The sequence below is a fragment of the Puntigrus tetrazona genome, unplaced genomic scaffold (assembly GCF_018831695.1).
Source record: "Puntigrus tetrazona isolate hp1 unplaced genomic scaffold, ASM1883169v1 S000000143, whole genome shotgun sequence".
In the NCBI taxonomy this organism is placed as follows: Eukaryota; Metazoa; Chordata; class Actinopteri; order Cypriniformes; family Cyprinidae; genus Puntigrus; species Puntigrus tetrazona.
Window position 1 is genome coordinate 6877 of NW_025047820.1, and position 72089 is coordinate 78965.

A 72089-nucleotide genomic window follows, 5' to 3' on the forward strand; every position below is an offset into this window, starting at 1 on the left:
TAAACCGTCCGTTCTGCGTCACTGCCATCTGCCGGACTGGAGGAAAGCAGCTAACCGGTATTTTTTTTTTAGCTCGAGCAGCGTAATTTGAGTCAAACATTAAAATATACAACATTTTTAGGTAGTCTCTTGGTCTGATTTCGCATGTAGATATATTTGTTATTGATTATTGGCATCTATAAATGTAGGCTGTGTATTTTTACCTTTATTTATTATATACTCGAGTAATCAAAGTTAGCCCACGGAAAAACTAACCAAGACGATAACGGCCGAAGAAAACATGCTCTTTCAATTATAATCACACGTTAACAAGCTAAAATGTACTTGCCATTTTGAAGGAAAGTCTGTGTTTTCGTTGCTATGGTGCTTCTTCTTCTTCTTTTGGATCTTCTTTGGTGCGTCTCTGCCATCTACTGAGGTGGAGTGTGAAGAGCTGGGGAGAGGAAAAATAAACTAGTTCAATAAAACTAGTTCTCTTCAGATTGCTCTAAAAAGATTTGGTCACTGTTGACTCACTCTCCAGCAAGCTCTTTAGTGTTAACATTTTTGTCCTTAACTCTTACACATTTAAGAAAAACACCTTTGACTGTTTCTGAAAATCCACATACTGAAAGCGTCTGCCCTTTCCTTCCTGTGTCTACAACTCTTGCCATATTTTCTTAATTTTGCTATGACTGTGCAAGCTACCGAACTAGAAGTGCGTGGTATATGGTTATGCGTTACTACTGCTGTTCAGTTTTTGGAGAACAAAAAAGTTTAAGTATTAGGTGTATTTTCATGAATGGAATGAAGTTAATATACTACTTACTATTTAATGTTTAATACTTAAATACTAAATGTATAAAAGGTTAGTCTAAAAAGTTGCAAAACAAACTTTTTCAAACCTGAACAAAAAAAAACAATCATAAAAACTTCATATGACATTAATGCATAAACTGCTATACCTCAGTGTTTAATTTTTTTAATTTGACTGATTTGATGAAAATAACTAATGAAAATGAAGCTGCTTATACGCTGGCCTCAGTACAGATGGTGCAGGTACAGTCTGATGAGTATGGGAGACATGAGCAGACATACTGCGGATTTATGAGCTCATTTACTTCCTTTCCAAACTTCGCCTCAGGTTTTCCACTTAATGACTGCTGCTCGGTCAGCTCTACTCTTAGTCTACACATGGAAACTTTGACTTGTTCCATATGTGCAGCTACATGCATGACGGAGGGGTCCATGGTGCCTCTCATTTTGTAGGAATTTAAAACAAATATGACACAAAAGCCATGTGATGGAGTACCAACAGCACAAGTCACAAAGCATTTTTTCTGATGTTTTGCATTTTATTTGCATTCTCCATTTACACTACATCACTAGGCCCCATCATACAGGCTCACGGCTTCTCCTACCACTGCTACGCCGATGACACACAGCTCTACCTCTCTTTTCATCCAGACGATCCAACGGTAGCTACTCGGATCTCGGGTTGCCTGGCGGACATCTCGACATGGATGCAAGAGTACCATCTACAGCTCAACCTGACAAAGACTGAGCTGCTTGTATTCCCTGCCACTCCAACTACACAGCATGACTTCACCATCCAGCTAGGTTCTTCGTCAATTACCCCATCATCCTCAGTCAGAAATCTTGGTGTAATCCTCGATGACCAACTTACCTTCAAAGATCACATTGCAAAGACTGCTCGATCCTGCAGGTTTGCACTACACAACATCAGAAAGATCAGGCCCTTTCTAACAGAGAAAGCTGCACAGCTACTTGTCCAGGCCCTTGTCATTTCTAGACTGGACTACTGCAATGCTCTTCTGGCTGGACTTCCATCGAACACAATAAAACCTCTACAAATGATTCAGAATGCAGCGGCACGGCTGGTATTCAATGAGCCCAAGAGAACCCATGTTACACCTCTCTTTATCTCCTTACATTGGCTACCGATTGCAGCTCGCATCAAGTTCAAGGCACTGATGCTTGCATATAGAACAACCACAGACTCGGCACCGGTCTACTTCCACTCACTATTACAAATCTACACACCCTCTAGAAGTCTGAGATCTGCTAGCGAGCGACGCCTCATGGTACCATCTCAAAGAGGCTCAAATCACTCTCCAGAACTTTCTCGTTCTCTGTTCCTGGCTGGTGGAACGATCTTCCCGTACATATCCGGAATGCTGGATCTCTGTCAATCTTTAAGAAACTGCTGAAAACTCACATCTTTCAGCAATACCTGACCTCACATCATAAAAAAAAAAAAAAAAAAAAAAAAAAAAAAAAAAAAAAAAAATACTCTCACTCTCACGGTCTCTGTCTCTCTTCTTATCCCCCTTGTTTATTCCTTCCCTTCTGGCATGTACTAATTTGAACACTCCCTGTGACTGGGTGTTATAAGCACTTACACTGTCTGTTTGTCTCTCTAAAAAAATGAATCGCTGTTGTACTCTCAATTGTAAGTCGCTTTGGATAAAAGCGTCTGCAAAATGACTAAATGTAAATGTAAATGTAAATATTTGTATTATACATATGTATGCCTCTTATTTTTTTCTTTTTGCTCAGCGGTTGACAAAACCTCAGTATGCAGGCCATGTCCCTCTGTGACACTAATACAAACATGAAATGAGAAAGTTTAACCATGCTTATTTAAACTAACTGTACGATACAAGCATGTTAGTTCCTTATTGACTCACGTGAACATGCCACTGTAAGTCAGAGCTATAAGCATGCCGATGCCCTGAGATACACACAGAAGCAGTCCGCATCGCATCCACATCCAGTATCAGATGTAAACCTAAATGAAACATGAAAAAGCCGAAATATATGTAAATATTGTGCCCTCTGTTAGCGCAGCTAGTTCAAGTGAAGTTTTGAATGTTGTTTCAGTGCCCAGAGTTAAGGCATTCACTCTTTTAGAAGTTTACATGAAACAGAGACTCATTAGTGAGCTTTCATGCTGTAAAATCTAGATAACCGTGAGCAGAGCCATGGTCTCTCAGGAGAAAAACACGCTTTAAAAGTGGGCTATGTGCATGGTTATACCTACTCCTACACATTCAGTGTCAAGCACCTCCTGGTCCTCTTCACCGTCTCCTTGTCATGTAATAAATACTTTCACTTCACAGCGATAAACACCGAACTCTCAGATTCACTCTGAAGTGAATCTTCTGAAAAATCTTTGTGATGATACAGGTTTTGTTCAGACACACATTTTACCAAACAAAGGCCAAAAGTGCAACTGTTTTAAGTAGGACAAAGCAAAAAGGTGTTCTTATAGTCTGTTACCAGCACCTCGTTTGCTGCTAGCACTGAGACAAGTTCCAATGCCAGCATGCACATTTTCAAATTGTGGTTAAATCCTGTCTCTTAGTCATATGTAACTGGACACCAGCTATTGCCCAATATGGGTTGTCTCATCTTGTCCATGACCGCTGACGGGTGAAGAAATATGAACCAGTGACAATAATACAAGTATAGTTTCGAAACTTTTTAAAACAACAATTTTCCCATTTTTCCTGGCTGATAAAACAACCAATAACTTGATTTATATGTATTTATTACTCAAAAAGTCTCAGATACGTTAAATAGTCATATCCAGCCTTAACTTACCAGGCATGTACAGTTTCTTAAATAAAGCAAGCAAATGCATTTTCATTTGTAAAGTCATTTACTGGAAACTGTGCTATTAAATTTAATAACTGTTAATAATGGTTTGAACAGCTGCTTATTGTCTCACATTTTGCTTTCTCACAGTCCTACGTGGACATCTCATGTTAGTTCAGTCCTCACCTGCTTATCATATTGTCCTTCAATAGCATGTCCTTGGTCAAACAGCTTTTGCCATCCCTGGAAATTATTAACAAAAAACAGCAGCAAACACAGACCCTTCCTCAGCAACTATCTATCTGTTGCTAATTTTTTTCTTATGTTCAACTACACAAACGCGAATTTTGTAAAACTATTGCAATCATTACTCATCTGCTCTATAGTGTTGCACATACCTTGTATATCATCCTGTCATAGCCTTCAGTAACCATATCGCTTATACATGTACTTTATGTTCTTTGTTTGGTCACGTACAGGCAGCACACAATGGCAGTTGTCCTTTTGTTTCTATAATACTTTGCGGACCTTCTTTTCCATGTAAAGCAACATGACATTCATTTGTGTTAAAACTATAGTCGTTTACTTTGTTTGGTAAAAAGAAATTAATTAGAAAGAAATTATATAGTATTGGAAACACATGTAGATGTTCTTCAACATCTGTACAAGCGATATCAGAAGGACAGCTAAAGGTCAGTAACATTGCGAAAGAAGCGTTCAGTTTGTTTTCAGCCTGTGTCTGTGTTTACACTGAGTTTATGCCAAAGGTGGACTAAAGTCTGTTAAACAAATACAAAGTAAAAAAAAGCGCAGTGTCAGTTTAATGCTACAAAAGAGCATATATGGTTCCAATCTATCTAATGTTAAAAGTACAATGTTCGTAGCGTTAAATATCAGTGTTAATGCAGCATCTTACAGTATAGATAAATTACACAAAAGTTTTAATTTAAAATAGTTAATTTAAAATAGTTAAAATAGTTAATTTAAAATAGTTAATACACTATGGGGTATTTAAGTGTCATTAATACATTACATACGTATGCATTAATGCTGCGTTTTTTGAGATATGAAGTATTTTTGTACCTATTTACAACTAAATTCATCAACTACACTATTAGCTCACATGCGAAAATTAATTTTTGCATGCATTAGGTCCCACCCACATCTTTGCTGTGCATCTGTGGCTGATTTTATTTAAAAAAAATGTATCTGTCTATCTGGTTGTGCATTCATAACTGTGTGTGTGTGTTTGTGTGTGAGTGAGCATGTCTTTTCTACATTGCATTTGTGCTCTAGTACCAGGCCTTCTTTTCTGTGTGGACATTTTAATATTTCTTGATTTTTTTATTTTATTTTGCATTTTCCATTCGTTTTCAGTTGGGATCATATTGACTTATGTGTAAAAATATTACATATTTTCAAAACAACAGAGTAAAGCCTAGTTTGTTTTACTATAGATAGATAATGACTTAAAAGTCACAAACTCTTACACCACTGACATGAAAGGGAACATTTTTTTTAATTAAGAAAAAGTTGATTGGGGTCATATTATGTGTTAAACAGAAATAAAACACAAAATCAGCAAATATGACATGAACAAATAGGACAGGTAGATTTAACCAAGACTGCAGCAAGATACTTGTTGCCAGTTGTGTAGCACCCATGAGTGATGTTCCTCGTTGTCCCATCAGTAAGCAGGTACAGCTGTGTGGTCACTGCTATACAAATCCATATGTATCGTGTGGTTTAGTCCAAATGTATGTTCCCTGATCAATGTTTAAACATGGAAGAAAAAAAAATCAATCTGTTCAGTGTGTAAAGCGATCAAGTCTCTTCAGAAAATACAGAATAAATCACTTGATTTATTTGGATGACTTTTATGATCTCTTTATGAAGTATTAAAGTGGGACTTGGGTAGAGTGCCGACAGCAGGGCAGAAATCTCTGAGGTTTCATTTGTGTTTCATTGAGGTTTCAAGTATCTTCATTTGCGTTTTTTGAACATTTCTTTTTGCATTTTGATATCTTAAATTAAGAATTTGTAAATGCCAGGTATAAGCAGATACTGTGTGGCCGTCTAGTTAAATGTTAATTATTGATATTAATTTGTGTGATTTAAGTTTGCACTGTACACAGGATAACATAAATGACACAGATGCACAATTCCACAATTCTGCTTCTTTCTTGAAGGGCTTCATCGCTCATTGTCATCAGACTCCCGGTTTGCAATCTTATGAAAGTAGCTTCCTTCACTTGACACTACAGAAGTCTGGGCCAAATCTATTGAAAGAAGTTATCAAAAAAACTATATAATGTGGATGTCAAATCATAAACTTATTTGTTTACATCCTTCATTATAGGGTCAGTTAAACACCTGTTAAAGTTAATGGACACAAAACCTTGCGCAATATTCACACGGAGGCCTGAAACAATTTAAGTCTTTATTTAATCTGATTATTAAATGCATTTCTATAATTTCAATACAACTAGTAATAAGGCATCTTAAAATGAACGCATTGTACTACATTAGAATAAATTAACACATTTTACTATTAATTTATTTCTTCTAATTTGAAAAGAAAATTTCAAAAACAAAATACAAATGTACCACTTGACAATATTTTAGACATATAACATTACGTTAAGCATCCCTACACCTGACGCTCAACAACAGTACAATGACATTACCTCTCAAAATGTATTTTCCCAATTTGAGCCACGGCTGTTCAGGGAAACATCTGCTTTTACCTTATATTCAGCTTTGAATTACCAGACGTGTGCAGTTTCTGTGGTTTAATCAATGAGTGCTCTCTTGCTCCATCGATTCAGTTTTGTAGTTTGAAGTGCATGCAAATGATCACAAGCATACACACTCTACAGACTTGTTTTACCAACCAATTTGGCACATTTCTTCTGTCCTACAAAAATGGGCATTGCAAGTGACTGCTTTATCTGATGGGCTCAAAAATGGTTGCTTTTACTCTTATCTTGGATCTGTCCTGTAGTGTTCTGCAAAAATGTGTGTACTACTCACTGCTGTCTGTGCTTGAGAAAATGGATCACTTTTATTCTTATTACCATGTTAAAAACCCTTTTATTCGCTCAATAAAGAGCTTCTTTCCATTTGCTCTCATTAGGTAAGACATTTACCTTCCCCTATCTTTTATTTTAAATGTTTGCGATAAAAGCAAAAGCTATTTGTCTACATCAGGGCACTATGTTCAAAATCAAAAAGTACATTATGTCCTCTTGTATAACCTCGGGAGATGGGACTGATATACAAAGGTTTAGTCTTCTGTCCAGTTGTGTGGAAGCTGCACTGCTTTATCACGTCAATTAATGTCAAGCTAATTCATTTTGAGTAAACACTGCACTCCCAACAACCTCAGTGGCCTGTCAGGGAACTGCTGCATTGACTAAGCAATGGACAGCTATCAGAGAACCACACAAACCAGACACAGCATGGATGCCAAATGCGCAGATAAGCACTATTAGGTTTTTATGTTTCTCTCATATTTGATTCACATCTAGACATTTCCCGTAGCTCCCTTTGCACAAGCCCTGCCCACATTACAATGTTCAACAACGCATGCAGGGAAATGTATATTTAAGAATAACAATTCATGTAAGGCCTTACATATTATTTCTACCAGTGGTTTGAAACTCACACTGACACCTATTGGCATGGAGGCATTTCATTATATTTTACTAGAACTGCACAGCAACTTTATTTTTTGGTGTTTTCTCCATCTATAGATATTATTTAGATTCAGTCTCAACATAAGCTCTTGTTAATAACACAACACAGCTCAGACACAAACCTGGCCAAGTAGTTTTTTTCTGAGCATGTGTACAGTTCACTGCACTTTAAAGCAAACCTTCTGACAGTTTTAGGTCTTGTGCATAGAAATTAAAACCTTAATATTAGTAGCAGCCTAAGATAGAAACACAAAAAGTTCGTTGCAGGAAACAGCTGTTCGTGTGATATAAACATGGCGACTCCCAAAGGGCGACCTGCTCCTTCTGTTTGATATGACAAACAGAACACTGATACGACTTGAAACCCTTATATCATACGAATGTATACCATTTTAATATTTTCTAAAAATGCTGTTCGTTTCCTAATGAGCAAAAGCGACGTTTAAAACAAAACGTGCATAGCAACACGCAAGCTGGTGCTGATCAATTAATAGATATTGATATCGTTAACTGTTACGTTGATTTAATATAGTTTTTTTCGGATCGAAAAGTTGCGCGCACACACTCACTCTGCCCCACACACACACACACGCACACACACACACACACACACACACACAGCGAGTAGACGCAGGACGTAAAGCTTGACATCATTTCTCCTCAGTGCAACACGGAGTATTGTCTTAGTCACCCACACTCGAGCTGCGAACAAGGTGGGTAAGTAGTCTAAACTTATCTCGATTTCTAAGCGACTGCATCTGATTTTATACCAAACCCTTTTCAACTTCAATAAACCGAACTGAATACATACGAGAGAATCCGATGAGAGCGAGCGGTCGAGTTAACGGAGTTGAGTTGCCGCCTCAAAGTTATGTTCTTTCTTTCGCTCTACTTCTTTTTTTTAAAAACCCACACTTCTCGCTAATGCGATGCTAACCAGTCCCTTTACTACCAAATGTAGTAGACATGTAACAAAGTTGTAGGTACAGGTTTTATTTCGAGTTGAACGCGATGATCCAACACCTAAAAGATTAAACTTGAGCTGAACTTCTACAGGAAAGGGTCGGTTTGAGTCTTTGATCCGTGTCTTTAAACTTACACAGTTACCTTCGCATTAGAGATCACCGAAAGCGTGTTTTAAGAGTAAAAGCTACATTTAACTACTCGTTTGGGTGGCTGTGTCGACCACTTGAGAGATACCATGGCCAAAAAACGCTGTCTAGGAAGTAGCTGACCAGGTTTAAACGCATCAGTGGTTTACAATAAACGGTCGTTGTCTAGACTAGTTATGATTTAATAACGTGCTTTTAATTCTGGTGTAGAATACCTTTGGGTTTGGTTTCAGTTGAGAGAGTGCAAGTTCTGTGTCTCACAACAAGACGTTTTAAGAAAAGGCTCGCCACGAAGCGTTTCCCCAGTTCTCCCCAAACGCACGCATAGCTGGCTGAAATGAGGATCGTTTAAAACAAATACCTAGTTTGCTGGGAAAGAGATCTGTGTAGGTTTGCGACAGACTTTGGTTTTTTGTTGGTTGCAGCTGTCAAAAATAGTGCCATAGTAACGTCGGCTCCCCCGAACGTGCTTTTTAATGAAAGCTGTAATAACAAACACTGTGTAACTTGGAAAGCTGTGTGTGTGTGTGTGTGTGTGTGTGTGTGTGTGTGTGTGTGTGTGTGTGTGTGTTTTCACAGCTTCATTTTACCAGGTATTTGTCATTTATTTCCGTTATTTGGCGTTTTTCTGTCATATACTATTAGCCTGACAGGGCAGTGTGGTTACACTGTAGAGATATATTTGCTGTACATCTATGGGCGTTTACTGTACAAATACAGCAATCAAGAAAATTGGTGGCTGTATAATTTACAGTTCTTAAATTATATACCATTACCTTATATATTGTGTAAATAGCAAATCATGTAGCAGACTTATTGTGGATTAAAATTAGAACATGTAACTTAGTTTTACAATAAAGTGTATTGCTTAAAGTAATTTATATTTTTATTAAAACGTGTACAGTAAATAATGCATTAAAGTATTAAAAGTATGTTTTGTCAATTGAAAAATAATTTTTGCTGTATACAGCAAGGTAACATACAGTTACCAGGTTTTTTACTGTAGCATTTTTACTATGTTTTAATATTGGTATTGGTATAGTAGTGTGGCTTTTCCAGTTTCTTGATCAGTTTTACGGTTGCCACACGATTTGGCTAATGGTAAGGTAAAAGGAAATTATTATTTGACATTCTGAAAGAAATTCTGGCTATCAGAGTTGATAAGAGTGCCGTGTTTAAAGTTTTGCTGTGGGGGATGGCGGGCTGCTTCTTCTTCTCCTTCTCTTGTTGAGGAAACCACACCATACGCATCTTCACAAGAGCGAGACAGACTTCACAGGAAGTGCGAGTCCCCAAAAGCACCTCTGCCCTTAGCAGTCCACTCCACACCTCACTTGAAAGTCGCACTGTAGTGTTAACATGGCCTAACTCTTTAACATGCCCTGAGCAAAACAAGCCTCTCACGCCTCTGCAAGTTAAAAAGCTTTGGCTGGTATCCAAGGCAAGTCTTTTAGAGCAAGCTTTCTCAGCACCTCAGCAGTTTTGATTGCTGTTTCGTAATTGCAGTTTTTTTTCTGGTGTCCGTTGATGTAGGAAATAAAAATGGAATGGAAAACGTCGGACAGTGTTCGTGTTTGGTATCAGAGGAGAATGTGTATTTCATTTTCATAGGTAAATGAGTGGCTTCCAGCGGATGCCTCAATTGCAACTTTTGCAGACACTTTTTGTAGACAATGATGGTGAAACATTCACCACAATGTTGAGATGAAATATTTTGTCAAACGCAAGATACTTTGACTCACATTTACTGTATAACTAGTTTGCAATCAATGGTTAATTTTAATCACTTAGATTTGAAATGCAAGACATGGTCAGTGTTTCTGTTAAATCATGGCTCCAGTCAAATTTTTTACCTCATTTTTGTTCTTTTAATATTTTCTTTTATGTAATTTAGATATATTTTTATATAAATTACATTATATTGCATATTTCAATTCTTAATATGTTCTCAAAACTATTTCATATGACGCCTTTGGATCGACATAAAACTGTAATATTATCAAAAATATTGAAATCATTGTATTTATATTGTAATGAGTTGTATGATTTCTACTTAACACATTCGTTGTGTAACAGCGATGAGGCTCATGCAGCTTGTCTATGTGAGAGATCTATGTGTGATCTCATGGTTAAATCAAAACAAACTACAACTGCACACAGAAGAAAAATAAAAATATAAGTTTGTTTTTATATTTATAACATACATCCTGGATAAGCAACATGACAAGTGTTCCCTGAACATTACAATTGCAAATTTGACATGATTTACAAGAGTTAAAATTAGTAGTTAATATACATTTTAGGTCAGCATTTTAAATATTATATATTGTTTTTGCTCCATTTATTTAATGAAAATAGTTCCAAACAAAGATCAGAACAGTTGCACATATGCAATTGTTAATGAATGATTCGTGTTTTCGAATTTTGAATCACGAGTGGTCCATTCATAAAGACATGCACTTGCTTCATTCAATGAATCAGCTGACTGAACGAATCGTTTGACGTCTTCAGCGACTTATTAATTGAGAAGTCATTGAAGATGTTGTCGCTTACTGGCGGTTTAATTTCATAGTAGCCTATCTTTTTTTCCAACATTTCATATTTATTATATAAAAAATGTGTTGTGAAAGATTATACAAGCGTTTAATACGCTAAGCTGAAAATTCCCTTTAAAAGGGTCAATTTAGTTTGACCCTTTAACATTTGTGTGCAGTATTATAAATATAAAATTGTGGCTAGTAAATTTGTAAAACCATTAGCCATAGTGGCTTATGAGCAAAATAGTTAATGTCAAGCCCTGGTTACGACTGTATGCATGTTACTCTGATACACTATATCTTGTAGATACACAAATACCGTAGGACAGAAACTTTTTCTTTAAAGTGGCTTTGGCAAAATATATATTATGGATAGCACTATAAAATTAAACTTGTATTGAAAGATTTGTTAATGTAGACTACAATACACTGTATTTATAGAAAGTTACCCGCAACATTCAGTACGCCAGTTAGCGACCTCTATTGTCTTCAGAGAATCTGGCTTCATTTGGTCCTTTCCAAAGAGACTGAGATTGTATTTACAGCCCTGATAGTTCTGAAAGGTTATGTCATTTATCAACTACTGTTTGCTTGAAGTGTGGTTGCCTTCCAAACCCAGTGCGTACCAATTTGGGCAGAGGTCCTGTGAAAAGGGGTCCCTTTTGCTGAGTAAAGGGCACATTTTAATGAGCAATCAAATCCGAATAGTTTGGCACTCATTGAGGATCCTCTAGTCTCAATTGACATTGGTATGCAAATGAATAAATTCAGCTGGAAAACTACGCAACTAAAAAACACATAGCAGGTTTTCATTGTGGTGGTTCTATCTGATCTTTGACCATACAAAGCCAGATCAGGCAGGTTAGGCTGATTCACGTTAAGCGGGGTAGCAAGGACATTGACATTTGCTGTTTTCGGATTGTGAAAATCACTGTTATCTTTAGAAGAACGTCACAATACACAGACCCTCCACATCCCAATGAAAATATTACTTTGGCCCAATATGTTTAGAGTTACTTGTAGGGATACCAATATGTCTTTCTAGTGCACTACAGCTGATATAATTCCTCCTGATTAGTTTACTGAATGGGCTGCTTGTTTTTCAGCTTAAGCGAATGAGAACGTTCTGGATTGGTTATTTTAAGCTCATTTTGAGCATAGTTCACTTTGAGTAATGAACGGTGGGAGAGACTCGTCTGTACCGCCACTTTGCTGACTAGGTGGGTTTGGCACGCTGGCCTGAGATGTAATTCTGTTTGGTCTGTAGTGAGACAGCTGTCTGGCAGAGAGAGACGGTTCTTCCGAATCAGCTGAACGTCAGCTGATCCCACATCCCCCACCCCATTACCAGAGTCTCCCAGCTCCACTGGACACGGCTCCCTAACTGACGAGGAAAGTCTGGGACTTCCTGTTTAGCATATAAGATAAAATTTCAGCCCTGCTGCACAGTTACTTTGGCTGTGGTTTCCGGGGAAGCCTGTTTTTTTTCTCTTTCAAAGTAAAGTGGCTGTTTCGAGGATGCTTGTTAAGGAGGTCAAGCAGGCTATTTGAGTACCATGGATCAAGTACAGAGCTCTAGACTGGGAATTGTGGGAGTAGTTGCGTTTGACAGTCATCAATCTAAAGATGGATTGCTGCATCGGTGCGATTGGTCCAACGCAGTCAGCGGCGCTTTATTTATGTAGTTCTTCCTCGTGGATGTGGTGGGGGGACGAGGGAGGTTTAGCCACATTCTTGCAGTCTCAGCAGGAGGCAACAGTTGTGGCATTTCTGCATCTTGTCTTGTAATAGCAGTATCTTTTTGAAGCACAAGTCGACGGTCGACTTCCTTTTACCACAGTTAATCGCGACAGAAAGTGAAAACAAGATTGTGAAGCTAAACGATTCTTTCATTTAGCACTGCCTCAGAGTGATTTTAATAGGATGATTCACATCAAAGTGGAAACTCTGACATTGTTTGCACAAACTCATATGACTTTTTTCTTCTGTGGAACACAATTAGAAGGAAAAAACTGTGCTCCGTGCAGTTACTAGAAATGTGAACTAGCTTCAAAAAGGACCCAAAAATGGCTTCCTGTGAGGAAGTGACTAAACTTTAAAGTGTTATTCACTTAAATCTAACTAAACTCAAGTAATAAAAAGTGATTTTGTGATGAGGGATGGGTAGTAACTGTTTATAGCATTTGAAACTTTTTTATAGATTACATGATCAAATATTATTTCCACGATGGCAGTGTATATGCTTCTCTATATATTTAGAGTTTATTGATTGTCCCTAATTCTTTTCCTTCTTTTGAACGTTCTCTTCTAAAAATCTCACACCATTCAACTTTGACAAAATTCATAAAGACAAAATATTTCTTTCTTTTTGAGGAATATGTTTTGGATAAGGTACATTTAAAACTATTTAAAAGCAATCTAAAAGGTATTCGGAATACATTGCCCCCAACTAATGACAATTAACAGACTACGATTAACGGACTACAATTTCTATTTTTCAGGAATGAGGAGCTTTGGCAGCAGCGGGTGCTGTTTCGGGATAAATGCACAGACTCTTACAGGTCTACAGACAGGAAGGGAAGCTGCTTTACCTCCGACTCATTTCCTTCACTGAACTAAACACCGAGAAACAGAATGCCTTTTTCTTTTTAGCATATTCCACTGTGAGGCCTCGTGCTTTGGCTTTGCCAATCAGGACAGGATGGACAGATAGAACAAGGCCATAATGGACAAACCTGGATTGAAAATCCTGTCATTTTCCACCTCAGAGGCCATTTTGTTTTGTAAAGCAAGTCATCATAGACCATAAAACCCACCATCCGCTTGGCAGGAACAAGCCACGCCAGAAGTGAATTCCTGTTACTGTGGTGGTTCTTTTACATTTTTTTTCTCTGGAAAGTCCACCCCGAGGTTCAGTCTGCCTTAACCATGATGTTGAGAAGAAAACTGTACTTAGGCGCTTTGCTAGGTGCTATTTTGTTTTTAATGATAGCTGCTCACACCATTCAGAAGGCCAGTGTTGTGCCCATCACAGATTTACCCACTCATCAAAATGACAGGATACCCATGAAGAACCAGACGCAGTTACAGACGGTTGTCACAGAGCCAAGACGTGGTCATTCCTGTAGCTGTCCATCCTGTGTAGCAGACAGGGGTGTGTCGGAGTGGTTTGACCAACATTATGATCACAAACAGCAACCTTACCTCACCGGCAGGGATGATGACATAGATCCACTTTCTCTGAAGTGGTGGCTGGTAAGTGGCACCAAGTAATAGTTTTAGTTCTTCATTTAGTAAGGCTGTCAGTTATTTTTGAACTGAAATTAAATTAATTGCGTGATATGTTGGACAGGTAATCAAATAAATGACATTAATATTGGTGCTTGCCCCCAAATTAAGATAATTCAAGCATTTTTACGTCTAGTAATGCATAATCTTACAGAATGAGTATCTTTTGCTACTGCATTGTGGCACCTTGGGGTTTTTTTTTGTTTTTTTTTAAATGCATCCTTTTTACTTAAAAGTAATTTAAATGTTTCAACTTATTGTGGAATGCGGAAGTAAGACTATGCGCGAGAGTTCTGGTTCATTAGCTGCTATAGGGAAATACCAAGAAGAATAGCAACATGCAGTAAACGGCAAAACAGTTTGCACTACAAACCGGTGTCCTCGTAATTAAGATAATACATTAAAATAATATGGTAAGACACCAATTTGCAATAATAAGCAGAAAAACTAGAAAGTACATTTCCTGAAGAAAATGTGAGTGGTGCTTGCCGTGGCAAAACTCGCCCTCGGTTGCTAGGGTAAATAGGTTGGTTGCTAGGAAACAGCTTGGTAGCTGACAATGATGATACACTTGTCACTATGAATGATATAAACCAACCCCCATGTCTCTATGACGTTCCGATTTAAAGATATGCCCGCTTGAGTTGGGGTTGCTAGGGTGTTTGATAATGGTTGCTAAGGCGTGGATAGGAGATGTCTATGGCGACTCAGGATTGGCTGTTTGCTGCCCTGAGTCAATCGCACCCACCCCCATGTCTCTGTCATGTTCTGTTTTGAAGATATGCAAGTTTGGATTTTGGTTGCTAAGGTCATCGATAATGGTTGCTAGGGCGTGGCTACGAACAGCTGAAGTACTCCATGATTGGCCGTTTGCTGCCCCGAGTCAAACGAGCCCACCCCATGTCTCTATGACGCTCTGATCCAAAGATACCCATCTGAACCATTATAATGGCAGTCTATGGAATCTGTTGCTAGGGCGCTCTAAATGGTTGCTAGGGCGTGGCTTGACACCTTCATAGTGATTCAGAGACTTTGATTGGTTCGCTGAGTAAAACGAGCCCACCCCCACGTCTCTATGACATTTTAATGCAAAGTTATATTGATTTGCAAAATTCCTATGTAAATTACCATAGTAGGAAAAACACATGTGCAGTTTGACCCTCACCATAGTAAAAAGTTTGGAGGTCTCTTGCCCCCCAGGGGTAAAACTTTTACCCCACTGTGTGGTATGTTCTCGCTCAGCTTGATAAAGTCTTCAAATCTGGTGATTTACAAGTCTGTGCGATATTCTCGCTCTGCGCTACGATCCGTCAAAGTTTGGCGCAATGTTAAGTCTATGGGATTTTTCGCCCGATTTTTCGCCCGACGTACGAAAAAATCGTGACGCCCGATCGCTTATAAAAGTCATAGCACATCTTTCCACAATACCCGCACGATTTGACGCCCGTTTCAGGGGTGTGTGGCAAAAACTGCGGGGACTAGTTACGCGCTTGAAAAATCGTCACGGAATCTATAATAAGAATAATAATAATAAGTAAGAATAAGTATGAGGAATAGTAATAGTGTGCTTTGCCTTGAAAGGCAAGCACCACTAATGAGTGGAAGCCAGACCCATAAAATTTATTTCATATGTCGTGGGCATTGGGGAGGCAGTGAGCCAAGGGAGGACAGTGCCTTCTTAAAAAACTGGATAAGAAAAAAATTAGTAGTACAAATAAAAAACACGGATATTATAAAATACATCATAAAAAGTGTAGAAATTACTAGTTTTTGTAAAGAAACACTGTCCAACAGTGACACCAGCAGGTACATGTTTTTCTTCCCTCCCCTGAGTTTTAAAGGAACCACTATTTTTGAAAATAGACTCATTTTCCAACTCTCCTGCAATTTTCTAAGGAACTTTGCTGCCACACCATGCGTGCAGCAGATGCAATGATATTACACAGTGCCTGCTGCACTTATGGTACGGCAGCAAACTTTCTTGATTATTATGCCAGAATGAGATTATAGTTCTTAGCTGTATCGGCTTAGAAAAACACAAAATTCATTTTCCGTTGGTCTTGGTACTCGATGTAACTACAGAAAAGTCAGGTTTTAAATAGGAAGATTATAGAAACTATTTAGTTATTTTTGAGCGAGATGCTAATTTGATTCAATGATCTATGCTAAGCTGCAGCTAACAGTGCTTGGCCAGACACAGAGATCGGATGAATAGATTCGAAAACGGTAAAAGCCAATTGTTTAACTCTAGGGGAGTTCGAAAATTTGCCTGTTTTCAAAAATTGATTTGTTCCTTTTTAACAGACCCTCTAAATCAGTGACTCTTAACAAGTTTGGCCTTGGGTTGTTTTCTCACGGTCATCAAGCCGCAAAATAAAAATAACAATGGAATAATGACACTGACGTTAAGCCTGTCTCATCTGACCACAGATGCTGCACATTTCTCAAACACTCTATCTGACAGAAGTGCCAACAACTTTCTTGCACGTCTTTTAAAATAAAATCGTATCAGAAAAACATTAAGAATTAAATTTTTTTTGTTGTGTCTTTGGCCGTCCACTCTGTGACTCACTTAGAACATTGAGGAACATTGGGTATAGTCGGGGGATAATTGAGAATGAATTAGGGAAAAGTCACATCCTGTCAAATCCCATCCTGTTATGATTGGATTTGACATGTCACATTTTGCTGTGATTGGTTCATGAGATAAATCCCACCTCTTTTGTTTGTACATTGTGTAAAATTAAAAAATAAAATACAATTAGCTTTCTCTGATAGTGAAAGATTATTTAAAATGAGTAAATGTGGGAAAATGTGACTGGGACAAAACCAACAACTCAGGACTTTGCCTCCTCGTTTCAGAACATCGCTGCACACCACTAATGTAGATTTATGTACATTTAGTTTTCCAATTCCTGCAATGAGTTGGATAGTTAATGTTGGATTTGTTCCTAGATTCATTTGTTAGTCTCTAGACAGCCATTGGCCTCTCAGAGAGATAGAATAGCTCTTGGGATTCTCAGGCATGCCTCTAAAGTCGTATCATCATAGCTAGATATCATTTCCCCTTTCTGGCACATGGACGTGTTAGGGAAAGACAACAGCTGGTGTGTTCATTCCAGACCCTCTCAAGTTCACTCACTACCATCATATCTGTTTGCCAAACATTATTAATGCAATGGCGGTGGTTCCCCAGAGCTGCAGTCATTATCTGGTTTCCTCAAACAAAAAAGTAATTCTCCCTAGGGAACAAGGGCACAAGTAGGCCCCTTCGGCCCAGTCGTGTGTTTCAGTAAGGTTTAATTTAGCCTAATTAAAGGCTTTCAGGCTTTTGCAGGCTATGGGAGCGTACTCCGAGAAGCTTGACATTAGTGTACCTCAAGAGTTTTAAGTTTTAATTCGTTTACTAACTTGAATTGAACGTCAAGTTTGTGTATTTTTATTAAGTTACTCATTTTTCTATTCTGTTTTTTTTTGCTGAGTTAGTTAAGCCTGTGATTGGTCTTGTATTTAACTTCAACCATGAAACTTTAAGTTTATATACATACTCAGTAGTCTGTGGTTGTGAGTATGGAGAAAAAGCTAAGACTCAGAATTGTGATGCATTGCAAAACAGATGATTTTCCTCTTTTTCTGCATATACAATAACATTGAAATAGATATAGTTGGGATAGCAAAAACATTTTGCCTTTTTAAGATTTTTGAAGAAGAAATTTGGATGTTCGATTTATAACTGGCAGGGATAAAATTGCACTAATCATATTATTTTGTATAGTCTTTGCAGGCATCTGATGGAATGATCAAGGACATCACCCAGAAGATGTTTAAGATCATTTCCCCTCCACATGAGAATGAAAAGCCACAGCAGTACCAGTGCCGGAAGTGTGCAGTTGTTGGAAACTCTGGGAATCTGTTGAAGTCCAAACACGGAGACTTGATCAATTCACACTCAGTTGTTATTAGGTCCGTTTAGCACTCTTTGTATGTCTGGCCTAAACTTAAAAAAAGACAATTCCATCAATTGAAATAGACCAAAATAATTTTTATATAAATTTGGATAGGATATCTTTTTGTCTGCCCATTGAAAGTCATTCAGAGACTTTCACCATATGGACAATTAAAATTTTTTTGTCTTGAGTAACTTAACCAATAAGTGCAGGTTTTTGACTAATGCATTTGAACTGGAATATCCCACAGAATGAATAAGGCTGTAACTGTGGGCTTTGAAGAGGATGTTGGTAACCGAACCACCCACCACTTCATGTACCCAGAGAGTGCGATCGATTTGAGACCCGGTGTCCATCTCGTCCTCCTTCCCTTCAAACTGAAAGACATGCAGTGGTTGTCCAGCGCCCTTTCCACAGGAGAAATCAAAACGTATGTCAAAATCTGCACAACAGATTATAAGTAAAATAGTTTTCCTCGCTCTTTGCTTAAACTCTTTTTATGTCCCAAACAGGACGTACATGAGAGTGAAAAATCTTGTAGAAGCTGACAAAGACAAGGTGAGTGTTAATCACGTGAAAGCTTGTAAATCCATAAATGCATCCGTTTGTTAAGCCTCACTCATCCTCGCATGTATGCCGCCCAGGTGATAGTTATAAATCCAGCCTTCTTTAAGTACACACATGACAAATGGACGGAGCGTCATGGAAGGTACCCTTCCACCGGGATAGTAGCCATTATATTTGCTCTGCATCACTGTGATGAGGTTTGTACTCGTATTTACAGCCAAGATAACAATTTCTGCATCATCAGACCGTTTTCACTTACCGCGTTTCATCCCAACAGGTGTCAGTGTTTGGATATGGGGCAGACAAACAAGGAAACTGGCACCACTACTGGGAGTACAACAGATACGCCGGCGCCTTTCGAAAGACGGGCGTCCACAATGCCGATTTCGAGACCGAGATCATACAGAGGCTCAGCAAAGAGGGCAAAATCAAACTGTACAGATGAGCCTGTAATTGTGGCCTTCACTGACTCAAAGCCAGGATGTGCAGCAGCTGCATTGAAGCCAAAGAGACGCAGATCTGTGATCCACCCTACCATTAATTGACCACTGTGAACTGCACTGAACCAAACCCACAGACATCAAGCTGTAGTCCTAAGACCAAATGAACTTTCACTGCGTTTTTACTTGCTTTGTGCCTGAAGAAAAATGGATGTTTGCCTTCCTTGGGGGCATTCGAACTTTGAAGACGACTGACAGTAAGCAAAACGGCTTGATTTGAGCCTACTTGTATACTTGTCGCAACCGTTCTGACTAGCCTCACACAGCGTCTGCACTGCTAATTTACATGACAAAACTAGTTTCATGTATAGTCAACAAAGCTGGTCGCACTATGGGAAAGATGTTAATCATCAGCAGTTTTCAGGGCATTAAGGCCTTAAAGTGGAGCAGAATACGCAACCCAGCTACAGAATATTCAGTGAGAGGGGGCGGGGCATGAGTTCATCTGTTGGTAATTGTGTGGATCATGAAAAGTAGGTGTTAAATACCAGAATAGCATCTGATGTGTGGTTGGAGGATTTTACATCAGCCGAAAGAGTATAATTAAATTATTTTCTTTAAAATAGCATGTAATGATAAAACATGCAAAAGACCAGTATTAAAAGGATAATTCATCCAAAAATAGCTTTTTCTTCACACTGGGGAACATAGGGGTTCAAACAATATTGGACCCCATTGACTTTCAAAAAAACCTGTTTTTTCATAAATACATATTTTAAATATACAGTAGGCAAAATTAGAAGGGTATCAAAAGCTTTCATCGATGTTGTCTTAAAAGCAAAATGCGTTTTTGTCTTGACAACTTTGATGAAGTCTTTTTTATCCACTGCTGTATTTTTAACACAATGCGTGTTTTTAACGACACGACGGTGAGAGACCGACGCCTGTCAATTTACATTTACTTATGAACTGAAGTACATAAGGTCGGTTTAAATTATATGTTGACTTGGAGTGCATTAAAACTTTTGGTGACTATGGCTTCAAAATGTCAAATAAGCAATACACACATTTTTAAAAGACAGAAATGAGTTTGAATAGTAGATCTGTACGACTTTTACAGGTGATGCACTGGCATCATTCAAGTCACCATAAAGTTACTTATTCATACTGAAATCAGCTAAATATAGCCAACCACATGCTGGATGATTTGTTTGTGTCACTGAGCTGTGAAAACACATTCTAGATTGTAGTTGAGAGTGTGGTGTTTGCGTTGTTGTTGTGTTATGTGTTTAATATCACTATATACCTTTAGACCAAAGCCGTCCCTAGAGTGTTCTCAGTGGCACTCAGACTATAACCTGTATAGTTACACTTCTGGATAGAGCACATGCTGTATTTCTGTGTCTTTGATTCATTGTTTTTGTTTTGTTTTGTTTTTCCCTGAATTACTATCGATTTCTGTATTTTTATAGTTGAAATTACTAGTGATAGATGTTCTGTGGTTTTTCTTGTAGTTTGCATTATTGTGAACTGTTTTACGGACTGTGACAAGGTTGAAACTTGAGCCGTAATTTCGTTGTTTGTTGCCAAGTGTTTTCAAGTTGTCGTTTTTTTTTTTTTTTTTTTTTTTTTTTATCCCTGTGACTTCTGTTCTCGAATATATTTTAGCATCGTGTTCTTTGCTTCATGTCAATCAGTGGCTTTCACGGTTTACATAGTTCGCATGGAGAACAATCACAGATATTACGAACGCACGGATCAAGAAATCATTTTCGGGCAATTACGACTTCGAGCTAATTCTAAAAGAAACCGAGATGAAAGTGTGTTTTAACAATCTATTTCGAAACAGAACCAAAGCATGAACAATAATTTTAAAAAAATAACTGAATTCAAAAGTCACAGTTTAATAGCATCCAGGACAGTATTAAAAATAAAACAATTTTTGATATTGTCGCATAAATAATGATAATAAAATAAAAAAAAATACAGAAAAACATACAAGCCTATTTTTTTAATGAGATACACAATACATAAATATCTCACAATACCCTAGTTTCCCATTCAGGTTCATAAACAACAAAAGCAGAGCTAAAACCACAATTTCAACTTTTAATACAACTGTTTATATATAAGATCTTCCAATGCAAGTAGAGAAACAGCTCACCAATTATAATTGAATATTTTTTCCAACTGGTGGATTTATTTAGGATTCCAAGATATTGAGCAGTAACTCTGGCCAGTTGAGTTTTTATGGTTTTGTTTTGTTTAACAACGTGACCGCAGATTTAATATTCCCTGGGTGTGACGTGATTTGCAAAAATGTCTTCTGCCACAAGTAGTTCTGTACTCTCAAAGCACTTTAAGGAGTTCGTCTGTGTTCAAAGACTGTCCAGCTGAATGTGATGCTTCAAACCCATTGTAATGGCCAAACTGCGTGATGTGTGCACATCTTTGTAAGCTTCTAAGTTCATGATGTTTTGTGCGAACCTGTGATTAATCTGTTTTCAATAAACCACTTAACCATTCGGTTTAGTGACTTGTGTTATGTTCTGAAGTTAAGAAAATGAACAATAAATGGGTGACCTTATAATAAAAGTTAATCAAAGAAATGTTTTAGGACAGTCAAAGTGTTTATTTTTAAAGCACTTTTCTTTCCAAATTGTTGCTGTAATGTGAGAAGCAAACTAATTACTCATTAGTTTTTATAGTATATAGGCTACTTGTATACCGGATATTTATGGTATTTTCCCTGATGTTACATTAAAAAAAATACTGTTTGCAGTATTTAACACAGTAATTCAAATAAGTTTTTAAAAACTAAGAATTTGGGGGAAATGTGCTTAAATGTTAAAAAAAGTCACAAAGCAAAAATTCTTGGTATAAAAAATACTTTTTTTCTCAAATGCAGGCGTAATATAACCTGGATATGTTTTTTTTTTTTTCGATATTCACCCAAACACACAACATCAATAATGTATTAGTTTTTTTTTTTTGTTTTTTTTACCCTGTCGCAGAGCGTTGTGCTTTAAAGCTGTTCTCCGTCCCTCGAACGGCGACACAATCTCTGCATTAGATTTTCGTAATACGAACCTATGAGCTGACGTCTGAGTTCAGTTCACTGTAACATGCAGATCATGCTGTGTGTGCTTTTGAAGCATTTTTAGGAGAGTACATGACGTCAGGTCTGTGGATGGATCAGAGGGTATGATTCTCATAAGTGAGGGGCCTGAACAACTGCAAACTATGAGAAGTTTCGCTCACAGCACAACGTGTTCCACATATCCCATCTCCCTTGGCGCTGCAGACGGGCCTGTGAGTGCTGCTTTGTTATGCTGATTCTTCATTACCGATGGTTCTGTGGGTAGACTTCAAGCCCCTCATTTCCCAGGGTGCTTTGGCAGCAGAGTCGACCGTGCTATGATTTCAGCTCCGTTGGCCGGCTTCATTCAGCGAGCATGGAGACAAACGATGCTGGAAATAAGCCCGTTCTGTCTGGCTGTCCCTCGATGTAGCCGTGCTGAAAGGGAGATATTACTGGCTCTGGTTAAAGTCATTAAAATGAAGGATGTTAAAATCAATTAAATAAAGGGGGCGGAAATAATAAAGGAAGTAATGTTATGTTATCAAGGGCTTTGCGTCCGTAATGAAAAGGGAATGATGTGAACACAAAAGATGTGGGACGTGTTTAAAATAAGATGCAAAGCGGGAACTAGTTCACTTTAAAAGCTCTTTCCTGCATGCTAGGTTTTTCTCCGTGAATCTACATTTTTATCTTTTGAAGGGCCTTCCAGAGGCTATTTTTCCTGTAGAAGAATCTGCAGGATATTAGACAAGCCCACTGGAGACGTATGGGCGTCTCTGTGACTCAGATATGGAGGCAGAGCAGAATAAAACATGGACCCTGGGAGCTTTGCTCTGATCACTTCCATCTGCTCCCATGGGATCATGGGATTCATCTGCACACACAGCATGAGTCTGTCAAAGGCTAACAAGAACCCTGCAGCTTCCTCATCAAAACCATCTTCAAGAGTCTTTCATGCCAATGGTAAAACAATAGAAAATTTAGTGGAATGTTAAACAAGGAAGCGCAAGAGAATATGCATTTTTATGTCATGGATTCCCCTCTGGATTTATTTTTAAATACTGATTTTGAACTTTAGAGTAAAAATAAAATAAAACGGTAGACTGGAGTTACAGAATGAATTAAAAAGTTACTGAAGTGAATACAAAAAAAATAGATTTTTACGTTCTTATCGGTGTTATTGCTAACCAAAACATAAAACGTTTAAATCTTTTTTGGTAACTGAAATAAAGCATTTAAAAATATTAACTTAGTTAGTGAATGAGATAAAAATAACTCCATAATGAGATGAAATAATTCCAAAAGATGAAGTACTACAATAGAAATAAATGAATGCTATATACAGTAAGTATAAGTATTCTAAATCTATTACAAGCAGACAAGAACATAGCTTGCAATTAAACTAAAATTTAAATAGAAACTAAAAACATAAGATTCAAATTATTAAGAAATACTATAGTAGTATGCTGAAATAACACGGATACTTCTGTAACAATTTGTTAGCAACTTACATTTAAAATGTACAGAACGGTTTTATAACCTCTGAGGTGTGACAATGTAATTTATGAACAAAATGGTAAAGTTTCTAATAATAATTTCAACTACTCAGCTTTCTTCCCTTATACATCACCTACTAATAATATATCAGGCATTCCCAAAGGGATCCATTGCAAATTAGCTGTCCAGCTTGGCCTTAAAACTCATGTCATGACGTCACAATTCTGCTTTTGCGTGGCTTTCTGGAATGCTTGAAACCGATTGGTCGATCTCACCATTCTGCTACTGAACTGTACATGCGACCGTCCTCCCAGGACATGAATTTTCCAGCTTCATGTCTTTCAATCTCCGTTCTTTAATTCTTATACTCACCCACCAATCAGCATCCTCCTCTCCGAGCACCACCAGAACCTCACCCTCGTTGAAGGTGAGCTCATCGTGATGATCCGCCACGCAGTCGTACATGGCCTTGACGCGCTTCAGCTTCGACTTCATCTGAACACGAAAACAAGAAGTTGCAAAACTGTTTCATGCGGCTTCTAAGCGATATAGATTTTTTAATAATTTGTCATGGGAGACCACAAGTACGAGGAAAATGTCAAGCAACGCCTGCATCACTCGATGTCTTTCCAACAGCCGAAGACAAACGAAATAAAATAACATTCCTCCAGCCCCTGCTGCTCAGACCGGCAGTAATTCCCATGTGAATACAGACTGGTTTAAGCTGGTTTGGTGCTGGTAAATTGATTGATGTGAAACAGCTGGGAAAGGTGAAGTTAGAAGCAAAGCGCACAAGAACTGGAGTAACTGGTGCTTAGAAAACTACTGTAACACAGTGAGCATAAAAGACTATGACAAAAACATTACACTAACATACGGACCCAAATTACACAATTACTGTAAATCTAAAAAAATGAAATACCCAAGTGATCTGTGTATTTGAGCTATGAAAGAACAAATATTTATCTCTCCAGTCCAGGCATTGCTCGTGGTTTCTGTTCTCACCAGAGTTTTCCTGGGCAGGGGGTGAGGAGCTGTGTGGCAGGAGGACGTGGAGCTGCCGTTAGCCTCCAGGCTGAAGGAGCGCGGGGAGGTGGGGGACAGGGCCGGGGCATGCCGCCCGCCGCTGCTGATAGATTGTGGGGTTTGATACAGAAAGTGAGACGAGCTGCACTCCCCATCTGCTCGAAAGCCCGCTGAGAGAGATTACAGCCACGACACAAAAACCATGAGCCGTGATAAGCTAAACAACTTCACAGGAGACAATATAGTGGAAAGATAACTAGACAGTTAAGGAATTACCTCGTTCTGGTAGCTCAGATAAGGAGTTGAGAGTGGACAACGTGTATTTGGGAGAACCTGAGCTGAAATAGAAATGTGTCACAATATACAGTACTGTATTGCATTGTACTGTATTATATAATCAGTGCAGTTTACTGTAAAAGTGTAATCATGGGTGTCTATATACTATAAGACATGTATACTATATATATATATATATATATATATATATATATATATATAACAGTAAATACAGTGTTTTAAACTTTCTGTATATTTTAAACTTTCTGTTCATCCACAAAATCAAACAAAAGTCACAGTTAAGCAGCACAATTGTTTTCAACATTAATAATAGGATTCTTAAACGGCAGTAAGCAAATTAAATTAAATCCAGCCATTATAACTTTTAGAAAAATCCTACTAACTTTAAACATTTGAATGGTAGTATATATATATATATATATATATATATATATATATATATATATATATATATATATATATATATATATATATATATAGACATATACATATATATATTAAAATTAATATTTATTATAATTAATTGGCTTTATCTAACGTCCTAGCCAATTAATTTATTCTGTTGCTTTTTTTAAGCCAAATTTTACTCACAGTTGGCACCTTAACTAAATAATTAAATTTGCCTGCTAATGCTTTTACTTCGAAACACAGTGAGAAAAACACATAATTTATGACCCCAAATGCACTTACACACACTTCTGGAAAGGTGAGTCTGGACCGCCGAAGCTCCTCGGGCCAGCAGGTACTCCATAATCTGTATAAAAAAACATACTTATTTAGCTTGTAAACATGACAAGAAAATATGCGTTCAGGGTTTTCACACCTATTGACCAGTGAATGAGAACCACCTGGCAGGTTTGTGACGTACCTGCTGATCCCTGCCGTGAAGCGTGGGGGCTGGGGGGCATCTGAGGGGCGGGCTCAGAATAGGTGCGCTTGTGACGGATGATAAGAGGGGGAGGAGGGGTTCGTTTCTTACTGCTGCTCACTTCATGGGACGTCCAGCCATCAGGTGAGCTCATAGGAGGGGGAGGAGGGGGATGTTTGGAGCTGGAAAGGACACGAGGAGAGTAAACAAGACTGTAGAAGACAAGAACAGAAAGAAGAAGAGAAGTTTTCACCTCTGACTCGAGGTGGCAGTGGCGGTGCGGGCGATGAAGGGGGTGGCGGAGGGGGACTGTCGAGGCTGCGTGTCTGAGAGTTGGGACTGGCGTACACCTCCCTCCGGTTCTCTCCACGGGCCATTGCCAGCCTCCGGCCCACGTTGAACAACCCCCCTCCGCCGCTTCCTCCTCCACCAGAGTGAGAGGCAGAGCTACTGTGATACAAGCTGAAAGGCCGTCCTAAGCGCTCCTTCTTCACCGGGCCCATCTACAAAAATGGAGGTTTCACCTTAGACAATGAATTGCATGATACACAAAACAAATAGACTTATTTATGTTGTTACCTTGTCATCTAGGTCATCGTCGCTCTCATAAAGGTCGTCTTGCCGCAGTCTCCACTCATACTCCACGTGCACGTGCATGTTGAATTGGTTGTTCTGTGATTGGTGGATCTGAACACGGCACATCATTACAGACAATTTTTTGACCAATTCCTTTCCATGACCTCTAGGTGTTTGTAATAAGTGTAAACATGTTTTTAAAGAAGATTAGAGTTTGTAGAGATTGCTGGTATTACTGCTGCAGTATTAGTGTAATCTATATCTGTAAGCCAAAAAAAGAAAGTTTGTAACAGGCTGTTTTGGTCACCACTGACTTGAAAACCACTACAAAAAAACTATGGAAGTCAGTGGTGATAAATATAGCCTGCTTACATCCTTCCTTAAAATATCTTCCTTTCCTGTATGAAGAAATTCACACAGGGTTGGAACTACTTGAGGGTGAGTCAATAATGGTGAACTATTCCTTTAAGACTGGTTAAATGATCACAAATAATACTTTTATTCAGCAAAGATACATTAAATAAAAACTGACAGTATAGACATGTAAAATTTAACAGAAGATTTCTATTTTAAATAAAATATTTTTGTTTAATTCCATTTACAGAATCCTGAAGAGAGAACTAGAAGAAAATTCAGCACTGATAAAAACAAATGTTTCTTGAGCATTCATTCAGAATATGAAAATTATTTTTGAAAAATCGAGAGTCAGTGAAGACTGGAGTAATGGCTGCTGAAAATTCAGATTTGCCATTTCAAATGAAAAAATTAAATATAAATAAAAATATAAGAACATATAAAGCAGTTTTTATTGTAATTATATTAGTTATGTTTTACTGTATTCTTGATCTAATGAATAAGCACAAGAAGCTTCACAAAACAATATCTAACAAAGTATTGTATATTTTTCTAGCTATAACACTTATAGCTAGTTATATTATAAAATATATTACCTTACATTGTAATTTCCAGGCATAGAAATTTCACAAAACTATTACAATTCTTATGCAATTAATAAATGTTACGATGTAAATATACTCTTTTTAATCATGCTATCACTTAAAAGAAATCCTTTAATCACAAGCATCTGAAAAGCTACTGAAATACACCGGGATCCCTGCTTATAGAAAATACCACGACCTAGATATAGCTGAATTGTACAGCGCTTTTGAACATTTGGTTCAACAAAAGTGAAATACACAGGTTACACCCACATGAATACCCTAGTAATAAAGACTTGCTTTAACAAGTTCCAGCTGAAAAGCCCTTTGACTCACCAGCTCCTCGCACAGCGTGTGCTTCAATCTGCGAGCCACGTCCAGCCCCGTCTCTCCGTTATCATTCTCTATCACAGAACAGCAATTTTCATCAGCACAATTATCATCCTGCTCTGTAAATCAACTCCTGACGAACGAGCCAAGCCAGCCGTCAAAAGAACGCGATGAGCATACGACGCTGACAAAACCCTATATACTATAGAAACAAGTCTCGAATATTTTTGATGTTAAAAACCTTCCCCTATTAAAAGATGCAACTTCAAATTAAAAACTGTACAAATAAACAAACACGTCATTAAGCTTAAACAACTCAACAAAAATGTCTTTGTGGTTTTAGAGTCACTCACTGATATGAGTGTTGGCCTTGGCTCTGAGCAGAAGTTTAAGGCACTCGGTTTTATTGTGCTGACAGCAGTAATGCAAAGCAGTGTTCCCCTTCACAGTCTGAGCGTCCAGATTATTACTGAAACAGGAAACAAGAGGAAAAGGCAGTTATGATGAAGATAATCTACATGTGAATCTGCTCAAGGCCACTTTCAGAATAACAATGGCTTTTTTTTCTAACCGACCAGTTGTGGAACAAGAAGTCAGCCACATGAAGTGAAGTCCTGTCAGACAATAGGACGGCTAGGTGTAGTGCAGTTTCCCCCTTTTCCTATCAAAATATAATACGCAATTGTAAGCAAAATAGAAGTAGCCAAGATCTACAGTTAGGTAATGCACTCATCTAAGGGACCTCTCGTCTCGTTCCAAACCTGTATGACTTTCTTTCTTTTGAGGAATGTAAAATAAGATATTTTGAAAGTTTAGTTTGCAATTAAAGAGTACAGGTGGCCATTGACTTCCAGTGTATGGACAAAAATACAGTGGAAGTCAATGGTAACAGAACTGTTTGGTTACCAGCGTTCTTCGAGATATCTCTTTTTTTAAGTTCTGCAGAAGACACAGGTTTGGAACGATACTGAGTACAGTTGGACTGTCTTTTCTAAGCAGGAGGCTTATATCTGCTGACCTGTAGGGGACATGGCAGTGGCAGGCTGAAGTCCATTCTCTCAGCGTAAAGCTGTAAGAGGCTGAAGACATCCCGACTGTGCACAGCGTCCTGCAGGTATTTGCGCTTCGTTTCGGGTGAGCCGCCGCTACGCTGTGCAAACTGCCACTCCATATACTTTAAGAGAATGAAATCCTTTCGTATGGCCCTGAAAACAACACAAATTATTATAACAGGTTTATTGGTTATCAAAAATGGCAGAGGGAATTAACAGGTGTCCAATTTGTAATATCTCAGCCATGTCTACTAGAGCATTACAAGCCACAGATGGCAGGAGACAACATAACTGGAGCTCTCATTAATGCAAATCTCCTCTCTTTTCAGGTTACAACGTTGGGCAGATGTGGGTTGAAACACTACAGAGACTGCCATTAGGACAAAATCCAGCCCTGAGCTCTGAGACAGACACCAGCAGATAACAGCTGTGAGAGCTCTTAAAGGGGCCACGCTTTAATAGCGCGCCTGAAGTCAACTCAGTTATGTTAATCAAAAATCGAAATATTCTTCAACAAAAAACACCTGTTATTTATGTCACGTGACCAACTTGCACCCTCGCTTTGATCCTCAAAACTGCATGTTATTTTTGCTCCTGTACCTTTTAGTATTACAACTACTGCTAGGCCAGAAAGATTTTATTTTCTTGAAAGAATTATTTTTTTTACAAAAAATATGTTTAAAAAAAAAAAGTACATACATTTAGAAAAGATATGTTACAAAAGATATCTATTTTTCGAATAATTGCTGTATATCTTCACAGTTTATTAAGAAATGTTTCTATTATCAGCATATTAGAATGATTTCTGATATGGATGTGAAGCGAACAATGGAGTGAACTAAGCATGTCCTCTTAACATGTTATTTCAGGGCTCTGTGCAACAATCTAATAATAGCGCTGTTCATTAATGGGCGGCTAGTGAGAGTAGTGAAAACAACCATATATCCTAAATCAAACTGTTCGGTTTGATGGTTAAAGTAATTTGGATGTTCCTCAGCTTTTAAATGATTTCATGAATGATCAATTTAAAACAAATTTAAAAGCTTTGCACCATCTGCAGACAGGTTAATTGTGTACAGACGAGTTAAGGCCGGCCCAGTCGGGAATAGTGCTCTTTTGCAGGGAAAAAAATCAAATAAATTGAGCGGTACGAATACTTTGGGAAACGCTAAAGACACAGGGTGCTATGGACACACAGAGACCATTTGGCTGCCATTTGAAGAGCTATTACAGAGCTGCTCATCACTCACATGTCACTCTCTGCTGACGGCTTCACAGAGGGACTGGGAAGATTGGCCTCCACAATTTCATTAAAACCCGAATTCCCCACGTTTCTTGCCAACTAAGGAGCAAAAGAGAGAGAAAGAACCATAAATCTGCGGGATAATAACAAATTGCTGATATTGTCATACTGTGAAAAACTCTCTCTCTATACATGGATGCGTTAAAGATGACAACCTGCTACAGTAAACAGCGCATAAATAAATTTTCCTCATCTGTTGGGCACTGTAGATCCTCACCAGCAATTCTGAAGTGCCCAGTTTGTCCAGAGAAAGTGACTGAATGCGTGAATAATGTACACCCATTTCCCGATGTATCCCTGAGCACTCAATGCATGTGAGGATTCCCAGGTTTATAGAGATCCAAGACGGATCTGAAAGGAAAGAATATAAGATAAACATATTATCAGCTGCCTGACAGTCAGAAACTGGGGTTAAAAAAGGGCTAAGTAACTGTAAATACAACCTGCTTGACAAAATAAGCCATTTTATATCCCTCGTGTTTTTTGCATTGAAGTACAACTTATTTACACAGTACAAATAAAGACTGACTTCCATAGTAGAAAAAAAAATACTGCAAAAAAAAAAGATATGAATAAAATAAAATATATATTTTTAAATATCTTCCTTTGTGAACAAAGACATTCATACAGGTTTGGAACTACTTGAGGGTGAGTAAATGATGACCGAATGAACAAATTTTCTTTTTGGGTGAACTATTCATTTAAAGATAAATGAAAACAACAACAAAATCAATAAAACTACAATAACACCCCTAGTGAAAAGTAATATATTTAAAATACATTTATTTTGTATATAATCTATTATTTACTGAAAGATAACTCCAGATTTACTGATATAACCTTTATAATTAAATATTACTTTGCATATTACTTATGCACAATGCACTTTTCTTAACATTGTAAAGTCTAAAATGTGTTTTAATGTCACTTTTGATAAGGATTGTATGATCTCTGAATAATATCAAACTTTAAATGCAAAGTACATAAATTTAAAAATATATTTGTAGTATGCTTGGCATGAAATAAATACATTTCAAACTAAAATAACAATTAAAACTGAAAATCTAAAACGAAAAGTTAATTCAAAATATTATAATTAGTATGATTATAACACTGACCAAGTTTAAAAGCGCTCCAGTAGTATTCAGTGACACATGCTCTTGCTTTTTGCAAAGGAGAAAGGTGCAGCCGAGGAAAATCTGAACTCTCCAGCCAAAACATTAGCAATTCTTAGAGGAAATGTGCCAATAAATCCTTCAGGCCGTTCGCTCATGTTCACTCACTGGATTGTAATTTAATTAAACATGATTTATGCGTAGGCCTTGGAAAAAAACAGCATGAGCAGAGCACCAGCTCAAGGTGTTAGACGGGGCCCCATTTCTAAAGCAGCTGTTTGCTTAAACTGCTTAGTTTCTGTTTCTAAACCTGTTTTATTCCAACTGCGCTGCTGAAACAAACACAAAGAACTCCTATCATATAAGCACTGTCTGTAAGAATTGTTAGTTTCCCTTGACTTTAGACGTTTGTAGCTAAAAGATGACCGAACTCACTTTTAACCTGCATTTCATTTTTACAGTCTTCTGGAACTAAAACACTAACAAAGTTATAACCACTGTACTAAACAAAATATTTAAGACTGGGGAAACTAAAATGGTATTCTGAATTATTACACTATTCATGTAAAATGGTAGCGCAATACTTCACGTGCATGTCCAAAAACATTTGTGTTACTGCAAACATTTTATTTTTGCACCTGGAGCCCCACAGTCACAGCAAACGTTGTTTCCAGGCAAGCGGCGAATATCCTCAGTAATGGCTCGTGTCAGATCCTCAACGCTGTTTTCCCCACTCGGCTTCCTCTCATCCAGAGCCACATTTAGAGCTTCCTGCTTACTGTTTGTAAGCACAGATATCCACCTGATATTTTTAGAATGGTGCAAAAACAAATATAACCATTAGAGGGCGATAAGAAACTTCAGATCGAAATAACATCAGTATTTCCGGGTGGCACCATGCGTGAAAAAGTCATTTGTGACTAATAATGATCCTGCTTTAAGAGGTTACATCAGAGTTCATCAGCAGTTAATGAGAAGACGCCCTCGGTCACAGCTTGGGGGATTTTTGTAAGCAGTGCAAGGCTTTGGGCAATTCTATTTAGTGAATAAATTTGTTTGTAAAAAAAAAAAAATGTGACTATCAATAATCTTTTGACTCGCTCCTCTTCAGCTCTGACATTTAGCTTGGGCTGTGATCTGACATGGGAGGCACTTCAATCATTGTACAGACAGCCGCATCAGAGAAAGAAATGTTACATATTTTTCTTTCTCTCCAAGAAAGGAGGCTCTGTTACGTTGTCAAGATGGAAAGGTCAGCTTGGGAGAGGTGTGTGTGTGTGCAAGCTGAAAATGATACAAGCTCTTTCCTATCTGACGCCGTCCACACATTCTCATCTGACAGTCACATGGGTAGACTGAGACTCAGACAGATCAGTGTCTGGCAGACTAAAAGCATTTCTCTTTAAAGAGACCATGAAATCAGTGAGTCTGTAAGCTCTGAGATCATCTTTATACAAGCGTGTTTATTAAGCAGTGATAAAGCTAATTACACAAGCGTTCAAAAGCTTGGGCTTGGTATAATTTTATATATTAAAAAGTCTCTTTTTTATTCACTCTTATTCGCTTGTTCAAACGTGTTCAAATTTATAATGTTTTCTTTTTAAACTTACGTTTTAAAATTAATTTATTGATGCAATATTTGTTTGCACGTATTTCTTCTCAATACATGTAAGTGTAATTCCATAAACATCTATTTCTACAATTTTCTTTTTCTGAAACATTGTAAAAGTCTTTGCTGTCCTTTTTGCTCGGTCTAATGTGTCATTCTTCAATAAAAACATTAATGCCTATTCAACACAGAATTGTAGTGAAATGCAATGTTTTTCTCAAAAAAAAAAAATAGGATTATGTCCAACCAGATGCGAATCAGAATGATGATACTTTCTCTTGCATCCAACTAGAAAGTATTAAATCATAGTTCACAGCCAGGATGTTAACTAAACCCTGTTGAAAATTCTAAAAAAGCATCAAGCTCTTCAAAATTTTGGTAACACTTTATTTTATGGTGTCCTTGTTACACGTTATTCGTACTAATGACATTAAAATATGCATGATTGCATCCAAGTAACCTAAGCCAAAGACTAACCATATAGTAACTATATGTAGTTAATTACTCAATATTTAAAAGTATAATTAAATTTAAGAGCAATGCATTATTTAAAATATCCCTGTATTAATTGATGATGTGCATAGTTATAGATAAACGTAGTATGAAAAAAATAGTGTGTTGCTTTATATTGCTTGGATTTATGTGTAATTATGATAAAATAGACTTATCCAGGTAAATAAATGCTTGAGTGGGTTCTCTGAGGCTGAAATATTAACACACCAAAGAGGGCCATTTGGGTAACATTTGTCGCTGCGAATAAACAATTCTTTCTTTTTTGAGCGCTCACAATTTCTGAATACTTACGCCACACAATCAGATTCATCATCAGCCAGAAAATGGTAGGTGCGATTATCTAAAAAAACAAAAAAACAACAATCCTCGTTATTCCTTGCAAATTCACAATTCCTCCTCAGCTGGCACCAGCTAACGTGTAATCAGCAAACAATCAGGAGAGATAAAACAGGTTTGAGGTCTTTTGTTAAAATACAAGTGGCAGGAAGGAACTATTTGTGTTCGAGTGTAAATACAGAATTTAAACAGTGCCCTGTTTTCAGAAAAACCTGCCTTTAGTTCAAGGACTCCAGTATTATATAGCAACATATGCCACGATAGTTACATAACATAATAATGGCACTAGAGACCTGAGGCCAGAATAATGCATGGATGCATGCAGATACAATTAAGCAGTTCTCTTCACCAAAAATATCCTGAGGCTGGTACGCTTCGGCTTGACGTGAAGATCCTGAAATCTACCTTCGATGGGGTTTATTTTCTATTATAACCACATGGGACCGAGCTCTCGTTTGAGGAATGCTGAGGGAATGAATGGTTAACTCACGTGAGATGAGGTCAAAGCATTTCTTGTCTTCCAGACTTGGTTTGACTTGGCAGGTGAGGAGGTTGAGTTTAGCTGGTGATTTATTAGGCTGCAACAAACACATAGCACTTCATCACTCAACTAATCGTGACATTAATTTACACCTCGTTTGTACTGTGTATCAGCACAGGTTTCAGCTGGAGATATCCACACAACTAAACATCACAGAAGCATAAAATGTAAAATATGAGATAAAATATAAATAGTTGAATATTCATATATTGTAAATAAAATAAGCAAATAATAATCGTAATTAATAAATAAAGAAACATAAAGATTATAAGATATGTCGTGATGTGAGACAAAAAACTGAAGTAATCAGTTTTCAGATTTTTATTTTTTTAATTTTGAGCAAAAGAGACTTCATATACATTATGCATCTTATAACACCAAACTTTAGTGTAGCAGTGAACTGTAGTGTAACAAAATTTTAATATCAGTGTGTCCAGTGTGTCATATTCATAAGATTTTACAAAATTAAAAAAGGAAAGATTTACACATTACAATACTACAATACTAGGTGTAAAACGCCATTTTAAGGCGAGTTGTTCGATATCATATTCATGCAACAAAAATTTCCTAATAGGTCTGCATAGACCTTACAGACATTTCTGATAGAAATATGTCACTTTCATTTTGCAAACTAAAAACCCAAAGGGTGCTTTACTAATGGCTATACCACGGCGGCATAACCCGCACTGTAGAGCTGAACATCCTATATCTAGGATGCATTCGCATTTATCACAGAATCCAGCAGAAGAATAAATGCTTTCTGCTGGATTTACAGAGCGATGTGAATACTCACAGTTCCATGAGCGATGGTAAGATAGCAGTTCTGCACGGTACATTTCCTCTTCTGCCACATCTTCCTCAACCTATTAGAGAAATGAGATTACGGCACAGAATCCACATCACATTCTCCTCAATCAACACAAAGCTATATAGTAAATGCAGAAACAGATACGTGTGGAAATTCCCAGCACAGCGTGTCCTACAGCACATGAATAATTTGAAACGAAGGGCTACCAGAGCGCTTCAGAAAGGATCTATCAGCGAAATCTTAATGAATGACTGGATTATACTTCACGTTTGAAGAATGCAGGATCCGGGAACGGGACTCTGATAATATCACAACCGTTTGCTACAACATTCGTTCATTTACCCATCACTCCTCTTGTAGAGGTAGCCTGATTTCTCTGTGCCATATTGCTTGTTGCCTTGAAGCTGATGCATGCTGTACACAGTCTGTCTGCTCAGAGAATCCTGAACAAAAGAAACATAAACGGGAATGTTATGGTTTATATGTGGCGCCCAAAAGCTTTGTTGATGTTCATAGCCTCTATGAATGGGAATTGCACAAAAAACGCTTAAAGGGATAGGTAGTGTATCATTTTATTTCTTTTTTGTTCTTGTGAACACAAATGTTCCTTCTTCTCATTTTAGTAGAATGAACGTTTGAAGGAAACCATGGACTTTCAGCTACGAAAATGATAAAGGCCGATAAAATCAGTCCATGTAACTAGGTCGCAGGTCAGTCACTTTTATTTAATAGAAAATAGCAGCTTGAACATTGTGTGAAACACATTCTTTTGTATTTCACGGAAAAAGGAATGTCATAAAGGCTTAGAATGAAATGAGGGGGATTAAATGATGACTCGAGTTTCTTTTTTAGCTGACGTAGCTGAACCTGAAACCCAAACTACTCGAGCTTAGGAGAAAGTCACACAAACTTCACATCATTCATGCAGAGAGGTGCTAACACGAAAGGAAGTACCAGCTCACACTTATGATGAAGAGACGATACGTGCAAGAAATGCGAAGCAGATAAATGTCATTCATCTTTTAACTCATGTCATTTATGAACTAAACAAAAAAAAAGAGGAATATTTTGGGTTAAATAATACAAGGACACCATTTCAAAACATACCTGAAATTATGTAATTGTTACTAAAAATAATAAAATAATAAACAAAATAATTAAAAAAAAATGTATTAACAGTTCTAGAATTACAATAGACATCTACAGCGAAAATTTCACATGCTACATTATTTCAGCTACAGTGGGAAACATGAGGTGACAGAACATGCAGAACAATCACATGCTAATTTAAAAAAAAGTCTCAACTTACTCTCCTAGACTGCTATTTTGTCAGTGAGGCATTTAGAAAAACAATTATATTAATAGCTGCCCTTCACATTCCAGTCAATTTTATTATTACTTTTTTAATTATTGTAGAAGATGATCGACAATAACAAATATACATTGATCCCCATCCACCATAATCCCATTAAATACTTGAATAGGACTAACAAATTACTCCTTAAGACCCTGTCTATTTATTACCCTGACAAATAATATATACCACCATGCACAGCAACATAAAATGTTATTGATTTTCCTGGAGTGAATCAATAGTGGTGGGTGAACTCTGAGACAGGAAAAACATAGAGCACAGCAGTGGCTTACACATAGCGCAGTCCTATACAATGCACAACAGAGTCCAGTTTTTTGTACTAGACACTGGGAAATAGTCCTTGTGACAACTTGCCCCAGTCTCCACTTTACATACAAGCCTTCAGCTACAGTAAACCTCACAATGCAAGATCATAGACAAAGAAAGGATTAGAAAAACCTGTTCAAAATCTGGAAATTGAAAAGCTGCGAGTGTAATAAGGGAAAGCACGCATGAGAAATGTGTGCAAATTCCAAAGCAAGAAAAATGTGTGTGCCAGTGGCGCGGGAATGAGGTGCAAACAGTGTCATTCTTTACCTCCTTGAATTCGGGCTGCAGAGCCGGTCTGAGCTGATCTCTGAGAGAACAGAGCTGTCTCTTCTCATCTTCCTGCTTATGTTTGATCTATATAAACACACACACACACACACGCTTAAATTCCTCCAAACACATCCTCTCCTCCTTGTACATTGCTTCAGCTGTGTTTTTATATGTGTAATTACTTAGGCTTTGGGTAAGACAATGGCCCTTTCATTAAGTTGTCTGTCACTCACAACTTCACTGCAGCTGAAAGAAGCCGTCTGCTTTATCAGTCATAAATGTACTGTTACCAGCTGCTTACAGTGCTGATTTTTCTCCGATTGTGTCGGTGTGACATAGAGCGGCGGAGGCTGGTAACCTTGATGCGCCGTGCTCGAAGCAAACAAAAGCCGCTCTGTTGTGGTTCTACAGTGAGAATCTGGGATGTTCACTAAAAGCATCCACATTTTTACCATCATTAAAATGTGGTTCTGGTTCGTTTTTAGCAGTGTTCATTTAGTATTATTCATATATATTATTATTAGCGCTGTCAAAAGATTAACTGCATGCAAAATAAAAGTTTTTCTTTACATAATATGTGTTTGTACTGTGTTCATTACTTACATATTAAAGCACACACATTCAGTATTTATTTTGAAAGTCTTTACATGAAAATGCATTTATATATTTATTTAAATTTGATGTTATATATATATATATATATATATATATATATATATATATATATATATATATATATATATATAATAATATAATATAAAAACAGCATATTTTTCTTAAATATATACATACATGTGTTGGTATTTATATATTCATAATAAATGTACACAGTATACACAAATATATTATGTAAAGAAAAACTTGGATGATTTTGGATGTGATTATTTACTATATTATTTATTTATGTTTTTAATTAGCTTTTATTTCATTATTGTAATTGTGTTTCAAGAATTGTTAAGAAGTTTTTCATGTAATATTTTTTTTTATCTGGGCTTTATTTTAACTGACAAAATGTTGTTAGTTAACAAAACATAAAAAGAAATTTTGGATGCTTGTCAATCAGCAGGAGATCAGCAGGTTAACCAGATAAAACCAGACCAACAGTCCAACTATACCAATAAAAATAGTTTTTTTTTAGCCGGATGAAACTTTATATCTAAGATTCTGGCCTTGTTAAGTAAAAACCACTAATACTTCAACGTGAGTCACTTGGCCAGCTCTGTAACATCAGTGTGGGTGTACACATATTGAGATGATCGACTGAACTATTTTTAGCCTACAAACTATTGATCTGGGCTGACTATACAAAGCGCGTGAGGGAGGTGAAAGAGATGAAGAACATTGAGAATGCACACTGTGTTAGCTCGAGGGATGATGGGATGCCATAAAGATGCAGAACGATTGCCCAAAAGTCATTGGCTGCTCAGCATGAGTAATCGACTCACTTGGATTGACATATATTTGTCTGAGAATGAAAAAAGGATGTAAAGGATACCCAGTACTTTTCAATTTTCAACCTTGCTTTTGAGATGGAATACATAGAAATATTTCATTAAATATAATTCATGAAAATATTAATAATAATACACTGGGGGATCTATATTATAGCATGGATTAAGTGATTTGGGCCGATGTCGTGCTCATCCTGAGCTTCATTGCTGTAAAGTGAGATGTGTTCTGAATACCGATTAGCCGCTCCACCACATGACCATGCCTCCAATAAACACACACACACACACAGCTCATCCTGTTTGCCTGAATGGATTTGGAGTATATAGTGCCTAATCTATCAAATTGCTTGACAGATAATATACAGGTTATCTGTCTGTATTATTTAAAGCTAGTTTGAATTCAACACTTGTTATGCATTCTGACCTTTTCTCAAGCAAGCCGTTACTCCTTAAATGATAAACGCTTTGCATTTACATTCAGAATGTCAGTTTAGTATAATTATGTTACATTTAAAAGCTAAAGAGCTGTCAAGTGGTAAAAATATCTCAGTCGCATTGTGCTATAAGATAAGAGCTAAAAGGATGGAATTAGGGGGGTAATACTAATAATGATAATAATAAGAAAAACGTCTCGGTTACGTATGTAACCCTCGTTCCCTGAAGAAGGGAACGGAGACGTCACGTCGGATGACCGACGAATTGGGATCTCGCTTCGAGAGACCAATCTACTTCGAGTGTATCTAAACAAGCCAATTGAAGATTGGCATGCGCTAATCGCATCCAGCTGCCGCTGATCACAGCGCGTGTATAAATAAGCAGCGGGTGCAGCGCATATTCAGGTTTTCGCTGAGGAGCCGAGCTAGTGACCCGGCCCCTTCAGCAGAGGTGCAGCACCGTGGCGACGGGGCGTGACGCCTCCGTTCCCTTCTTCAGGGAACGAGGGTTACATACGTAACCGAGACGCGTTCCCTTTCAGTCGGTCACTCCGAGTCACGTCGGATGACCGGCCGAATTGGGATCCCTACCAAAACGCCATGGACGCTGCCTCTTCCAGTGTCCTGTGGAGCCCACAAGCCCCTCAGTCTATCGGCGTAGGCCGGGCTCAACCACAAGAAGCCAGCTACTTTTGTAACACTACCCATTCGTAAGACTGGAACACTGGGAAACGTCCCACGTTCTAGTGAACAGGGGCGTCGCGAAGTCCAGCCTTCCCGTAGGAGGTCTCGGAACGAATACGCATATGGACAGTATTTCAGTTTGCATATGGAAAATTGGAGGTGATTGAACCCTCTTAGACGGGCAGAAAGGTCTGCCGGGGAAACACGGGGCTCTAAGGCTATGCCGTGGAAATACACACATAAAGTCCTCTTGGGGTACTTTACATGGCTCCCAGCCCTCACCGGTTCTCACGGATTCATCGAGAGGGCCTGGCGCCGGATGCTCCGCAACATCTGGCTGCCGAGGGGAATGGAGGAGCTCGACAGGGTCTACTGTATGGACGCTCTGGAGCGGTTAACAAGCCGACCCGAAACCGGGCCTCTCAGTGCTTCTACCAGTTTGAGGTGAGAACACAGGAGGATACCGGTTCCACACGTGAGCTATAGAATCTAGCAATCGTGTTGGGGTCGCCCAGCCCGCAGCTCTACAATCTGTCAGCGAGGTGCCACGAGCCACCGCCCAGGACGATGCAACACTTGCTGAGTGTGCCCGCAACCTGAAGGGGGGGCAGGGCATACCCTGTGCTTGGTATGCTAGGGTAATGGCGTCCACTATCCAGTGAGCCATCCTCTGCTTGGAGGCGGCACTCCCCTTCTGCCGGCCTCTGTGACAAACGAGCTGGACTGAGGTCCTGAAGCTTTGTGTCCGGTCAACGTAGCATCGGAGTGCTCGGGGACGGGACAAGCAACGTCAGGGCTGGGTCTGCCTCCTCCAGGGGCAGCGCTTGAAGGTTCACCACCTGGTCTCTGAAGGGGGTAGTGGGAACCTTGGGCACGTAGCCGGGCCGTGGCCTCAGTGGTACCTGGGAATCCGCGAGCCCAAACTGTAGGCACGAATCGTCGACCGAAAAAGCCTGCAGGTCCCCTACCCTCTTGATGGAGGCCAATGCGAGCAGGAGCAATGTCTTCATAGATAAAAGAACTTTAGCACAACTGCTGGCAAGGGTTCAACGGAGCCTACTGCAGTGCTGTCAGCACTACAGACAGGTCCCAAGAGGGTACTGTTGGGAGCCGTGGAGGATTCAACCTCCTGGCTTCCCTCAGGAACCTGATAATCCGGCCATGCTTACCCACAGACCTCCCATCTATGGGGTCATGATTTGCAGCGATTGCAGCCACGTAGACTTTAAGGGTGGAGGGAGACAGCCTTCGCTCCAACCCTTGCTGCAAGAAGATAAGCACGACTGATAGGGCAATTCGGGGTCTTCACCTGAGAAGAACACCACTCGACGAACAGGCTCTACTTCAAGGCATAGGCCTGTCTCGTGGGACGGCACTCTAGCCGAAGAAATGGTGTCGACTACCTCTTGAGGTAGGTCACCTAGAGCCTCCGCATCCCATCCAGGGACCAGACATGGAGTTTCCAGAGGTCTGGACACGGGTGCCAAGGGTGCCCCATCTCTGAGTCAGAAGATCCTTCCTCAGAGGATCGGCCAAGGAGGGGCTGTCGCGAGGAGCACAAGTTCTGGGAACCAAGTCTTCACCAGTAGGGTGCTACTAGCAAGACCTGCTCCTAGTCCTCCCTGACCTTGCACAGTGTCTGTGCAAGAAGGCTCACTGGGGAAATACATACTTGCAAAGGCCCCGCAGCCAGCTGTGTGCCAGTGGGCAATGGGAAGTCTCTGGAGAGGCAAACAGGTCTACCTGAGTGGCTCGGAAACGTTCCCAATCAGCTGAACCGCCCGGGATGGAGTCTCCATTCTCCGGGTAGTGCAGCTCGCGACAGCCTCGTCGGCTGCCTGGTTGCACACTCCTGGAATGTGAATGGCGAGAGCGACCTCAGAACTTCCGACTCCATAGGAGGAGGAGGTGGTGGGCTAGTTGCGACATACGACGGAGCGTAGACCACCTTGTTGGTTGATGTACGCAAGCGGTCAGTATGTTGTCTGTGCAGACTAGTACATGCTGGCCTCGAAGGCAGTTCTCGAGACTGCCTAGGGCGAGATGTACTGCCAGCAACTTTAGGCAGTTGATGTGCCATTGCAGTTGAGGGCCCGTCCAAACCCCTGACACTGCATGCCCGTTGTACGTGGCCCCTCAGCGGTGGTGGAGGCATCCGTGAAACCACAGCATACCTGGAGACCTTCTCCAGGGGCTCCGGCCCGAAGGAACGAGAGGTCTGACCACGGGGTGAAGGTTTGGCGGCAGGCGGTGTTATTTGAACCCGTGAGTGCCACTTTGCCACGCCCACCTCGGGACTCGATCGTGTAGCCAATGTTGAAGCGGTCTCATATGGATTAGTCCCAGCGGCATCACTGTGGCCGCGGCTGCCATATGCCTCTGAAAATATTTCAGTGGGACCGCCATCCTGCTCTTGAACATATTGAAGCAGTTCAACACCGAATTGGCACGCTCCTCTGTGAGGTGTGCCATCTGATCGATCGAATCCAGCTCCATCCCAAGAAAGAGAGATCCTCTGCGTTGGACAGAGTTTGCTCTTCTCCTGGTTGACCTGAAACCCCAACTGGCTGAGGTGCTGTAGCACCAGATCCCTGTGTTCGCACAACTGGGCCCGGACTGAGCCAGTCATCCAGTTGGTTGAGAATGCGAACGCCTTTACTCTCTCAGTGGAGCAAGGGCTGCTTCGCGACTTGCATGAAGACGCCAGCGGGCGACAGGGAGAGCCCGAAGGGTAGGACTTGTACTGATATGCTCGACCTTCGAACGCCAACCTCAGGAATGGCCTGTGGCATGGAAGAATCGACACACGAAAGTACGCGTGTCCTTCAGGTCGATCGCTGCAACCAATCCTGGGGACGGACGCACTGAATAGGCGTTTCTGTGTCAACATCCTGAACGGGAGTGCTCGATTCAGGACTCACAGATCCAAGATTGGTCATAACCCACCGCCTTTCTTGGGCACTATGAAGTATGGGCTGTAAGCCCCGACCTCATATCGGCTGGAGGAAGCGGCTTTATCGTGCCTTCACTAGAAGGACAGCAATCTCCGCCCACAAGACAGGGGCACACGCATTGTTCACTGACATATAGCGGATCCCACTGAACTTGGGGGCGCGGATGAACTGAATCATATAGCCAAGTCGAAGGGTTCGCAGGAGCCACCGGATAGCCTGGGAAGATTCAACCAGGCATCCAGAGACCGAACTAGCGGCTCGAGCGGAACCACCGACGTGCAGGCGATGGGGCAGCGAGGGGGAGTGCAGGGACCCGGCTCGGGCGTCTCGTGGCCGGTCCGAAGCGGGGTCTGAGTGTGTGCAACTCTTACCTGCATCCCCGCAGAAGTGAGGCGGGTAGGCTGTTGGTTCGTCCTCCCAGTCTTCCCACTGCTGCATATTAGCCCAAGGAGAGCGTGAGGGCGCGGAACTGGCCCGCTCAACTCCTCGCTCTCCTGGGGACCCAGAGACAGAGGAAACCGCTCTTGTCGAGGTTTTAGGTAGCGGCAACATTCTCTGCCCGGCAGAGCAGCTCCCTCCATCCCGGATCTGAGGGCCTCTTGCACCTGCGCTTTCCTCCAGGTTTGGCAGGAGCCTGGACAGGCTGGGTGGCTGCCCTGCTGCCAGCTCCACGGTGCTGCCTAGATGGGGGCTGCTGCGTTGACTGCACGGGGAGCGGTGGCGGCAGCAGGGGGCACCCTCGGCGACGAGCTGGCTGAGGTGGGCCGCCGGCGGCTGGGTGAAGGCAGCAGCTGCACGCCGAGGCAGGATGTTTCTTACCTCAGTCTGCTTCTGGGCAGCGGAGAACTGCTGGGCAAAGTTCTCCACTGCGTCGCGGCGTGGCCGGTCTGGGACATGGGGGCATTCAAGGAACGTGTCTTGTCTACCTCGGCGCATGTCGACCAGACACAGCCACAGATGGCGTTTCTGGACCACCGTGAGTGACCATCGCACAACCCAGAGACCGCGTTGTGACCTTCTGTGCGCTCGTGGCGCGAGGTCCATCACGATACAGAGTTCTTTCAGAACTTCCAGGTCATGACCACCCCTGTGCAGATCCTTCAGTGCCTTGGCCTGATGAACCTGCAACAACGCCAAAGCGTGTACTGCAGACGCAGCTTGTCCACAGGCCGCACAAGGCACTGCCGCTCAGAGCCGGCGAGTACCTGCAGGCCCGGGAGGGGAGCACAGGATCACCGCACTAAGCGGAAACGGCATTGGGACACAGCTGCATCCCAACTGACCGCTCCACTGGGGGGGCGATCACCGTAACTCCCTGGCTGTGCCACTGTCAAGGGTGGTGAAGGAGGAGGAGCCACTGGGGCAGTTTCTGGCAGTGAAAGGTGCTTTCCACATCCCAGTAAGCTCCTCATGCACTTCCGGAAGAAAGGTACCAGGGTGGGGCCCTGAGAACCAGCGCAAGCCACCCTTAAATACCAATCGTCCAGCCTCGAGGGCCCGGGAAGCAGTGGAGGTTTCCACTTGATCCCGATCACCTCGACGGCCTGGGCAAGCATAGCCACCATTTCTAGATCTGTATCCAGTACATTCAACGCCTGGTAGACGCAGAGCAACCGGATCTTCACTTCCAGAAATGTCTGGCTCACCTTCCGATGCAGCGATTGACTTCTGATCATCAGGGGGAGCCCAAGAGGGTACAGCTGATACCCCACGTGAGGGTCCAGACTGCCTTTTGCAGCTCCACTGGTTGCAGAGTTTAAGCTTTGTGTCACAACGAAATGGAGCCCACCTGTCTGCAGCCAGAATGAGAACCAAGTCGAGCAAACACAAGCTCCGCCTCCTTTTTCAAGGCGACAGAGCCCGCCCATCACTCCGAGATGACCATCTCCCGCGAGGAAATGATTCATCCACAACCGCCACCTCAGCGTGCTAAGCCCAGGCACACGCAGGCAACGATTGTGACCATCACCTAACACCAGGTAACAACCGCATCCAGAAACACACGGGTGTACGTGAGTCTGAAGCAAGACCCACGCTGTCTTCCAAGACGCGCGAGTTTGCCAGACGTAACGTCGTCTTTAAAAAGACGCACCACAATGCTCTTTTTAGTGCTGCGCAACAGGGGATAGCCGCTGCACACAAACAGGGGGTAGTGCAGCCTGATTGTGGCAATCCACTCGACGCAGGAAAACGACCTCCGCTGAAACGCCGTACTCCAACACTCGTAGATCGTCTTTGGAGCGGAACAGTCACGCTTCGGCCCGGCGAAAAGCTGAATATGCGCTGCACCCGCTGCTTATTTATACACGCGCTGTGATCAGCGGCAGCTGGATGCGATTAGCGCATGCCAATCTTCAATTGGCTTGTTTAGATACACTGGCGTAGATTGGTCTCTCGGCGAGATCCCAATTCGCGGTCATCCGACGTGACTCGGAGTGACCGACTGAAAGGGAAATATAATTATTATTGTTGTTGAAATTAGTAATATTCAACAATAAAAATAAAAAGCAAAAGAACAAAAGTAATGACGATAACAATAATCTGACAATATACTTTTAGAATTTTTAATATATATATATTATTTTAAATTGTACTGAATTCATATGACGTTTCTATATTAAATCATATATTATACAATTTATTTTTGATTTTATAACTGTTATTATGTTTATATTTGGAATAATACAAGTATAAAAAGTATATAATAATTTGAATGACAAGAACAAATACACAATTATTATTTATATGGCAATATATTTAGCAGTGGTAGCGGTATTTTCTCTTTCCCTTTCATGCAGCATTACAATGCAGTTTGGATAAACCTGTCACCACTTATTTGAGGTTTGGGCATTTTGTGTTTACAGTCTTTGGCAAAACAAAAGCATGAATGAAAACGGGAAGAAAAAAAAAACACCATAGGGCTGTTCGACCTTATTTCTTAAGTGTGATTGCAACTGATTATCTTTGTAAAGTAGGGTTTGCGGAACAAGTCATCCGTTCAATAAATTAAGAACAAATTTGTTTAAGCAACAAACATGGGCAGGATCACTCACAGCACTCAGCTGTCCCGTAAGAGCATCAATGTACTGCTTGAGTTTTTCCGTTGCAGCCAGACATTCCTGAAAGAAACTGACAGGAGAGAGAAATTTTAATTCCAAGTCCTATAAAAAAAAAGAAGTGTAAATTGTCAAGGAATCTCTATTCCTCTCTCACGCTTTTTTCATAGGTTTCGCGCTCTCTCAAATTCCAGTCACACTCAAAACAGCGTGACAGACTGGAGCGTGGAGGGAAGCGACTATAAAGCAGGGCAATCAGTCACAGCACACACACATTTTACACTGATGGGGATGGTGCCAAGCCGGCACAGGTGTGCTGCCCATCCCACACATTTCTCTTCACACGCATGACTTTATTCATTTTGCTATGGTATGCTTCATGTCAATGGACAGATCTATTGTTAGGGACTGAATATTTTGCTTTACAGGGTTTTTTTTTCAAAAGAATTGTTATAAGAATGGTTATAAATCCACGACTTACTTGCATTGAGAGTAGTAGTGTTTGATGAGGTTCTGTAGCAGGTCTACTCCTTTCTTGGTTTTAATTTCATTTACTTTGATGAGGTACTGTTTATGAAGAAAAACAAATACCATTTAATGAAATTATTACATCTATTAAACGATAATATATATTAACTTGATGTAAGCTTTTTACACTGTTAAAAGTAAAATTACAAATAAATCCTTTTTTTATTCATCAAAGAACCCGGAAAAACAGCATCATGGTATCCACAAAAATATAAAGCAGACCAACTTTTTTCAGCATCGATAATGATAAGAAATCTTTCCTGAGCACCATGTTTTTTAATAAATGCAGCATTGGTGGAGAGTTCTTTCATAAACATTTAAAATATTATAAAAAATATAACTTTTTTAAAATATAGTGTACATTAACTTTCAGCCAGTGACTGTTTAGGGCAGGGGTTGGCGGTATGCCCAAAATCTTACATAACGATAGGAGTCATTTTATTTCAAGGTAACAATATACATCACTATATAGTTTTTTAGTTTTGTTTGTTTTTTGTTACCAATTTTACCATAGAAAATTAATAATTCCTATATAAAAATGTTTTAAACTAAATGCACCAAAAAATGTTACAAACATTGTGTAAAGTAATCAAATGTTATTATGTAATGTTATTGCCATTTTAAATGTTATTGTAATCACGATAGAAAACATAGTTCAAAATCTCTACCAGTTAGTTGTGTCTACCAGTATCACCCAGGCCTATTTTAGTCTTACATATGCCAACTATAATTAAAACAATTATTATAAGAACAATTTGGTAACTCAAAACGTATTCATAATGTAGCACTTAGTGTTTATTATTGTTTAATTTTGAAAGCAACAATGTCTTATTAAAATTTTTCTACGCACTACAAATTGGACCCTCATATCTGCCACGCTAGGCATGAAAAGATCAGAAAAAGTTTTCGCAACTCATACATTTATATATAGACGAGCTGTTCACACCATAAATCAAACAACATCTGTCATGTTCCTCTATTGTAGTTACACAAACATGAGCGGATCTTACTTCACACATCTGTAGCTGGAACATCCTGCGCTCTTTCTCCATCTCTTCTGCAATCTCTCCTCCGCTCACCTCTGTGCGCACCATACCGTATTGCTTCGCCAGTTCCTCTTCTCTTTCTCGATTTTAGTGCTGAAGGGGACAGAAATCATATGACAGTGCGGTGAGTTCCACTTTATAGTGTAGTACTGCATAACGCACAAATACAGTACTCATTTGATTTGTGGAAACAAAATGCAAAAGTATTGTAAGAGAAGTGAAGCGAGAAAATGAAGAACAGAAATTAAAAGCAGCAAAATAACGATACAGGAAGTATTACGGTAAACGGATTTATGGTAACAAAAAAGTTTAGCAAATTAGAATACCATGGAATTCCAATTTTTGATGTACTGACGTCATGAAGCTAAAACTATACACTAAACAACCCTGGCTTTAAAAAAGTGTGACTAAATATGAGAAAGAGAACAAGTGATGCTACAGACAATATGTAACATACGAGGCACAAAGAATATAAATCCTACACAGTTTCTAAAATAGGTTGTTGTTTGACACACACACACAAACACACACACACACACACACACACACACCAACAAACACAGACTGTCGTGACAGAGACCAGTGATAAAATGTTTTCTTGTTCTCTTGCTTATTTTGAGGCTTTTGCAATATCTCTTATCTAATGAATCAAAATAAAGCACCGCTCAGTGGGTGTCAGAACAAAACAAAACACTGGAACAAATGGCTGGAATAAGCCTAGTTTAAAAACAGCGTTGTAAAAAGCACTCACAATTTATTCTCATAATCTCTCCACGCCTTGTCAAAAGGCTTTTTCAGGTCCTGACAAGATGAAAAGAAGGTGTTAGAGTCAGACTTTCATCATCTTACAGTAAAAAACGAGATCCTCAAGACAGACAGAGAAGAATTAAAAGAAGTCTGTCTTATCTTCTGTCTCCTTACCATCTGCTCGCACTAAACACTGTGCTTATGGTAATGATCTATGTAATAGATTTCTACTAGAACATGCCTTGTTGCCTTCTGGGAAAATATCCTGCACACTTCATCTATATTTGCATCATTTAGGAACACTAACGAGGCAAATAATAACAGAAAGTTGGTATTAACATTGTCATTTAATTTCTTGTGAATACCACAGTACACAAAGATGGTAATTATTTGCTATAATGGTATACAGTGGGGTACTATAAAAAATGTCCAACATTTAATATCACAAAAATACGTGACCTAGCACAAAAATGTACATTTTTGAACCTATGAATTTCTTCTCATTTTTTTAAGTTTATGCTTTAAAGCGTATTATACGCTTTTTGACTAATATGTCCTTAAATGAATATAGATCTACATCTACACAAGGAAAACATCACTTCAAGTGCATCGCTTGTACTGTAGATTTCAACTTACACCTTTGACCTCTTTCAGATCCCCTTTTACCAGCGAGTCCAGGAAGAAGTTGACGTTGTGCAACATGCTCTTCAACTGATAAAAACAGAAACATTAAAATGAAAAATGTGAGCTGGCAAAACCCATTTATACCCAGTTTATGTCAGCATATGCTTGCCAACAAGCACATTAAACATATTTTCACTTTAAAAATCTATTTAACGTGAATGCGCCTGGAAGGGATAAGGAGCTGCGGACAGAGAGCTGAGACAACCTTTGGCGAGGAAGCTGAGTTGTCTGCAGATAAGGCCTATCTTGTAAGTCCAAACCGTGACTAATACTAAAAACACTCTATGGGATTATGCAGAAGCCACAGAAAGCCCTCCCTGGAGCTCCATGTGTCTCACCAAGTTCTTCATTGGCGTCAGCAGTTCTTTGGAGAATTCTGCAAACTTATTAAACGCAGAGGCCACTTCCTGTTCTCCATTGTTGCGGAAATTCACGGCCAACTTCTCCATGGAATTGATGTATGCCTCCAAATGTGATACGTGGTCTGGAAGAAGATCAGCAGCAGAAATTCAGAAAACTGTGAAAATATAACTGAGAAATCATGGGGATTTGGCTAAAAGCACATGACGCTAAAAAACAGATAGAGATGTTGACGTGTTTGGGTCTCATAGGGGGCATCTGCCTTCTACTTCATTAATATTCATGGATATCTGAGCTGGAGGAAATGTTTTGCATACGCTGTCAATCTCTAATGAATTAATACAGATTCAAAGACTAAATGAATGCTGCTTACAGTCTAATGTGCATGAACTTCAAAAAACAACTATGGTGTAGTAAAGACGTTTGTAGCAAAATACATCAAATAGATTCAACGTAATTTCATGTTACCTTGGCCAGAGATGTGCTTTGCTTTGGCTGCTTTCTTCATTTTCTGCAAGATTGTACGGTCAGAGTCCAAGGCCTGTTAAAAAAAGAAAAAATAAGGATTTCACCAACCTTAAATTTTTACATTTACATTTAACATTTATACATCTAAGAAACACCAGTCTTTTTGTTAATCAGGATTAGTGAATATGTTAATTTTAACATATTTATATGCTTTTTAACTCGAGCATGACACTAGCACTGGTGAGGTCATGGGTCATGAAGTCCCTGAATATATATATATATTCATGTTCAGTAAAATTTTTACTAATTAATACTTTTATCTGGTAATATTGTTTTTTAAAATTGTATTGATCAAATGTTATTTAAAATGGCACAAAAATGTCTATTTCAAATGAATGTTGTTCTTTTGAACATACCTATTCATCAAATAATTAAAATGTTATTTTATTAAATTAAATTGAGGTCTCGTGTGGCAGTGAAGACTACAGGATTATATGCTAAAATTTGACCTTTGCCATGACAGGAATTAAATACGCTTTAAACTAGATCACAATAGAAAACAGTAATTTTACATTTTAAGAATATTTCACGATATTACTATTTTACTGTATTTTTGAATTACATTTAGTCTTCTTTCAAAAGCATTAAAAGATTTTACCAACCCCAAACATTGATACGTTACCTTAAATCCAGTGTAAGTCAATTTGCATAAAAGCTTCTGCCAAATGCATAAATGTATTTTCATTCCAGACCACTTCAATTAGTTTAAACTGTGTTGAAATACACATAAACACAAGGAAACACACACACACACATACAGAGACACAAACAGAACTCCAAATGGCTCCTTACAGAAACACATTTCCTGTTTCAAAAACAACAATTACATGCAATCGTGAAATGATTATGAAATAATGAAATACCCAAAGAGCATGCCTGGACAGCTGAAATTAGACCTGCTACACTTTCTATACTAAAATATAATCTAGCTACATGAATAATGCAACAATTGAGTTACTATAAGACAGCAACTAGAGCATAAAGTCGTGTCACTAAATAAGCAAGAGCAAACAAGGAAAAATTAATTAACAGCTTCATAGTTCTTTGTTTACAGCCTGCCATCTGAGAGCATGATACATTACTCAGTGTGGTTCAGAATAGTAAACTGTGGCGAAATCTTCAACAGTTTGGTTCATTTAAAATATTTCCACCCACCACAAAAGTGTACGGCCCATGTTGTACAATAAGAGATCGTGTGTAGCTCTATAAACAAGATTCCAGACTTTATTTCATAGTGTCACAATACCCCTGAGTTTGACAGTCTAGCTTCTTCATGTCTGTAATGGGAAACAGTATTTCCTGTGGATGTCTGTCCCAATTATCCCTCCCTTCATTCAGGATAAACAGTTTGTTCCTTAGGGTGGAGAACGAAGCCCTGCCGAACTGTAACACTTTCCTATAGCTCATATCCCATCAGCATTGCCGTAAACAGGTCTTTATTTAATAAAATTTTTACAAAAAGCCAAATCTCCAAAGTCTTATTATACACTAAAGGAAGGTTTGGTTTATGACTTGAGGGAGTCCCCAGAATGCCTTTGGCAAAATTAGTTTGCTCTTGTAAAGAAAAAAGAGAGAGAGAGCAGCTGCAATGTTTTTTTTATGTGCCTCTGAAGATCAAACTGAAAAGTCAGTCATCGACAACAGTACATTTAACAGACAGTGTAACGCAGCGCTTGTTCCAGGTCAAAAAGCACAGCGAAATGTAAATCAACTCAGCCGTGCTTTTACTATCACACCAATATCACAAATCAATGCGAGGAGGCACAACAAAGCGCATGAGGCCGTAATACACTTTGACATTTTTCAAAGTCATAGTTATGTGAGCGTTATGAGTGTTTACTTCTGAGTGTTCTGAGTGTTTTAACACGCTGTGTGTTCTAGGCCGTTGTTAGATGGCCACATTCACAGAGGAGATGAATTTGGGTATTTGGGTTTTTAAAGTGAAACAGAAATTGTGGTCTTTCATACTGTGACATACACTTCTATACTAAAATATAAGTCTATCCATCGGTTGTTCAAATGTTGGTGATGCATTGAAAAGTGGAAGATTTTTGTGCTAAGGTTGTTAGAACATTAAATACCTGATAAATTTGTAAGAACATTCCATTAATGTTACTGGAAGAACGTTGTTTATAATTTTGCAAGAACATTAACCAAAACTATGAGAACATTGCCTGTTAGCATGACACATTGCAACCATTAAAGATGACGATGTAAATAGGAATGCAAAAGTGTAAGTCAAATACTGATTCTTTACTGTCATTATGAATTACAATGAGACAACATTAGAGCAGCCTACAAATTAAGTGCAAAATACAATTATTTTCAATTATACTTTATACTATTTGATTCAACAACTTTATACCAGAAAAACCAAACCAAACAGTTAAATGAATTAACGTCCATTTGAAAAGATATCGCAGATGTGATATATGGTGTGAATACTGCAGCAACACATTGTCCAGTTCCCAGCTATTGCAGTTGTGTAGAAAAGAAGTGGGGTATTTAATGGGCTGGGCTCAGATTGGAAGAATGTTCGTTCATCAGTCTCACTGCTCAGGGACGGAGGCTCCAGGCCAGTCTGAGGAACATGTGCTGGGTGCCACCAGCTCACAGGATGATATGCAGTAGACAGTGGAGATAATGAGACAGTAGACATGGGTGTCGATCCTAAACATTGAGTGCTTTCACAACATTCATGTCCATCGCACTGTTTATTTGAGGTGTGTTAAGAGTAAGAGAACATTTTCAAAAACTCTACAAAATAACTAAGCAGATCTATGTTCTCCTTAGCCTTGAAATCAACTTCCTTTTAAAAAAATCTCTCAGTTTCTATGGAGACTTCTTCCTGTTTCAAAACAGAGGACCTCTGATTCTGACACTCATGTCTTATCTTGCTGTTTTTATTCTCTAAGGAAACAGGCTTGTCAAATGGCAGCATAAAAGGATTATAAGCAATTAATATTCATTGGTGTCACACATGATAGTGTGAAGAGGAAAATGTAATTCACTGTTATTAGTTCAGAGAGTCTGTAATGAACTCCTCAAACAGCACGATTGAGAAACACTTTGAGTGTGATTTGAAATCATCTGACTTGGCAACCAACACTTATCCCTTATCTTTGGGGATCCTAAAATGAAAACGCTGGCATTAATTACTCACTCTCAAACTTGTATGATTCTTATATTCTGCGAAAACAAAATGAGAAACTTACTGTAGAAGCTTCCACGCTGACATGTTTTTATATGCTTTATGTTGTTCGTACGTTCTTTTTGTAGCTTTTTATTTTTCTTCGACTAAGCCAGTCCAACCTGCAATTCACATATATTTTACGAGGTTGGCTCACTCATAAAATTCATGATTTTTGTTGCCGATCCGATTCAGTTTCTTTCGAATCGCATAAAAATCGCACAAGTGATGTCGTATTTAAATTCGCACAAATTAGCCACCTCGTAAAAAACATACGAATTGGCCATGAGACTGTGTAGGAGCAGTTTGTTTTACATCAAGGATATTTGACTTTCTTAACGTCAGCCTTTCCTATCAGCTCTGTTATGTGTACACTGGGCCAATAACAATTCAACCATGCGGTGGTTCACCTGGAACAGCATTCCATGCTGAAATTCACATTCCCCTGACTAGGCAGAGTGAGATTTCTGTACTCAGCATGGCTAACCTCACGGCTCTTTTGTTCAATGTTGCCTGGCCGTTTGGATTGGCTTTTGTGTGCGTTTAGTGCCATTACATGAAAATGGTTGTGAAATTCACTATAGCACACAGAGAAAGGATAGAACAAAACAAGACCAGCCATTAATACTCAGGATAAACAGGCGCAGTGATGTTGATTCGGTTACACTGCCAAAAGAAATGCCATCCTTCTCTTTCAAGTCCCAAAACCTGGGAGTGAAGCATTACATATTTATGGACAGCATGACATGTTCTCTTATGCTAGGAACACTGTTTAAACTATTTGCTATAAATGTTGATTGCACTAGTATGAATAATATATTAAAATGGGATGCTACAATATTTTAAAATGAAAATGAAACATAAAATTTAGTCTACAAAACATACTTTGGTTAAAACTCCTCAATGGTCATGTAACATTTTACCTTGTCTATTTAAATTCCCAACTCTCTCTTCTGTGTTTATTGCTACCCTGGATTCTGCATAATGCTCGGAAGTGACCTTATTCAAATGATAATGATAATAATAATTAGTTATATTTATATTTCTGGGTTTACAGAAGGGGGAACCTCCTCAACCGCCACCAATGCGCAGCGTCTACCTGGATGATGTGATGGCAGCCATATTGCACTAAACACACACCACACACCAGCTCATTGGTAGAGAGGCGAAAGAGTGATGAAGCCAATCAGTATAGCCAGCTATCTAAATAGAAACTGGCTGTAAACTGAAAAAATCTCACTAGATAATACAGATTCAGACTCAGACAGCCCATAACAATCTGGCTGTGTTTTCTTTTCAGCTTCTCTGGCAAACACTAAATGCAAAAAAGCTGGGTTTAAAAAAAACCTTTTCGTTTAGAAATAAATAACTAGCTGAACCAAAATTGGTCTGGTTTTCTAAAATGAAATAATACCTTAATATGTGTTAATATTATGATATAATATGGCATTTAAAATTTTTAATTTAGTCTACCAAAAAAAAACAGACATTGTACAAAGCACCAGTGAAGATGTTGCTCTGTATCGTTTCTTTACATTTTAATTAAAATGTTATTATTATTATCATTATTATTATTTTTCTTTTGGGTCCTTTTTCCAAAGTTTAGTTCTTTTCCTTGGGAGAAAACCGTGTTTAAATTTATCGAAAGAAATTTAATTATTTACCACAACAGAACAGCTTCTGTACTGAAACATAAAAGCCCCAATGCTTCAAGTCACAAATCCACCATGAGACATGCAGTAATAATGTTTAGAGCTCTGAGGCATTTTATAATTGAGGAGCACAACCAGATGTTTATCTCCCACTTTTGTGCTTAATGAAGCAAAGCCCACACAATTCACTCTCTTCACCACTGCCGTTTCCAGCTACTTAAGCAAGGAGGCCAGAAGTGAAACTCATCACACCACTATGAGATCACATTCTCACAGTTATTAACAATCAACTGCTAAATAAGGTAAAAAGTGACTTATCATTGTCCCACTGGTAGCTGGGTAGGTGTTACGAGCACTCATTTAGACCAGTGGTTTTCTTATGAAGGGGAAAGAATGCTATTTATTTTGTGTCCACAGTGCTCTAAAGACAGTGACAGACACACACACACACATTCAAACGACATTGTTCAAAACTAGCATAAAACACACTCCGATGAAGCTCAGCAGCATAAATAATGTCGAGCAGGTTTATCATGAAGTCAGCAAATGTTCTATGGTGTAAAATAACATGCTGATGCCACTTACTTTGAACACACTAGTTCACCCCAAATAATAACTCTCTGATCATTAACTCACCCTTATTTCATTCCAAACCTTTATGTTTTTCTTCTGAGCAAATACTGATAACCAAATAGTTTTGGTTACCAGTGACCACCATTTACTGTAAGTGACACACGCTGAGAGACTTAAAATATCATATTTTATGTTCCACATGCAGAGGACAAAGTCAGGCAGGGTTTAATGACATGGCAGTGAGACAGAGTATCCCTTTAAATCCATAAGAAAATGGGATCCATATTTGTGAAATCACTTGTAAGTGCACCGTCTTTCATGGCATTAAGCGCTGCAGTAATTGACAGTAATGCATTCATCCTCGGCCTCAATTTTACTTTAATGATGCACCTGGTAGTATTATTTAAAAAACACTATGTTTAAAACTTTTTATTAGAGTGTACCTTCAAGAAACCTGAGGAAAATCGTACTATGCCGAAAATGCTCCAGGAATGAAGATAATAGTAATATCGGGTATCTCCATTCTGAATGAATGGGTAACTATGACTTGCTTTATACGGGAAAAACAAGGCGTGCCACAACAGCCTGGGTTACTCCTGCTGGTGCGGTAGATTATACAAGCACTCCAATTATCTTTCATTATTCCTCTCCGCTGCCTCTGCTAATCCCAATCGCCTCTCATTTCAATTTACTTTGGGCAGCATACAACGGGAACTCACAAGCACGATGCTGTGTTGAAGAGAGACAGTTGAGGTGTGTATTGGATCGTCATCAGAAATGTCCAGGGAAATCTTTTTAGTTCCTGCTTTGTCATTAAGCCACATGACCTAAACACAGACTCTATTATAGCATGGGGTTCCCATTATCTCTCTTGAGGTCAGTGCAGATTAAGGCAAAGCATCTGTGTTGTCTTATTCCGCTCTCAATTCCTCCTCTTTAATTTTCTGAAGTATCAGGTAGGTGGCTAGCTCAAATATTAGAAGAAGAGTGAGATTCAACATTAAATTAACTGGAACAGGTCTTGCACCAAGAGAGCACTGAGCACAGAGCTGATAGCATTCATTATTTAAAGAGATAGTTTACCTAAAAATATGTGTGTGTGTGTGTTTTCAGTGAGGTCTAGTGTTGTTTCATGCTCTGTTAATCTGATAATATGGACAAAATATTTTCTTTTCTCTTCCAAAGAAGAAATAAAATCATACAGGTTTGCAAAAAAAACAAGGTGAACAAATGATTTATTTTTTTTACTTCTTGGTGAATTATCCCTGCAAGTCACACATATTTCATATACTTGCCCTCCACGGCTTCTAATGATTGTTTTGAGCTGCAGGATTTAGTTCAGTGTCTGTAAATCTGCACTAAGGCAGATTACACAGAGGTGTCCTTCATTGATGTAGTCCGGTCTGAGAACTTAAGGTTATAAAGGCTGAATAATGGTTTGGGTGGTGGTGGCTGACTCTTAAGAAAAAAACCAAAAAACAGACCAGCACTCAGACTCTCTTGTAGCGCTTTTGTCCTGAACCCCCCTGGGGCTACGCGTGTGCAAGGCTCACTAGATATTAAGGGTCCCATCCTGTCACACGAAGCCCAAACAATCAAGCATGTAATGCAGTGCACTGTTCAATTTGTATGGCTGTGTATCCACAGGCCAGGTCATCACCATGGTTACTTCACATTCCACTATGTCACTCTTATTAAAGCAGTCATCATTCAATTGTTACCACCCTGACCCGGCTGTATGCTTCAAATTGACACAACTGGGGGTCTGAAAATGTAGACCAATGTGCATAAAAATGAGCTTTGGTTTATTAGGAAGAGGGTGACCTGCGCTGAGTCAAAATATACAATAGCAAAATAATACATATGATAAATACAATTTAAATAATGTTGTCTTTATAAAGCAAAATATATATATATATATATTTAATAAATTTTTTTGTAAATGCAGTAATGACGCCTCTTGGCAAACAGCAGTGAGAATACCTTACACTAACATTATTTTCGTCGTAAAACATGATCCCCATTAACTGGACATGATCCTGGATCAGCATCCTTTTGTTGACCCCGAAACAGCATCCCTATCAACCAATCATCCCATATCCCTAACCCTAAAATCAGAGGGCAGTGATTGGTTCATGGGAAGGTTGTTTCAACAACAACAACAACAAAGGATACAGATCCAGAAACATTACAGGCTGGTTCCTTAGCTCCAGAAGGTCCATGAATCCTAAGCCGGCTTTTGTTTATGCAGCTCAATAAACGCTGGTTGAAAGGCACGTGCTCGTGATAATACAGCAGAAGCTCACTGACGCACGAGGAGGGATATGAGATATGTAACGCGAGAGAAATAAGAAATAAATGCGAAACATTTTACTACAAAAAGGTATCCGTTGCAATTTAACGTGCAATAACGACGAGGAAATGTACGTTAACGCGCAATGAAATATGTGTCATCCTTCCTCTTTCAGTTGCACTGTGTCACAGCACCACATGAAAACGTGCTATTTAATCATTTGAACTATTTTAAAAGCACACTGGTTATATGAACAGAAATGATTTCCTATATTTTAACTGAGGATTTAGCTTGAAATCGCGTTGTTTGCGGTGTTGGAAATAGGCTGCGCTCAGCCCAATGGGTTCAACAAGACAAAGAGCATCAGTGTCTGCTGTAGTAATGTTTGAAGCAGTGTTCATGGAGAAAAATACATGAAAGCCAACACGTTCATTGGACTAAGCAGTTCTGCATTGAAACAAAGCGCCGTAAAACAGGATAAAGAGACACTGAGACCTGCTGCTGCTGACGGACAGGACAGAACACCTTCATTTCATTCACAATGTTGTACAACTTAACTGTCAAATACATAACACGGGATTACAGCGGAAGGCAGCAGGCGAAAGCATATTCTCATACCTCCTCGATATTGTTGGCGGAATTTCGGCAACTTGTCATTTTGGTGTAGAAGGAAGAGGTGGTGGGGGAGCTGTAGTCCTCCAAAGTCTCCGCGATAAACTCATCCACCGATATGAACTCAGGCATTTTGGAGGAAAATTAAGAAAACGCTAATTATAAAAGAAATGCTTCACAGCAAGCCCATCAAAATGATACTACTGCCGGTGAGGAAGTTGGTGTCAAGCTGTTTGGAAAGTCACCACAGCAGCAAAGTAAAGTGCGGCAGTGAAATGTTTTGGCTTATAGTGGCGAAAGCGCATAAAGAGGAAACAGGACCGTTTTAGTGGCAGTCTAGTGCTGACTGTTCGATAGTACGCATGCGCAGTTGGTCAATGGTCTCCACAAAGCGCATCAATGGTTGGGGTGGTTAATACTGGTAAACTATTTTAAGCATCTATTGTGGTCAGTAGTGGAGTGGAGATGGCGTTTTCAAGTGCAGTGTCAAAAAGAATCATAATACCATCAGGGGTCAGTCGCATAAACATAGCCATTATGTTAGGACTGTGTCTTCAGAAGCAGTTTGATTAGCTAGCAATGTAGTAATTTTGCTTTTAAATAAATAAAAGAAATTATTTATATATATATGGTGATTTAGATTCATTCAAGGAATCGAGTCTTTTGAATCTGTTCGTTTACTGATTCATTCTGTACTCTTTATGGCAGGTTACGCTACGCCAGTAGGTGGCGACAAGTGTCTCTTTGTGTATTTAGTCAAACTTACTATAGGAATAATTTAACTGGTCAAGTTAAGTGACCTTTATTTATATAGTGCCTTTACGATACAGATTTAAGTAGTGTCTCGATAATGTAAAATTACAAGAATAAAATTAATCATTATTGAATGCAGCGGTGTTATGGTCCAGCTTGTTTCAATTAATGATATCACTGGAAATTAAGTTTAGCTGAACTGGTACATTGCAAACTATTTGTGCATTTCCAAAATTTGTTCAAAATGTGATATCCTAGTTTGTTTATTCACAGGCTTGTGTTGTTCCTATTAAAGCTGCATTGACTTGTTCAGTTAAAACCGTATTCATTCAGTAGGCTCTTTTGAACTCAATTCATTCAGGTGGATGATTCATTCAAAATTCTGATTCATTCATGAACAAAATATGAGAGAAAATGAAAAACTTTTCCAAGAGAGAGACTATAGCCACACACTGCCTGCCTTTTGATTTGAGAGTATAGAAAAGTGCACAACATATAACGCATCATTAATAAAAGCCTGGAAGTCACCTATCCCAGCTGTCACCTCTGATTAGAGTTTCATTCAGTCAGCCGCAGGCTCCTTTCTACCTAAGACAGCCCAAACGGCCCTGGAGAGAGCCATGTGACCCCTGCTGCACATTCCCAAGCTGTTCATTCACAACTCACATTGTGGTGGCTGGATGCCTAAAGCCCATGCACTGTAAAAATATATAGACCTACCTTTAAGGTGACTACACTGAAAACTCAAACACAAAAAAAGTCAAACATTGCAAAATATTGTACATTAACATGTAAATTCATTCCCTCCTAAAAGTTGCTGTATATTGAAGCTGATAAAATGAAAGCGACAGTCCAATTACAACTGAGATGAAAATAAAAGCTAGGGTCTCCTTCACATTATGGTGATGGTATCAGGTGGGAGATGATTACCATTTCGAAGTACCGCAGTATTCACAATGTATTTTTACACAATGTAAAAAAAACTGTTATATTATGTCTCATGTATAAATGGTACTGCTCAGTTCAGGGGCATAACCATGGAAACTGTGGTTATTATTAAGTGATCATTTGCATGTCCATTAACTGCTAGTTTTTAGTTGAATTCCCATGTGACAGGAAGGCTTCAATGGTGAGTTATATAATTACCCTTCTCTATATCCCAGGAAATGATCTCACATTAGTGGGGTTAGATCATGTACGCTTAAGATTATCCCAGAATCAGAGTGCTGATACAATTTACTATCACTAAGGCACATGTTGTCATGTTTTATGTTATTGCTCTGCATGAGAAAAGTCTCTTTACTAAAGATGAAGGAAGCATGTTCCCTGATGCAATACTCTTTTGTTTTTTTTTAATGGATGTTGGTTTCTATTTGTCATGTCACCAAGTCCCTGAAGCTGCGGCACATACTGCAACCAGGCTGGAACTCATTTCGTTTATCACATTTTCTGCTGTGTATCTCTGCAGAATTGGTTTCTATGAACCTCAAATTGCTAGATTTTTAAAACCCTAAACATGGAAAAATACAAGAGAAGTTCTGACGGTCTAGGCATAAATGAAAGATTTTTCTTCTCAATGAAGGCAATGCTTTAGTTTACTTTCCATATGCCATATCACTTTATTGACAAAACAATCTTCGAATGCATATAAAATAAAATATAAAGCAGCAGCATGATTGGAAATTAAAATTCCTTAAACATTTAAAAAAAAAAAAGCCTCTCACCAAGGCTGGATATATTTGATTAAAATGATTAATTTCTTTAAAACATTTCAACGTCAGTGTACATGAAATCATATAGCATTAAACTTCGCTGAATTTATTAAAGGCACACTCACGCGATTTCTGAGAAACATTGTTGAAAGTGCATTCACCAGTGAAAGGAGTGTCCACTAATAATGGGGGAGGGGCTAATGCATTGCTTATTTGTGAATTTGGGGGGTGGAGCTATCAAGATAGCAGTGCAATACTTTTAGGTATGGCCATGTTTGTTTTGGTCGTTTTAAAATCAACAATTATAGTCAGAAATGAAGCACTGCACCTTCAACAGGCAATTGTTTGTATTGCTAAATTCTTATTAGTTATTATTGTCCATGTCTTTCCTTTTAAAGTAAGTAATGCCATGTGTATATTAATGTGCACGCGTATAATTATTTTTCCTGTTGATCAGTACATTTCTTTGTTTATGTGCATTTTCAACTTCTCATCCACTGACAATAAGCTGGCTGATGTGTGTAGGCAAAGTGTAGAGGATGAGGAAGAGGAAGAGCCCCAGGATAACCAAAATGATCAAAGCAATGATGTACTTCTTGTACTTCTTCCAGATAAAGAACACAAAAGGTTTTCAAGGGTTCTACAAACCAGTTGAAGGATGTCTTGGGAAGCGGCTTAAGGGGAAAAAAATGTATGTAGCACATTTTAGTAAGTACACAATAAATATGCAAACTGATATGAATATCAATATATGCAAAGATAGTGTGTTTTAGTGTCTTACTTTGGTTTGTCAGAGGTTCGGGTTCTTTGCGTGCTTTTCCCACAGGGTTCTTCTCGGCTTCTTCAGCTGTCACTAGGTGGAACTCTGCCTCTACTTTACCCTGCAAACCACATTAATGATTGACGAGTTTGGGTCTACCTTCACGAAGTAAACAAGTGTGTTACAACATTAATTTTACTCTTTGTTGATAAAAAATACTTGTACCATTAGCAGAAAGGTGTTCCCACTGTTGTCCACAAACTGCAGATCTTCTGGTTTCATTTGGCTTAACGCTTGCTCGACTTCTTTTTCTTCTTCTTCTTGTTTTCTTCTCTTGTTCTGCCTCCCTCTCCTCTCTCTCAATGTCCTCTTGGCTCTTTAGTTTGATGGCGGCCACCAGCCCTTCATCCGCTTGCTGCGGAAGATGGAGAAGCGAGGCCAGCCTTGTCTTTGGCCATCTTAACAGTGCATTGCTCGGATGATTTTGATGCCGGACCATATCGCTGAGACGCAACTCTATGGATCCTGGAAAGGAAATGATGTTTTCATGACTAGAAACTAGAAAATGTCATACATAAATCCTTGACTAGTAACTATAACCACTAACCCAAGAAGTCGTTGGAACCGATGCGGTCATAATCCCAGACCTGCAGCACCAGAACAGCCGGTTGATTTGAATTCAGTCTCTTCAAGGGCGAAGAGGGACTCCTTTTTTCTTGTAGATGACTTCTTTCTCAGTAGGAAGATAGTCAAAGTGAAAGACAAAGCGCCAGTTGAAGTTGCCTTCTCCAGTGAGGAATTAAAATGCACATCTGTCTCCTGTTTGTCATCTTCCAGACCTTTAATCCAGCTGGTGAATGTAAAAATATTTTTTAAATAGTAGTTTTTAATGTTTCTAATTTTTATATATGTAATACATAGTTCATATCTTTTTTAAAAACACCTACATCCTCTTTTGATTAATTGAATGCATTCGTGCTTAATTAAAAGTTTAATGTCTTTAAAAATAATCTTACATAGTCCAAATTTTTATATGAAACCGAGGACTGTGAAAATCAAATAAACTGTACATTTTCTGGGCTATTTGATATCTTGTGCATTCTGACCTTTTAACATAGATGTCACTTGACGGCTCTCCGGTGAAAGGATTTACATCATCCAGTACGACATCATCAGTATTCCAGATGATCACACGCAGCTCATAACTAGAAACACAGGTGTAAATATTTTCATTACACATATTGCACATAAGCTAATTCTTATTCTTGAGAAAATTATCTTTAATTCCCATTTCTACGTCTTTTCTATGAGATTTTACTCTTGGAATAATGAATGCGTGCCGTTGTAATTACCTCTCTGGAAGTCTAGGTTTGATATTAACAGGTGGTGGAGGAGGTACATCTACAGGAAACATGTCAATCCACATGTGAACATAGCCCTGCCATGTCAAAAACAAAAACAAGATTATGTTGCAGCTTCATAGAGTACAATGGTGTGTCCCAATTTACCAACTTATACACTATGTTTTAGTGTGATTGATGTGCAATTTAGTGCAATTTTTTGTGTGACTAGTGTGCTTACACTGGAAACTCCAAAAGAGAAATGTTGTACTTCAAATGCCCAGATGATGTACTTAATTACCCGAAAAACTAAGAGCTTTAATAACGTCCTATAATAAAATGTTGGATGACACATTAACCTTTAATGATTCATACATAAGTTGATTGAGCATATAACACATCCAATAAATGTATAGTGTTCACTGTGTCATTTGGAAAACAACATAAAGATGGTTTAATTCATGCTAACAGGCCTTCACTTGCTAAGCAGTCACTATGATGGAGTCTGACCTGAGGGAGGCCTGGCTTTTCGGCGTTGAGCAGTGAGCGGACCTCCACGTGCTCAGGAACTAAAGGACATGCTCCCTCACAGAACTCTCTCATCTCCTTCCAGCGCTGCAGGACACTTAGAGCTTTATGCTCATCCAGCTCTGCATAGTCTTCCTCAGTCTTCTTATTCTTCTTCAGCAACTCTGCAGGATCAAAGTCTCATATTCATTTTTATATACGTATATTTCTATCTATATGTATCTCAATATCTATATATCTATCCATATATATACTGCTTGGAATTGCATTTTTGCTAGCGTTAATGTTGGACTTCAGTGCCATTAAACAATAAAAGATATTTTTTTGTATCTGTGTTTTATGGCAAACTCATTTTCATTAAATAAAGAGAACACAAAATTACTGTTTGTATTACATGAAGGTGCTTTGTAACCTTTATTTTATTTTAATAAACTGGTATTTCCACCTTCTGGAAAAGCCTCATTGGGAACTTTGAAGATCTTGTTGAGAACTTTCATTTCAGACTCTCTGTACTCTGGAGATGGAATCCCATTTTTGCGGCAGAGCTCCAATAATATCGCAGTGGGCTTCTTGGCATCTCTCCATTTATTATAGCCATCCCTGAAATCACAAGACATCCTAATCTGATTTAACCTGTAGAGAGTCAAATGAAAATCAGGCCACAAAACACCTGATTTATCTCAGTCTCTTAAATGTCTCAGCTGCAAACAACTTCTTAGAGCTCTTCGAATATGAGCCTAAAACAGTCAGTGAGCTTTGAGAAATTCTGATGACTACGACAGCAGTGGTCACGACAGAGATAATAATACTAATCATCATTATAGTAACTACCACCACCATCATCACAGGCTAAAACCATTACCCACTTATCATAATGAAGAGCCAGGCCACACCCGGCGCGATGGCGGCTATAGAAACGGTTCTCCAGGTCCACGCGGGTCTCACCAATAAGGTCATCAGAACCCACGAGGTCATGGTCAAACACGTACAGCGTGAGCTCGGTCTCCAGGGGAAGGACACGGTCAGTTCAAACACTCTGTGGAAGACAAGTGCTCAGGATATCAAATCAGTGACCCACTCTGAAAACAGTCATATCACAGATTTATCCCCTTTAGCTCAAATCACGCTCTCTGTCAATATGTGCATGTGTCTTCAAGAGTTAAAAACACTGTACATCTAAAGCCTCTATGAAGAATTTAATTTAATCTTTCATTCTTACAGCCACCATACTAAATGTTGTCAATATATATTTATTCATTTTGTGAGCAGAAGGAACTTACTCTCCAAACACTGGGTTCAGTTGTTTGGGAATGTAGCGCTCTTTGCTGTCCATTTGCTGCTGCCAACTTTTACCACTACATAGGGTCTGCCTTTCCATTCGGATCTGTGGGTGCCAGATTGGTTGCCTTGGGGTTGAAAGGAAAAAAAAGCATAAGCAGTTCAAATTCAGATTCAATGCACAGGAAATATAAGGGGCAATGATTGAAAACTGCACCACTGGGAGGCAAGCGATGCACCCTTCAATGTGACATTCTCCATTTAAAACCATTTATCATTTTTCTAATTTTTGTATACAAACACGCATGGACTATTTATCTACAAAATATAAAAGCTGATACGAAAAAAAGTAGTAAGTTGCTATGTAACAACAGTTATTTTCTTCTGTATTGTGATGCACATCAGAGTGTAATGGATTATAAAAGAAAAAACGTAACATGTTTTTTTAATTAATAAAATGGAATTTTAACAAGTGATACCTACTTTCACTACATATATTCTCACAAGGACTTTGATGGGTGTATTTTGGGAATCCCATTAGTGATCTGACAGTCTGCATCCTCGTCTTCTGGGCGATGGGGTATATCAGAAACGATCCCTGCAGTGAAGCACAGCTCTGCTTTAACCTCTAATCCTTGACTTTTTCATGCATGCTGTCACACTGTTGATCCAGCGCATGAGAGCATGTAAAACGCACATCTTACCTTATATTTACCCATATATCTCATACTTTCATCTTCCTCTTCATCTTCCAGGCTGGATTTGCCTTTGTAGACAGGAAATATGTGCAACCAGTCCATGAACTGACTGAATTCGTTTTCAAGTTCAGACTTGTAAAGCTGAGGGAATGAAATAACAAAAGGGGGAACAAAGAAAAAGGACAGAAAATGTCAATTGCAAATAGCTTTAGATGGCTAAAGAGCGTCAAGAAAACTCTGTAAACACTGTATTGAATAAAACAGAAAGGATTACAGTTTGAAGTACATATCGAACCTGTAAAGTGGCAATTTTCTTCCTCTTTGGAGCAGGCGGCTCTATTTCAATCACAGCATCATCATCCTCTGCCTCTAGTGCTGCCATGCTCAATGGTGCTCCATCTGCAGAATGTGACATTGCAGTTGCTTTAAAATGCATTAATTCCTAAGCATCCTAAAGCAGAGGATACGGTCACTTGGGATGCAATAAAAGGGATGAATGTCATTACACAAGACAGTTGAAACCAAGTGACATCCATAAGTAAATTATAATAGACCTGTTCTCAGAAGTAATTTCCCACTTTCAAGCAGCCTAAAGATATTTAATGCATGGATGAAATAATTTACCTTCAGATTAGGAGATGTGGTCATTTAGGTAAAACTAAAAATGTCAACACATGAGAAAGTTCAATCCAAGTGTTATCCACAAACACGTTATACTAGACCTAATAATTTCACTTTCTGTCCAGACCTAATTTATTTTTATTGCATGTTTGGAGTAATTCACGCAGCAGGCTAACCAAGTAAGTTCATGTCTTGTTCATCAACATTTGCATTTTGTTATGTAATGCAAATGTGATAATCAATTTTTAAGCACCCAAATACGTTTTAGGCCTCTGTCCAACTGGTTTGACTCAGATGTCTTAATTTGCTGTTGTTTTTACCTTGCAAATTCAGAGCGTCGATACATTTACATGATACAAGTGTCATTGACTTGTTCACTCAAATGATTTGTTCAAAAAGCTCATTCATTTATAATAGAGTAAAAACAAAATCATGCTTGCATATAATACCTCCATCTTGCCCATCTTCCAATTCATCCTCTTTCTCCTCCTGAAGAAAAAGATGGAAAGAAGTCATTTAAATGTTGAGAAAATCAACAAAGCACAATCTATTATCAAAATATAATTTATCACCTGTTTTTCGAGTTCAGCAAGTGATGCATAATATTTAGACCACCAATCAAGCTCCTCCTTTTCTGGTGGCTCCTCTTCCAACTCCTCCTCTTTTTTAATCACCTTTTTGATTGGAGACTGAAAATGCAGTTTTCCACAATACATTATTTAAAACATTTAAACTCATTTACTCACCCTTGTGTCATTCCTAACCATTAATTTGTGCACAGGCCTTTACACTCTAAACATGGACATGGATTTTTAAAAGCCAAAAGCACACACTCATGATTGAAAGCATCCCATTTGGATGTCAGCAGGGGTCTTGGCTATTCAGTGGCTGCCCAATTAATCAGAGTGATCTAACAGCAGGAGCTCAAACTGACACAAGAACACACTTCACTGCACTCAACAAACCAGCAGATTCACACCATAATCAACAGGTTAATGTAATGCGAGGGCTTCACATTTAATAACTGCAGGCTGTGGATGGTTAAAACATGTGCGCTAAGTACTCATTAGGAGCTATTTCAAACATCCCAAAGCAGCCAACTAACGTCATTTCACCCAGACTGGATACTCCATGACCCAATGGCAGCTGTATGAAAAAAATGCTTAAAAAATTTCAGAAAAGTGGTGGAAGATGGCAAACACAATTTCAGCTTTGGAATTTAGGGAACACTACAGAATGTGTTCCTTCTTATGGACTGAAAAAAACCAGTGGAACTTACCGTGACTAAGTTAAATGGGTTAACAGGAATTTTGCTATGCTTCAGAGGAAGTCCACCCAAGTCCATAGTGATCAGCGTGGCTAGAGGAGTGGTCTTCTGCGGAGGCTTCTTCTCTAAAATTGTGACAAAATGTTTAGGAATTTTCTATGTGAAAATATATTAAAAACTATAGTCTATATTCTATATTAAAAAAAACAGTCAGCAGTGACCATGTTTAAATGGCAAAAATAGTGATATTATTCCAAATGTGTTATTACTCTGATTAAAATCCATCTTATTTAGAGTGTCTATTGTTCAGTGCAATGCAGTCCAAATGTAGTTATGAATGCAATAGGCAGTCGTTTTGGATCAATCAGACTTATAAACATTGTAAAAAAAGCAAAAAGAGCTTTAGGAATCTCTTGAGCTCTCATTTTGTAATTTTACTGGAATTAATTATTGTGTGTTGCTGTTAAGGGCATGGATGAGAAAGTAGTTAATTGAATAAATCTTCTTACTTAACCATAATATACAGTAGATTCTAGAAAGGAATAACGTGCACACACGTGTGGTTAGTGTCTTTTGTCATTTCAGCAAAGTTTCATGCCATCCTAGTTTATAAAGAAAGAGAGTCTGGTGCACTTTTGAATGTAAATTATGCACACATATCAGAACAGCAGATGCTTTATTTTTTGGCCTTTAAACCACAAACATATGAGCTATAAAAGTTTCCATACCCTCAGGCTCTTCCTCCTCGTCTTTCCACTCCTCTTGGTCCCTGGGACCAAACTGCACAAGGTTTTGGACCACGTGAGTTCCCACTAGGACCAGCCTACCGAATGCTCTCTGCTCCATTACGAAGACAGTAAGAGGAGGATGCAGGTAGACAAGCTCTGGAAGTTCCTGAGGACACATAACCAGTTATGAGCTACTGTGAAGTGATGATAATAAAAGCAAGGGAAAGAAGATTAGTATTAAATCTTCATCAAATACAGTTGAGGTCAGAATGTTCAAAATCTGCAAAATGTTATTTATTTTACCAAAATAAGAGGCATTATAAAAATGCATGTTGTTTAATAAGTTATTTCACATAAAAGATGTTTACATAGATAACATAATAAGAGCTGAATTCATAAAAATTACCCTGTTCAAAAGTTTATTATTATTATTTTTTTAAAGATTATTCTTATTTTGTTTAGTGATATTTATTCAGGAGTCTGTTGTTTACCTTGAACAGTTAAACTGCCTTCCTTTACATCCCACACATTCTTTGGATTTCCAGCATTTTTGTGTATTTGAACCATTTCCAACAATGAATGTTAGATTTTGAGATACACCTTTTCACACTGAGGACAACTGAGGTACTGATACTGCATATGCTACAAAACCATGCTTTGAGTTGGAGCTTGAAAACTTTTTTCTAATTTGAAGAAACTTATTTTGTCTTCTGGAAAACATTTTTTTGTAGCCTCTGAAAGGCAGTACTAAATAAAAAAAAAAAAAAAAACGATATTTAAGCAAAATCAGAATAATTTACACATTTGCATTCTGTTCAAAGGTTTTCAACCCACGGCTCTTAATGCATGGGTTTAAAAGAAACACAACCTTAAAAATAAAGGGATGTAAACTTTTGATTATTTTCTCTTGTACACTATATGTAAACATCTTTTATGTGAAATATCTTATTTAGGTCAGTATTAAATAAAAAATGACATTCATGTATGATCCATCTTATTTTTGGAAAATTATTAGCATTTAAGAGAAACTGAAAGGGGGATGATTTGACCTCAACTGTATTTGCTTTGGTGTTAGCAAAAGTCACCACCAAACAGTCGCAAACAAAACTAATAAAGACTTCACATTGCACAATAAAACATTCTGAGCAAGAAATCTCACCATTGAGATGCACTCACTGCTTTTACCATTTCTTAAACAGGAAATGTGATCAGTGCTTGTATGGTAAGCATGTTCTCAACACAGCTCTTGAGATAAGGTCTAAAACTTTGAAATAAGGAAGTCTTACAACATCAAAGTGTTTAACCACATCATTGAAGTTGGGATTCAGCTTGTAGCTCTGAATTTCCTCAGACTCGATCATATGGCCCGCACACTCAATCTTCACTTGAGGTCGCTCCACTTCAAACAGGTTGACTCTTTTCAGGTCCCTCAGGCCCCAGTACAGCACCTGCCATTTAAGGGTTTGAGATCAAAACAACGTAGACAAGTACCAAACCAGTCAGCTGGCAAACTTGTACTGGAGGTCGATCCATGCTGCTATTTTAAACACTCTCTTGCAGAGTGATTTATGAACACATCTGATGAATTATGTTATTTGGCATTGAAAACCTTTAAATTGTGACATTAAATTAAAAAAAGTTTTCCTCAGTTTACATCTGTTCAAGTTTGCACCTCTATTCTGTATTTCCTGAGCACAGGTCGAACTCCTCTGGAATGATAAAATAGCATTCTTCTTCCATGTACTGTGGTTCCTTGGGGTCAACGTCCAGTGGCAGTGCTGGCTGAGATGGATTATTGACACAAACATTTAAAAAGCATATTTAAAGACACTGATTACAAAGACTGTCTGATAACAATAATAATACAATATTAATATACCACAGCCAGATATAATAACAATATTATTTCAGAATATTACTTTTTGAGCCTTTCTCAATATAAAGAGATTACTTTCAAAAACATTAAATATTTTAATTTGTTTTCATTCAGGTGTATTAAGCTGCTCTCTAACAGACAAACGAAAGTCATATCTATACATGTATTAAGTGTCACTCTTCTTACTGCCACTTCGGTGAAATTAATGAGAAGAACTAGAGTCCCACCTCTCCGAAGTTTGAGTAATCCAACTCGATGAGCTCAAGAGCTGCCAAAATTTCTCCAGCTTTGCTCTTGCCTTTTGTGATCTCAAAAACTGCAACTGGGGTTTTTATATGGCTCTTCTACAAACTTCAACTCTGGCTTTGCAAAAAAGCACGACCAAGGGGCTTGTGGACTGCCCTGTTATAACATTCAAACGCACCACAAATAAATTACACTGTATAATTAGCCATCATATTTCTGACTTCTCATATTCTAGACTATTCATTCATTGATGTTATATGCAAGTACTTTTAGACTTTGTAAACAGGAATAATCAATATGCTATGACATTAACTTTATTATATATATGATTTAACAATAAACCAAGACCTATGCATTTATTTAAAAATGTTTTTTTAAGTGCCATTTAAAGTTGATTCACAGATTACAGCATTCCAAAACGCATTAAAAACTATCACTCACTAGTTTGTTGTAGTCATAGATGTTGATGATGATCACAGGAGGGTCTTCTCTGAACTCGTCCTTACTGCCCTCCATCAGAACCTGATCGTAGAGGAGTAACTCACACCACGTCGGGGACAGAGTTTCTTCCATAACCTACAAAGAATAAAATCTTTGAACAATCTCTCGGTCACAAAATTGCAATCAATAAAGGCTGAATTTCTATGGCTCTTCAGATCTCAGTAGGACTGAATGGACTTGTCATAAATGGGCAATAAATCTCATTCGAATTTTTTTAATGCTTTTTCTATCCAGTGCTTTTTATTGGGAAAAGAGAGAAAAAACTCAAGTGTAAATACATATGAGACCCACCCGTGTGACCTGACACTGTGTGCTGAACACAACCTTGGCAAAGGGGTCGGACAGTCCATTGTCATCGGCTGCAATAATGCCACGCGCTTGATAAATGTGAGCACGTAACTGGAAATAACGACTGTCTGGATGAAAGGACAAAAGGAGGGACTGTAATTTTCGTGAAATGTCATCCAAATTAAAATATATAGATTTTCAAAGCCAGCCAAGACAAATTATAGAGAACAGCCGAAATGTTTGCAGTAGCTAAAATGAATTTCATATAGTACCTTCCACCGCTAATTTGGTGGGAGGCATGTTCTGAGGAATTGATGCACCAGAAGTCGCCTCTTCGTAAATGGGTCTGAACTCTGCTGGAAGGCTGGTGACACAGTTTTTAGCATACTTTGTGATACCAAGCCACATATATACTTCCAGTTTCGCGAAGATTTCCCCCACTGGTCCTCCAGGGGTCTATAGAACAAACAAATTAAAAAATAAGTCATAGAAAACTGTTCAAAAGTTTTGGGTCAGCAATATTTTGTTTTATGAGCTTGAAAGTCTTTTTGAGCAAGGCCGCATTTATCTTATCAAAATTACAGTAAAAACAATAATGTTGTTAAACGATTTTGCAATGAATGCTATGTAGTAGGAATTCACCTTCAAGTACACAGCAGTGATTTTACCGCAGTCTTTACCCTTCTCTTCCTCCACCAGCGAGAATAGGATAGAGGGGGCTGCAATCCTGGTGTAGGCCACTCGCCTCCCTCCACTCAGCATCCACAAAAACACATCAGGGAGAGTGCTCTGAGGCTGCCATATGAGAACGCAAACATTTACTTATAGTTCTGGTGGTAAAAACATGCATTTTTTGTTATACATCGAGGTAATCATTAAGACGGAGCAAATTTTGATAGCATTACTTCAACAGCAAGAAAACGGAGCCTCTTTGCGATATTCTTGAGATCTGCCAGCCTGTCTTTAACTGTATTTCTGGTCACTCTCTTTCTCATTCTCAGGGCCTGCTTGGCCAGCAAAACCTGCAATTCACATCAAATTCTCAGTAAAGACTCTTAGTGGGTTTAACCATATAATTCATCAGTATACTTCTGTAATACCAAATCAATACCGTCACTCACAATGTTCCTTTTGATGAGGCCCACGCGGCACTTATCCAGGGTGTTTTGACGAGCATTCCTCTTCCTGTCTAAGTTACTGCTGTACTGCCTAAGAGCGGTAAGAACATGCTTTCTATTATCGATGATGTACGATGTAAGAGGGGAAATACAGACTCAGTATAGTCATGCAAATGTGTCCTACTTGCAAGTGGAAAAGAATTCCAGCACGGCATCCACCAAACGCTCTTTAGCCTTGATTTTTGATCTTTTCAACAGCATCTCCACTTCATCGATACCATATTCCTTGAAGAATATAAGACACAAATTCAATGTTAATGTCAATTTTAAGTCAAATAGATGCTTTTGAAAAACATAAGCAGAATAAGGTTTTCATATTCTGCTCAAAAACACAATGTTAAATTTCTTCTCAGTGTCACTTGCCAGTCGGTCAGCCATCTTGGACAACCAGTTGCTGTTGTGGAATCGGAAGGTGTGATCCTCGAAGTAGCTCCACACAAAGCTACATGGTTTCTCTCGAATAAAGGGAATGCAACTGAATGATCTGGA

At 38.8% G+C, this 72089-nt stretch overlaps 3 protein-coding genes and 1 pseudogene across 4 annotated transcripts in view; 1 reads left to right on the forward strand and 3 right to left on the reverse strand.

Moving 5' to 3' along the window:
* Positions 1-34, reverse strand: part of LOC122332693 (dynein light chain roadblock-type 1-like) — a 2241-nt gene extending 2207 nt beyond the window's left edge. Inside the window, exon 1 of the mRNA XM_043230069.1 lies at positions 1-34. This exon is cut by the window's left edge and continues 75 nt beyond it. The gene's annotated coding sequence lies outside the window, so the exon portion shown is untranslated.
* Positions 35-7896: 7862 nt separating this feature from the next.
* Positions 7897-21714, forward strand: LOC122332689 (CMP-N-acetylneuraminate-beta-galactosamide-alpha-2,3-sialyltransferase 2-like). 2 transcript variants are annotated; one of them, XM_043230065.1, is made up of 7 exons: positions 7897-8015; positions 13449-14202; positions 18011-18198; positions 18433-18612; positions 18695-18740; positions 18827-18946; positions 19027-21714. In XM_043230065.1, the coding sequence occupies exons 2-7, from the start codon at positions 13876-13878 to the stop codon at positions 19192-19194; spliced, it is 1029 nt and encodes a 342-aa protein (XP_043086000.1). In that variant the 5' UTR covers positions 7897-8015; positions 13449-13875; the 3' UTR covers positions 19195-21714. The 2 variants fall into 2 exon arrangements, with proteins under 2 accessions (XP_043086000.1, XP_043086001.1); XM_043230066.1 differs by having other exon boundaries at positions 7897-8011.
* Positions 21074-58149, reverse strand: LOC122332688 (arf-GAP with SH3 domain, ANK repeat and PH domain-containing protein 2-like). The gene is given in 31 exon segments (XM_043230064.1): positions 21074-22706; positions 24141-24263; positions 24774-24964; positions 25071-25132; positions 25782-25845; positions 25960-26133; positions 26136-26141; positions 26213-26462; positions 26539-26646; positions 27810-27877; positions 28157-28272; positions 28379-28464; positions 28822-29008; positions 30106-30197; positions 30376-30509; positions 31912-32075; positions 33687-33735; positions 34222-34309; positions 35066-35135; positions 35423-35523; positions 36390-36401; positions 37032-37118; positions 45611-45686; positions 46095-46180; positions 47152-47258; positions 47261-47280; positions 47939-47988; positions 48571-48645; positions 48957-49102; positions 49447-49519; positions 57833-58149. Coding segments are annotated over 31 exon segments (3066 nt in total). The 5' UTR covers positions 57959-58149; the 3' UTR covers positions 21074-22631.
* A 3489-nt stretch (positions 58150-61638) lies between these two features.
* LOC122332691 overlaps positions 61639-72089 on the reverse strand; it is a 21357-nt pseudogene continuing 10906 nt past the window's right edge.

Coding starts and splice junctions, on each gene's coding strand:
- LOC122332689 (XM_043230065.1), top strand. CDS start 13,876: ATGATGTTGAGAAGAAAACTGTACTTAGGCGCTTTGCTAGGTGCTATT. Junction 14,203..18,010: donor TTTCTCTGAAGTGGTGGCTG/GTAAGTGGCACC, acceptor TATTTTGTATAG/TCTTTGCAGGCATCTGATGG. Junction 18,613..18,694: donor TCCACAGGAGAAATCAAAAC/GTATGTCAAAAT, acceptor TGTCCCAAACAG/GACGTACATGAGAGTGAAAA.